This window comes from Diceros bicornis, chromosome 11 (genome assembly GCF_020826845.1).
Source record: "Diceros bicornis minor isolate mBicDic1 chromosome 11, mDicBic1.mat.cur, whole genome shotgun sequence".
Classification (NCBI taxonomy): domain Eukaryota; kingdom Metazoa; phylum Chordata; class Mammalia; order Perissodactyla; family Rhinocerotidae; genus Diceros; species Diceros bicornis.
The window spans coordinates 73,839,727-73,911,815 of record NC_080750.1 but is presented as its reverse complement, the minus strand read 5'-3'; the positions used below and the strand labels follow the sequence as shown (position 1 = coordinate 73,911,815).

General features: G+C 38.3%; 1 long non-coding RNA gene across 2 annotated transcripts; it reads right to left on the bottom strand.

Annotated features, from left to right (window-relative positions):
* Positions 1-24,514: 24,514 nt before the first annotated feature.
* Positions 24,515-55,494, bottom strand: LOC131411578 (uncharacterized). 2 transcript variants are annotated; one of them, XR_009221576.1, is made up of 7 exons: positions 52,578-55,494; positions 51,603-51,724; positions 50,973-51,043; positions 48,126-48,191; positions 46,819-46,982; positions 30,618-30,666; positions 24,516-30,217 (listed from the first exon to the last, which is right to left on the bottom strand). It is a non-coding gene; the product is annotated as an uncharacterized LOC131411578 (long non-coding RNA). The 2 variants fall into 2 exon arrangements; XR_009221577.1 differs by lacking the exons at positions 48,126-48,191; positions 50,973-51,043 and adding an exon at positions 51,119-51,312 and having other exon boundaries at positions 24,515-30,217; positions 51,438-51,724.
* Between the last annotated feature and the right edge of the window lie 16,595 nt (positions 55,495-72,089).

Sequence of the window (72,089 nt, the reverse complement as noted above, 5' to 3'; positions counted from 1 at the left end):
AAAGGGCTTGGAGTCCTTTCCTTCCGAAAGCAGGACTTCTGGCTCCAAGTTTGGGGTTTGGTGATATCAATCTAATTCCACCACATGGACACAGGCTATTTTTGGGCAAAGCCAACTCCAGTGTCTCACTCCCTATAGTGGGAACAGGAGTTGACCTTGGCTGACCCTGGGTGGCCTGGACATCATGGCTTTTCTTGGGAATTTATGCCGTGCAGTTCAGAAAATGATGAGGAGTGTTTCTTGCAAAGGTCATGGTGCTGGATAGCCAAAATAAATCTAGAACCTCTCAAGAAAGGTGTTTCACATCACCTTAGGAGCAAAACTCCTTACTTCTGTTCCTGCTCTTTTCTCCCTCTTTCAGAAGAATGGAAGAAGGTAGTGAGATAAGTGAAATGGCAAAATTGATCCAAAGCTTGTGCATGATGTAAATAACATACTGATCTATTTAAAAATAAGTTTAGTTATTTGTTTAGTTCTCTGGGAAAACCCTATGTGTCCCTGTTGAATCATCATTTCTAAGATTGAGAACATCTTGAAGGGAAGGGAATCACATACTTACTGTATATGTATATGTCTCTGACTAGGTCAGTATTAATATGTAAATAGAAATTATTTTACACCCAACGAGTGAAAGGAAAATTAAATTTAATTTAGGAACATTTTGCATAAACACATGATAGACATTCATACAAAGGATGGGCTGTTTTTCCATGAAGGACTAAGTATGGGAAGAAAGAAATGAAGACAGAAGGTAGTTAACAATCACCTAATTATTTTCCCTCCTTTCCTTTGGTGACATGGAAAATTTACCCTGCATTTATGTCCCAGACCACTAACCCACCTTATTCCAGGGGCACATAGGCAGCTGCCTTTTCTACTCACATGCTGCCTGGGGAAGAAATTAAGCAGGATACTAGCTGTCCTTCCGAATGCATTCTGGAACTCCTGGGTCCTGCCTCTGTTAGTTTCTTCTCTCTCTCCTTATCTCTGCTCAAGAAAGGGGGTAGGGACTGCAGAAATCACAAGGAAATCCTGCAGATAGGATGATAATGCAAGTTTCTGACTTTTCCTTATTTTTTATATCATCTGTTTATTGAGGAAAGTATGACTAAGTTATGTTCATATGGTTTTGAAGAATAGTGAAAAATAGTGGTAAAGAACTTTTCAACTTCAACTAATTTGTAATTGCTATTGAGGCACTAAAGGAATATTAAGACTGGAGTGATTATTTCCTTATTGTTTTGAGCTTAATTGATTTTAATTATGAATAAAAACATGCTCAGCAATTTTGTTGCACATATTGCCCTTGTGATATAGTTCATTGTCTATGTTTTAAAATGATTATATCAGTGTGTCATTCAACAAATATTGTTAAGTCCTTACTTTGTGTCGTGGACAATGTGAAGCATGGAATGAAATTTAGTATAAAATACAACATGGTTTCTGCTTTCGATAAGCTTAAAGTATGATACCAAAGAGAAAGCATGACATAATATATGCCTTTTAAAAATGTTATAAGGAACACAGTTCTAGGAGTGCTATAGGAGTTAAAAGATTACTTTCCAGTAGTGTAATAATAGAAAGCTCTTCAGAGAAGATATCATTTAATACTAAAATATGAAATAGTATGTTGTTCACAAATTGCTTTTTGTATATGTTTTATCTCTTCAACTACACTATAATCTTCTTATGGCTAGACACTGGATATTATACTTGTTTTTTTGTTGGTTTGCTTTTTTTATTCCCTTTTATTCTATTAGCAAAAATCAGCTGCCTAGCAAGACCTTCATAAATAATTGTTTTTTTTTTAATTTTTTGTTTATTGCAGTAACATTGGTTTATAACATTGTATAAATTTCAGGTGTACATCATTATACTTCTGTTTCTGCATAGATTACATCATGTTCACCACCAAAATACTAATTACAACACATCACCACACACATGTGCCGAATTATCCCTTTCGCTCTCCTCCCTCCCCCTTTCCCCTCTGGTAACCACCAATCCAATCTCTGTCTCTGTGTGTTGGTTTGTTGTTGTTATTACCTACTACTTAATGAGGGAAATCATCTGGTATTTGACCTTCTCCCTCCGACTTATTTCACTTTGTATAATACCCTCAATGTCCATCCATGTTGTCACAAATGGCTGGATTTCATCATTTCTTATGGCTGAGTAGTATTCCATTGTTCACCCTTTTCCACACCCCATCTGACCTTCATCACACCACAGGATACAGTCATAACACCAGTTGATATGCCTGTCAGGGTAGATAATCTTTCTAGCAAATTGTTTTCTACTTAGTTCATCTCTTCTTTTCATGGCTCTGAATATGAGACAGATTTGTTAATCTTTCTGATCCTGGGGGATAGTACAGTGCCTTGAACATAGTAGGTACTTGCTATGATCTAAATGTTTGTGTCTCTCCAAAACTCATATGATGACATTCTGGTGCCTGATGTGATGGTACTATGAGGTAGGGCCTTGGGAGGTGCTTAGGTCATGAGGGTGAAGCCCTCATAAATGGGATTAGTGTATTTTTTTTATTGATATTTTAATGGTTTCTAACATTGTGAAATTTTGGGTTGTCCATTTTTGTTTGTCCATCACCCCATATATGACTCCCTTCACCCCTTGTGCCCACCCCCCACCCCCACTTCCTGGGTAACCACAGTCCAGTTTTCTCTGTCCATGTGTTGGTTTATATTCCACATATGAGTGAGATCATACAGTGTTTGTCTTTCTCTTTCTGGCTTATTTCACTTAACATAATACGCTCCAGGCCCATCCATGTTGTTGCAAATGGGACGATTTTGTCTTTTTTTATGGCTCAGTAGTATTCCATTGTATATATATACCACATTTTCTTAATCCAATCGTCAGTCGAGGGACACTTAGGTTGCTTCCACTTCTTGGCTATGGTGAATAATGCTGCAATGAACATAGGGGTGCATAAGCCTCTTTGGATTGTTGATTTCAGGTGCGTTGGATAGATTCCCTGTAGTGGGATGGCTGGATCATAGGGCATCTCTATTTTTAATTCTTTGAGGAATCTCCATACCGTTTTCCATAGAGGCTGCACCAATTTGCATTCCCACCAGCTGTGTATGAGGGTTCCTGTTTCTCCACATCCTCTCCAACATTTGTTGTTTTTTGTCTTGGTGATTATAGCCATTCTAACGGGCGTGAGGTGGTATCTTAGTGTTGTTTTGATTTGCATTTCCCTGATGATTAGTGATGTTGAGCATCTTTTCATGTGCCTATTGGCCATCTGTATATCTTCCTTGGAGAAGTGTCTGTTCATTTCCTCTGCCCATTTTTTGATCAGGTTGTTTGTTTTTTTGTTGTTCAATTGTGTGAGTTCTTTATATATTATGGAGATCAACCCCTTGTCAGATGTATGTTTTGCAAATATTCTCTCCCAGCTGGTTGGTTGTTTGTTTATCTTGATTCTGGTTTCATTTGTCTTATAAAAGCTCTTTAATCTGATAAAGTCCCACTTGTTTATTTTTTCTTTAGTTTCCCTAGTCTGGGTAGGCATGTCATCCGAAAAGATTCCTTTAAAACCAATGTCAAATAGTGTGTTGCCTATATTTTCTTCTATGAGTTTTATAGTTTCAGGTCTCACCTTCAGGTCTTTGATCCATTTTGAGTTAATTTTTGTGAATGGCGATAGCACATGGTCCACTTTCATTCTTTTGCATGTGGCTGTCCAGTTTTCCCAACACCATTTATTGAAGAGACTTTCCTTTCTCCATTGCATGTCCTTAGCACCTTTGTCGAAAATTAGCTGTCCGTATATGTGTGGTTTTATTTCTGGGCTTTCAATTCTGTTCCATTGATCTGTGTGTCTGTTTTTGTACCAGTACCATGCTGTTTTGATTACTATTGCTTTGTAGTATGTTTTGAAGTCAGGAATTGTGATGCCTCCTGCTTTGTTCTTTTTTTTTAGGATTTCTTTAGCTATTCGGGGTCTTTTGTTGCCCCATATAAATTTTAGTATTCTTTTTTCTATTTCTGTGAAGAATGTCATTGGGATTCTGATTGGGATTGCATTGAATCTGTAGATTGCTTTAGGTAATATAGACATTTTAACTATGTTTATTCTTCCAATCCACGTGCATGAGATATCTTTCCATTTCTTTATGTCATCGTAGATTTCCCTCAATAATGTCTTGTAGTTCTCATTGTATAGGTCCTTCACCTCCTTGGTAAGATTTATTCCTAGGTATTTTATTCTTTTTGATGCAATTGTAAATGGTATTATCTTTTTGAGCTCTCTTTCTGTTAGTTCATTATTAGCATATAGAAATGCAACTGATTTTTGTAGATTGATTTTGTACCCTGCAACTTTGCTGTAGTTGTTGATTGTTTCTAACAGTTTTCCAACAGATTCTTTAGGGTTTTCTATATATACAATCATGTCATCTGCAAATAGTGAGAGTTTCACTTCTTCGTTACCTATTTGGACTCCTTTTATTCCTTTTTCTTGCCTAATTGCTCTGGCCAAAACCTCCAGTACTATGTTGAACAGGAGTGGTGAGAGTGGGCAGCCCTGCCTCGTTCCTGTTCTCAGAAGAATGGCTTTCAGTCTTTCCCCGTTGAGTATGATGTTAGCTGTGGGTTTGTCATATATGGCCTTTATTATGTTGAGGTACTTTCCTTCTATTCCCATTTTATTGAGAGTTTTTATCATAAATGGATGTTGTATCTTGTCAAATGCCTTCTCTGCGTCTATTGAGACGATCATGTGGTTTTTATTCTTTGTTTTGTTGATGTGATGTATCACGTTGATTGATTTGCGGATGTTGAACCATCCCTGCGTCTCTGGTATAAATCCCACTTGATCATGGTGTATGATCTTTTTAATATATTGTTGTATTCGGTTTGCCAATATTTTGTTGAGGATTTTTGCATCAATGTTCATCAGCGATATTGGCCTGTAATTTTCTTTCTTTGTATTGTCTTTGTCTGGTTTTGGTATCAGGGTGATGTTGGCCTCATAGAATGATTCAGGAAGTGTTCCATCTTCCTCTATTTTTTGGAATAGTTTGAGGAGGATGGGTATTAAATCTTCTTTGAATGTTTGGTAAAATTCACTGGAGAAGCCGTCTGGTCCTGGACTTTTATTTTTTGGGAGGTTTTTGATTACTATTTCAATCTCTTTACTTGTGATTGGTCTATTCAGATTCTCCATTTCTTCTTGGTTCAATTTTGGGAGGTTGTATAAGTCTAAGAATTTATCCATTTCTTCTAGATTGTCCAATTTGTTGGCATATAATTTCTCATAGTATTCTCTTATAATCCTCTGTATTTCCATGGTATCCGTTGTAATTTCTCCTCTTTCATTTCTAATTTTATTTACTTGAGCCTTTTCTCTTTTTTTCTTAGTTAGCCTGGCTAAGGGTTTGTCTATTTTGTTTATCTTCTCGAAGAACCAACTCTTTGTTTCATTAATCCTTTCTACTGTTTTTTTGGTCTCAATATCATTTATTTCTGCTTTGATTTTTATTATTTCTCTCCTTCTGCTGGCTTTGGGCTTTGTTTGTTCTTCTTTTTCCAGTTCTGTTAGGTGTAATTTAAGGTTGCCTATTAGGGCTTTTTCTTGTTTGTTAAGGTGGGCTTGTATCGCTGAGTTTCCCTCTCAGGACCGCTTTTGCTGCGTCCCATATGGTTTGATATGGCATGTTATCATTTTCGTTTGTTTCCAGATAGTTTTTGATTTCTCCTTTAATTTCATCAATGATCCATTGGTTGTTCAGTAGCATGTTGTTTAATCTCCACATTTTTGTCACTTTCCCAGTTTTTTTTTCCTGGTTCATTTCCAGTTTCATAGCCTTATGGTCTGAAAAGATGCTTGTTATGATTTCAATCTTCTTAAATTTATTGAGGCTTGCTTTGTTTCCCAACATATGGTCTATCCTAGAGAATGTTCCATGCGCGCTTGAGAAGAATGTGTAGTCAGCTGTTTTTGGGTGGAGTGCTCTGTATATGTCTACTAGGTCCATCTCGTCCAGTTTTTCATTTAAGTCTAATATTTCTTTATTAACTTTTTGTCTGGATGATCTATCCATTGCTGTAAGTGGGGTGTTAAGATCCCCTACTATTATTGTGTTGTTGTTGATTTCTCCTTTTAGGTTTGTTAATAGTTGTTTTATGTACACTGGTGCTCCTATGTTGGGTGCATATATATTTATAAGTGATATGTCTTCTTGATGGAGTGTCCCTTTTATCATTATATATTTCCCTTCTTTGTCTTTCTTAACCTGTTTTATCTTGAAGTCTACTTTGTCTGATATGAGTATGGCAACACCTGCTTTCTTTTGTTTGCCATTAGCTTGGAGTATTGTCTTCCATCCTTTCACTCTGAGCCTGTGCTTGTCTTTAGTGCTAAGATGTGTTTCCTGAAGGCAGCATATTGTTGGGTCTTGCTTTTTAATCCATCCTGCCACTCTGTATCTTTTGATTGGAGAGTTCAATCCATTTACATTTAGGGTAATTATTGAAATATGAGGGTTGAATGTTGCTGTTTTGTCACTTATTTTCTGGTTCTTTTGCATTTCCTTTGTTTCTTGTCCCATTTGTTTTGGACTGCCAATTCAGTTTGGTTGTTCTGTCTTATGATTCTTCTAGTTTTCTCTTTGTTTATCATATGTGGTTTTAATTTGATTATTTGTTTAGTGGTTACCTTGAGGTTTGGGCGAAAAATCTTCTGTATGAGATAGTCCATTATCTGATAGCCTCCTATTTCCTTATACTAAGTCAATTCAGTCACTTTCCTCTTCCCCTTCTAAGTTGCTCTTGTTATACCTTATTCTATCTTGTGTTGTGGCTGTGTGTTTACAGTGATGAGGTTAAATTTATTTTTGGTGAATTTCTTCCTTTGATTTTTGAGTTTAGTATTTAAGTGGTTTCTAACCTATTCCGGTAAAGATCTACTATTTCTCTGATTCTGTCTACCTACTTTTCTCCTTACTCCAAGCTTTGTGTTCCCTTTCTCTTCTTGTTTTCAGGCCTGAGGGCCTTCTTGAGTATTTCTTGTAGTGGCGGTCTCGTGGCCATGAACTCCCTTAGCTTTTGTTTATCTGGGAGAGTTACTATTTCTCCATCATATTTGAAGGATATTTTTGCTGGATAGAGTATTCTTGGCTGAAAGTTTTTGTCTTTTAGTATTTTGAATATATCATTCCAGTCTCTTCTAGCCTGAAAAGTTTCTGTTGAGAAATCCGCTGAGAGCCTGATGGGAGTTCCTTTGTACGTTATTTTTTGTTTTTGTCTAGCTGCCCTTAATATTGTTTCTTTGTCGTTGACCCTGGCTAGCCTTACCACTAGGTGTCGTGGTGAAGGCCTTTGTCTGTTAATATATATAGGAGTCCTGTTGGCTTCGCTTACTGGTATTTCCTGCTCCTTCCCCAGATTTGGGAAATTTTCAGCTATTATTTCCTTGAATAGGCTCTCTGTTCCTCTTTCCCTCTCCTCTCCCTCAGGGATACCTATAATTCTTATGTTACATTTTCTAATAGAGTCTGATATTTCTCGGAGTCTTTCTTCATTTCTTTTTAGTCTTAGTTCTCTCTCTTCTTCCATCTGGAGTATATCTGTATTCCTATCCTCTAAAGTGCTAATTCTTTCCTCCATATTGTCAGCTCTGTTCTTTAAAGATTCCAGATTCTCCTTTATCTCCTCCATTGTGTTCTTCATCTCCATCAGCCCTGATAGGTTTTTCTTTATGATTTCAATCTCTTTTGTGAAGAAACTCCTAATCTCATTTAATTGTTTGTCTGTGTTGTCTCGTATTTCGTTGAGTGTTTTTATGATAGCTATTTTGAAATCTCTGTCATTTAGTTTATGGATTTCTGTGTCTTCGGAGTTGATTTCTGGGTGCTTGTCATTTTGTTTCTGGTCTGGTGATTTCATATATTTTTGCATTGTGGTTCCTGTGTTGGTTTTGATTTTCCTCATCCTGGAAGTCTCTGGTTGCAATTTCCACCTGCCGCCACTGTCTGGTGGTAAAGGGCTGTGTAGTCTAAGCCCCCTGCGCTCTGCCCCAGTTTTTCTGCTGCGATCCGCAGTTTTGTTTTGTTTTGTTTTGTTTCTTTTCCCCACTGCGATCCACAGGTCCAGTCCAGTTTATTCAGGTCTGCCTCGGACCGCTAGATCTGGTCGAGCTGCAGACTCCGGGTTGCGGGGAGGGGGGAGCTCTCTCTTTTGCCCTCTGGGTCCCTGACGTGGGAGGCTTCTCGTTTGCCCCTCTTTATCCGCTCTCTGGGTTGCTCAGATGTTGATGGTAGCCCTGTGGCTCCTCTGAGCCCTCTGTGCGGGAGTTTCCCACTGGCTGAGAGAGCCCGAAGAGCTACAGTTTCCCGCCAAGGGCCGCCCCTCCCCCCTCTCTGGGAGCCGCACGGACCGGATCGCTGATCTGATGGGGAGGGAGCGGAGTTCTCCTTACCTCTCCCCACTTCCTCCGGGGGCCCAGCACGTTCCGCTCTCAGATGTGCGGCAGTGTGGATCCCTCCGCTCCAGCTTTTCACTGTCTGGGATTCCGTTGTTGGTCTGTGGCTGTTACTTTTGTTGTATATTGTGGGGGAAGAATTCACGGGAAAGCTCACTCCGCCATGATGCTGACGTCACTCCTCGGATTAGTGTTTTTAAAAAGACAATCCACAGGGATCCCTTGCCCCTTCCAAAATGTAAGGAAACAGCGAGAAGGCACTGGCTGTGAACCAGGAAGAGGGCCCTCATCAAAATGTGACCATGCTGTTGCCTTGATCCCGGACTTCCCAGCCTCTAGATCTATGAGAAAACAACGTTTGTTGTTTATAAACTACCCAGTCTGTGGTATCTTGTTATAGTAGCCTGAAAGGACTAAGACAATACTCAACAGAAAAGTTCATTTTGTTAACAACAACAACAAAAAATTTTTTTTTTACATTTATTTTTTTATTATTTTTTATTTATTTGTTTATTGCAGTAACATTGATTTATAAAAACTGTATAAATTTCAGGTGTACATCATTATACGTCTCTTTCTGCATAGATTACATCATGTTCACCACCCAAATACTAATTACAACCCATCACCACACACATGTACCAAATTATCCCTTTCGCCCTCCTCCCTCCCCCCTTCCCCTCTGGTAACCACCAATCCAATCTCTGTCTCTTTGTGTTTGTTTATTGTTGTTATTATCTACTACTTAATGAAGGAAATCATATGGTATTTGATCTTCTCCCTCTGACTTATTTCACTTTCCATAATAACCTCAATGTCCATCCATGTTGTCACAAATGGCTGGATTCCATCGTTTCTTATGGCTGAGTAGTATTCCATTGTGTATATATACCACATCTTCTTTATCCATTCGTCCCTTGATGGGCACTTAGATTGCTTCCAAGTCTCGGCTATTGTGAATAACGCTGCAATGAACACAGGGGTGCATGTATCTTTATGCATTGGTGTTTTCAAGTTCTTTGGATAAATACCCAGCAGTGGAATAGCTGGATCGTATGGTAGTGCTATCCTTAATTTTTTGAGGAATCTCCATACTGTTTTCCATAGTGGATGCACCAGTTTGCACTCCCACCAACAGTGTATGAGAGTTCCCTTCTCTCCACATCCTCTCCAACACATATTGTTTCCTGTCTTGTTAATTATAGCCATTCTGATGGGAGTGAGGTGATATCTCATTGTAGTTTTGATTTGCATTTCCCTGATAGTTAATGATTTTGAACATCTTTTCATGTGTTTGTTGGCCATCTGTATATCTTCTTTGGAGAAATGTCTGTTCAGGTCTTTTGCCCATTTTTTAATTGGGTTGTTAGTTTTTTTTGTTGTTGAGATGCATGTGTTCTTTATATATTTTGGAGATTAAGCCCTTATCAGATGTATGGTTTGCAAATATCTTCTCCCAATTGTTAGGTTGTCTTTTCATTTTGTTGATGGTTTCCTTTGCTGTGCAGAAGCTTTTTAGTTTGATGTAGTCCCATTTGTTTATTTTTTCTATTCTTTCTCTTGCCTGGTCAGACATGGTGCTTGAAAATATGTTGCTAAGACCGATGTCAAAGAGTGTACTGCCTACGTTTTCTTCTAGAAGTTTCATAGTTTCAGGTCTTACATTCAAGTTTTAATCCATTTTGAGTTAATTTTTGTCTATGGTGTAAGGTAAGGGTCTATTTTCATTTTTTTGCATGTGGCTATCCAGTTTTCCCAACACCATTTCTTGAAGAGACTTTCTTTTCTCCATTGTATGTTCTTGGCTCCTTTGTCAATGATTAGCTGTCCATAGACGTGTGGGTTTATTTCTGGGCTTTCGATTCTATTCCATTGATGTGTGTCTCTGTTTTTGTGCCAGCACCATGCTGTTTTGGTTACTATAGTTTTGTAGTACATTTTGAAATCAGGGAGTGTGATACCTCCAGCTTTGTTCTTTTTGCTCAGGATTACTTTAGCTATTCAAGGTCTTTTGTTGTTCCATATAAATTTTAGGAATCTTTGTTCTATTTCTGTGAAAAATGTTGTTGGAACTTTGATAGGGATTACATTGAATCTATAGATTGCTTTAGGAAGTATGAACATCTTAACTATGTTAATTCTTCCAATCCAAGAGCACAGAATATCTTTCCATTTCTTTATGTCTTATTCAATTTCTTTCAGCAATGTTTTATAGTTTTCGGTGTACAGCTCTTTCACCTCTTTGGTTAAGTTTATTCCTAGGTATTTTATTCATTTTGTTGCAATTGTAAATGGGATGGTATTCTTAATTTCTCTTTCTGCTACTTCATTGTTAGTGTATAGAAATGCAACTGATTTTTGTATGTTGATTTTTTATCCTACAACTTGACTGTATTCGTTTATTACTTCTAAAATTTTTTTGTTGGATTCTTTAGGGTTTTCTATATATAAAATCATGTCATCTGCAAATAGTGACAGTTTCACTTCTTTCTTTCCAATTTGGATCCTTTTTATTTCTTTTTCTTGCCTGATTGCTCTGGCTAGGACTTCCAGTACTATGTTAAATAGGAGTGGTGAGAGTGGGCATCTTTGTCTGGTTCCTGTTCTTAGAGGGATAGCTTTCAGTTTTTCACCATTGAGGATGATATTAGCTGTGGGTTTGTCATATATGGCCTTTATTATGTTGAGGTGTTTTCCTTCTATACCCATTTTATTCAGAGTTTTTATCATAAATGCATGCTGTATCTTGTCAAATGCATTCTCTGCATCTATTGAGATGATCATGTGATTTTTATTCTTCATTTTATTAATGTGGTGTATCACGTTGATTGATTTGTGAATGTTGAACCATTCCTGCATCCCTGGAATAAATCCCACTTGATCATGGTGTATAATCATTTTAATGTATTGTTATATACGATTTGCTAGTATTTTGTTGAGGATTTTTGCATCAACGTTCATCAGTGATATTGGCCTGTAATTTTCTTTTTTTGTGTTGTCCTTGTCTGGTTTTGGTATTAGGGTAATGTTGGCTTTGTAGAATGAGTTAGGGAGATTCCCCCCCTCCTCAATTTTTTGAAAGAATTTGAGGATAGGTATTAAGTCTTCTTTGAATGTTTGGTAGAATTCACCAGGGAAGCCATCTGGTCCTGGACTTTTATTTTTGGGGAGTTTTTTGATTACTGTTTCTATCTCCTTACTGGTGATTGGTCTATTCAAATTATCTATTTCTTCTTGCTCCAGTTTTGGAAGGTTGTATGATTCTAATAATTTATCCATTTCTTCCAAATTGTCGAATTGGTTGGCATATAGCTTTTCATAGTATTCTCTTATAATCTTTTGTATTTCTGAGGTATCTGTTGTAATTTCTCTTCTTTCATTTCTGATTTTATTTATTTGTGCCTTCTCTCTTTTTTTCTTTGTGAGTCTAGCTAAAGGTTTATCAATTTTGTTTATCTTTTCAAAGAACCAGCTCTTGGTTTTATGAATTTTTTCTACTGTTTTTTTTTTGTCTCTATTTCATTTATTTCTGCTCTGATTTTTATTATTTCCCTTCTTCTACTGATTTTGGGCTTTGTTTATTCTTCTTTTTCCAGTTCCTTTAGGTGCATTGTTAGATTGTTTATTTGAGATTTTTCTTGTTTGTTGAGATAGGCCTGTATTGCTATAAACTTCCCTCTTAGAACCTCTTTTGCTGTATCCCATAAATTCTGACATATCATATTTTCATTTTCATTTGTCTCCAGGTAATTTTTGATTTCTCCTTTGATTTCTTCATTGACCCAATCATTCTTCAGTAGCATTTTGTTTAATCTCCATTGTTTAGTTTAATTTTGTTTATCTGTGGCTTTTCTGGTTTTCTTCCTATAGTTGATTTTCAGTGTCATACTGTTGTGGTCAGAAAAGATGCTTGGTATTATTTCAGTCTTCTTAAATTTATGGAGACTTGTTTTGTGGCCTAATATGTGATCAATCCTGGAGAATATTCCATGTGCATTTGAAAAGAACGTGTATTCTTTGTTTTTTGGATGGAATGCTCTGTATATATCTACTAGGTCCATCTGTTCTAGTGCGTCATTTAAGGTCAATATTTCCTTATTGATCTTCTGTTTGGATGATCTATCCGTTGGTGTAAGTGGAGTGTTAAAGTCCCCTACTATTATTGTGTTACTGTCTATTTCTCTTTTTATGTCTGCTAATAATTGCTTCATATATTTAGGTGCACCTACATTGGGTGCATAGATATTTACAAGTGTTATATCCTCTTGTTGGATTGTTCCCTTCATCATTATGTAATGCCCTTCTTTGTCTCTTTTTACAGTTTTTGTTTTAAAGTCTATTTTGTCTGATATGAGTATTGCTACCCCAGCTTTCTTTTCATTGCCATTTGCATGGAATATCTTTTTCCATCCCTTCACTTTCAGTTTGTGAGTGTCTTTAGGTCTCAAGTGTGTCTCTTGTATGCAGCATATATGTGGGTCTTCTTTTTTTATCCAGTCAGCCACCCTATGTCTTTTACTTGGAGCATTTAGTCCATTGACGTTTAAAGTAGCTATTGATAAGTTTGTACTTACTGTCATTTTTTAACTTTTTTTTTCTCACTGTTTTAGTAGTCCTTATCTGTTCCTTTCTCCTTCTATACGGAATTGATGGTCTCTTTAGTTTTACCTCTGTCTGAAGCTCTACTCTTTAACTCCCCTCCTCCCTCATTTTATGTTTTTGATATCATATCTAACCTCTTTGTTGTGCATTTGTATCCATTACACTCTTATCATGGAAATAGATAATTTTTCCTATTTGTGGTCTTCTCTTTTCCCCTTAATTCAGTCCCTTTAACATTTCTTGTAACACTGGTTTCTTGATGACAAACTCCTTTAATTTTTGCTTGTCTGGGAAATTTTTGATCTCTCCTTCCATTTTGAATGATAATGTTGCTGGATAGAGTATTCTTGGCTGTAAGTTTTTTCCTTTTAGCACTTTAAATATATCGTGATACTCTCTTCTAGCCTGTAAGGTTTCTGCTGAGAAGTCAGCTGATAGCCTCATGGGGTTTCCTTTGTATGTAACTTGTTTTTTGCTTGTGGCTTTTAGGATTCTCTCTTTATCTTTAATTCTGGACATTTTGATTATGATGTCTCTTGGTGTGGGCCTCTTTGGGTTTATCTTGTTTGGGGCTCTCTGTGCTTCCCGTATCTGGATGTCTGTTTCCTTCCTTAGGTTAGGGAAGTTTTCATCTATCATTTCTTGAAATAGATTTTGCCCCTTTGGCTCACTCTTCTCCTTCTGGGACACCTATAACACGGATGTTAGTGTGTTTGATGTTGTCTCAGAGGTCCCTTAGACTGTCTTCACTCTTTTTAATTCTTTTATCTTTTACCTGTTCAGCTTCGGTAATTTCTTGTAGTCTATTGTCCAGCGCGCAGATCCGTTCTTCTGTTTCCTCTACTCTGCTTTTGAGTCCCTCTAGTGAATTTTTCATTTCTAGTATTGTATTCTTCATTTCTGATTGGTTCTTTTTTATATCTTCTAGTTCTTTGTTGACATTCTCACTGAATTCATCTATTCTTCTCCCCAGATCAGTGATCATCTTTAACACCCTTTGTTTGAACTATCTGTTGGGTATGTTGCTCATTTCTGTTTCACTTAGTTCCTTTTCTGGGGTTTTGTCCTGTTCCTTTACTTGGAATGTATTCCTTTCCCTCCTCATTTTGCCTCTTTCCCTATGCTTGTGTGTACATATTAGGTAGGTTCAGCTACGTCCCTTCTCTTGGATAGGTAACCTTATATAAGTGATGCCTTAGGAGTCCTGTAATGTGCTTCCCTCAGTTCTCAATGTTCCAGGGGTGACCCCTATGTGTGCTATGTGTGTCCTTCTGTTGTGGCATGTTTGGCCTCCCTGTAGTCGCCCAGGGAGGCCAACTTGTGCTCCTGGCCAGCTGTTGTAATGCTCAGCTGCTTATAGTTGTTGTGGGCCCTTGAGTCTCTTTATCGGGTGTGGGGAGCCCCAGCACAGTTGGCTGCAAGTTCTAATACCACATTTGTGTTGCAGTATGTCTTTTAAGTGAGTAGGCTCCCAGTGTGGCAGGTTGTTAGGCTCAGGGGCTTACAAATGCTATAAGCCTCCAGCCTTTAGGTCTCTTGTCAGCTCTCTGAGGATTGCAGCTGGGTGGGGCTGGCCTCAGGCATGGGAGCATCCAATTGTTTCAGACTTTGGAAGGTGGGGCAAACCCCCTATGTGGGTCTTTGAGAAGCACAAGTCTTCTGCAGCTAACAAGCCCTGCTGCCGACAGGTCCACACACACAGTCAACACAGTCCTGCCCCATGTGCATGCCCCAACCTCCTGGAGTGGACCCAGTCTCTCCACGGTGGGAGCCCCACACACTCCACCACCGCCCCACACTCTCCACCCGTTCCTTGTGCACGCCCTGCCCCATTGACGTGGGCTCAGTTGCCAGGCTGCAGAGAATCCAGTCACCAATCTATGCAGGCCCACAAGTTTCCTGAGGGCTTGTTGTTGGGTGGGGCCATTCTCTAGGGTGGGCTGCCTGCCCTGGCTGAGCTGGATTAAATCGGTGTTGTAGTGAGTGGGGCAGACCCTGGGCTAGCAGGCCTCAGGGAGAACTCCAATGGTGTCTGTGTCAGCACACCCACACCAGGCCACAACAATGGCCGCCGCCAATGTCCCAGTCCCTGGAGAAGTCTCACCTCTCACTGCAATGCATTCAGAGCCTATCAGGTGAGTCTCTTTTCACCAAAACACTGTGCACCTTTCTTTCTGGTGATTTTAGGTTGCTTTCTAAAATGGGTGAGTTTGCGCATGGGCCCTTTGAGGGCCGGTTTTAATTTCTTTGTGAACCAGCTTTCCTGGGGGTCCTCCCCAGTGTTTTAGTAGCAGGCAAAGTCAGATATTATGCCACTCATCTCAATTGTGCTGGGTCCACAAAATGCCCACAGTGGGAGCACTCCCTGGCTCAGGGCCCCGCTCCTCCCGGGAGGGCTGATTGGTTTTGGGCTGCTCCCGGGCGGCTGTGAGGCTGGCGGCTCATGAAGGTGGTGTTTTTTCTCTCCAGAAGGGAGTTTCTGCCTCTTGGACCTCAATTAGGATTGTCCTTGGTTGCAGGAGTTCTTCTTATCCAGTTTTCAGTTCTCTCTCAGGGGTCATTTTTCCACAAGTAGTTGTAAATTGGCTGTGTCCGCGGGAGGAGGTGAGTTCAGAGTCTGCTTACGCCGCCATCTTGACTTCTCTCCCCAATAATTGTTTTTTAATACTTGCTAAATGGTAAGACAAAAGTCAGAACACATGCCAAAAATTCCATCTGTATCTTGTAGCTGACTAGATTCCTACAGAGAGATTTTTGATGGATACCATGAGATGGCAGATACTCCAGTTCCTTTCTTCTGTACAGTAAATTGGGAAAAGTTGGTTCTAATTCTCATTTTTCTACTGGCTCAATCTAGGAAATGGATTGGCCTCCAAATATCTCACCTAAAAACGAGCCTGCTAACATCTTGAAGATTTCATAAGTATCATTTTACATCACAAAAGAGGTGTAAGGTTATTGGGAAAGACATTATACAAACACAAGATGACATTATTACTACCACAAGTTGTGTGTGATGTTAAGTTCATTCTTGACAATAAAGCAGAAATTTCTTTAGAAGCATGTCATCATTTTAATTTTTTATTTCACTTTTATATTTCATCTGGCTCATCTTTTTGAAGTCATTTTCCTTGTTTAAGTAGTTTTGTATTGTATCTTTTTTATCAAATTTGTTTTATTTTGATGGATTTAGCTTTCCTGGAGGAAGCTGCATATGGAAAAACCTAAGAACCACTGAGCTGCTAATAATAATTATCCTCTACCATTTTAGAGCCTCTTTTATCTTAGGATATGAAAGTACTTTTCAAACTGGTATCTGTAATTACCTCCATCATACAAAAGAATAACTGCCAGTGAGGCTGAATGACTTACAGGGGGTTGACAAAGGCAAAAAGCAGAACCTTAAATTCCCTTTCCCCTTCCTTCTTCCCTGTCTCCCAGACTTCAGGACTCTTTGGGAAAAGTGAGATCTGGCTTAGGCTCTGAGGAGATTCAGAGAAAACGGAATCAGGTCTTCATGATATGGAGCTCTAATGGAGACCTAAAGATGCTACTCTCTGATGGCTCATAACCTGAGGATATATGAACACAAATGGCAAGACATGGATGAAGCAGGAAACCAGTGGAGGGAAAAGTTGCTTTGGGGTAGAGAGGCTAAAAAAGCCTTTTTAAGTGGGATGACAGTCAGCCTGTGCCAGTGAGCGGCCTGCTCTCCACACTGCCCTGACTTTGCAGTTTTCTTTCTCACCTAGAAAAATAGAGTTTATCTTTGGTAAAGGGCAGGAGTCTACTTTTTCCTCAGCAGGCCAAGTTGAGGGCTAGCAGATGAATTTCTGGGTTCTCCTAAGGGTTAAATTTAGGCCCAGTGTTCACTGAGATTCAAAGAGCTTTAGCAATTGACTGTCCATTTTTTATAACTTTCAGATTTTCTTTCTGTGTTCTATTTGCAGATAGATCAAACTGGCGAAGTTCCCCTAAGAATAGGAAAAAAGAATAATGTGAACGGGGGTTGGTGATCCAGGGCATTTCAATTAAATGAGAGGTCTGAGAACTGGCAGGAGATCTGGGTCTGACTGATGGCAGGGAGGGCTCTAGGGCCTCCACACTAACTGGCAACCAGGGACCATAAAAGAGATAATGTAGCAAAGAGCTTCAGTCATCAAGTTCTTCTAAAATGCAGTGGGGCATTTTCCATGTGGAGAGGGGAGCACTGATTATCTGAATATTACTAATATGTCCCAGAGAACCTACTTGGAATCATTTTTTACTATTAATTTGAGCAAGAGCGCTGAGACTCTTTGTATGTATAATTCAACAGAGATGATTTTATTTTTCAATATGACTAAAATCAGAATCTTATTAAATTTTAGAAGTGAATGAAACTTTTATAACTTTAGGAGTTCTTTCTGGATTCTATTTGGTGATTAAAAATGCTGTCATTTCAATCCCCTTAGGTTAGATTGAATTTTATGGTGCTCACTATTTTTTCTCTTAGATATATCTTGATTGTTTTTAGAATGTAACATTTTCGTGACAAGCTGTTTCACACATTCATTTTCTTAGTTGCTCTTACATTTTTAACTGAATGCTAACGGTTTGTATTTTCCTGACCAACAAGGAATTGAGGATGCTTGATTTGAGGGAAATAATGGCTATCATTTATGAAGCATTTACTATATGCCTGGTTTTGGGTTAAGCTGCATGCACTGTGTCATTTAATCCTTAAAACGACAATTATTTGCATTTTATAGATGAGGAAATAGAGGCTTAGAAATTTAAGTCATTTGATTGATGTTCCACAGCTAATAAGTAACAAAGCTGCAGTTAAAACCTGGGTCCTACGGACTCCAAATCCACTCTCTTATAGACTGCAACTTTAACCTGTTTTGTAATTGATTCTCAAATGTCCAGTTCTGGGTCTGTCACTGTGTCTAACTAAGCTATCACAGGCTATATGCCATTATTATTTGCTCAAGCATCTTTGGCCAGCATGTGAGCACATATATATTTGATCAAGTTGGAAACACTGAAGATCAGTATCCCCCGCACTTCATACCTTATTCGGGCTTAAGGACTCTCTGGATACATTTTTCAACTTTAATGATTGTGATATCTCTCAAAAAGAGATGACTTTACTAAGTGTCATTTCTTGATTAATAAAGTTCTGCTGCTGTTGACTTTTGATTCATCATCACACTGATATTTAGTGTTAGTCCAGCATGCTGGATGAGGCAGAAGTCTTGAGGTCTTATAGAGGGAAACAGATGGCTGGTCACAATGGACACATTCCCTTGGGGAGAGATGGGGAAACTGCAACTAGTATTTAGCGTTTTAACTGAGGTTGGTGTTTGCAGAACGACTTTTCTCTTTAATTTTTTTTTTCAAATGAGAGCAAACCAAAATAGAAAGTATTGTAACTTCCTCCTGTGTCAGGTACATTTAGCTCCTTCAGAAGATGAGACTTCCTTTTTCTTTGACTCAAATATAGCATTTGTATGCTCCCAAGCTAATATTCAGTCATCAAAACTAATACACACAGTTGTTCAACATATCAGGGAGAGCAAATGCTTTTGTCAACTTTTTAAACGACTTCTCCTACAATTACCAATGCTCTCCAAATAGGGTCTGCTGACTTCAATGTCAGGGTCAGTGTTAGAATGACTCATTGCCAGATAAACCAAACAGGCTCAACAAAGTCTACTTTAAGATGTAAATACTGTTTCCTTATTGCTAGTGAAAGCTAGAATTTTCACAAAATAAACTAAAAAGACTGTGTTTGGGGGTTCCTGCTGTCTCAGGTATTCCTGGGCCTCAAGAAATACACCCACCCTGTAACAACTCTTTCCCTACCCTTTCGCTCTCAATTCCTAGAGTGCACCGGATGCATTTGGTCCCTCAGTGAAGATACTTCTGAACCTGACCCAGTCCAGCTCTAACCCATGTCACTTCCCAGAAGCTAGCCTTGCCAAGGTCTCCAGTAACATACTCACTGCCCAAATGAAATGGCACTTTGCCATCTTGATGATCCTTGACCTAGGTACGGAATTTGACACTGCTGATAAGCAGTTACACAAGTCTCTCTTCTTGGCTTTTGAGCCTCTTCCCTCATTTAGTCTGACTCGCACCTCATCTACTTTAGAGACTCTTTACCCCTCATCACCTAGTTTCCACTTTCCATGGGGTTACCCCCATTGCTTTGCAAATGAGCTATTTCATGTATGGTTGCCTCACTGATGGTAGAGGCCACGCTTATATTCATGTTGGAACCCCAGTGCCTGGACAGTGCTTACAAAATAACATGGGCTCAAAAAAAAAAATGTTTGTTGAGTGAACGCACAAATCTAATAAATCAATTTCTATATTTTCTTCTGTCCTACAGATTAAATCTGGCTGTAAGACAAGTTGCATGACCAATTCATATTAAATAGAAATTTATCACCCGTCTTTAACTTTTCCAACACCCAACATCCATGTGTCAGTAAAGAACACTGATAAATAACAAAGCTCCCAAATAAAACTCCTTACTGACTCTTGATTGTTTTTCAATTTCTATTTCCACTTCCTAATTAAATCTGCTTTTTTTTTTTTTTGGTGAAGAAGATCAACCCTGAGCTAACATCTGTTGCCAATCCTCCTCTTTTTTCTGAGGAAGACTGGCCCTGAGCTAACATCCGTGCCATCTTCCCCTACTTTATATATGGGATGCCTGCCACAGCGTGGCTTGATAAGCAGTGAGTATGTCTGTGCCTGGGATCCAAAACTGCAAACCCTGGGTGGCTGAAGCGGAGTGCGTGAACTTAACCACTACGCCATCAGACCAGCTCCTAAATCTGCTTTTTCAGTCACGACATTTTCTGAATCTGATTTGCCTTCTTTTCAAACTCTTCCAATGGATTTTTTACAGAATATATAAAAGAAAGTACTCTGTGTTCAATTGACTTTTTGTATAGTAACTGCTCGCTCTAATGTATTGCAAAAAGCAGCCAATTAGTGTTTGTTGAGTGATGGCCACAACAATTGGGTCATGTGCACTGTTTCTCAGTTTGATCATTAAGGTGGTCTAGACAAGTGAATTAACTGTTCCATTGTCTGTTTATTTTAATCATTTTAATGATCAAATCTTATTATCTCAGAGGTGATACAATCACAGTGAAGTAATTTATTATTTCAACGAGAAATAAGAATTTGACTCTATAAAGAGTTAGTTTTGATTTATGGTTTATATGTAATCCTTCATCTCCTGTTTGTACAACCATAGACTCATGTCCCCAGAATCCCAAGTTACGATATGTCTCTTCTGTAAGTCTTCAATTCTTCTACCAAAGTTATCTTTTCCACCTGTCATTTGGTGCATGCCAGACTTTTCTGAGACCATGTAATTTTTTTAATTCATCCTGTAAATCATGTGTAAGATCTTCTTAATTGCAAAGTCTTTCATTCCAATTTTTAAAAGTGCCCACTAACCATTTTCTCTCTTCTTGTGTACCTTCTGATTGAGCCACATCATGTGTCTGCATACTACCCTCTTTCTATGATCATTTCACTGTATATCTTCTCCCATTTGATGGATGGATGGATAGATTGATCAACAAATTCACTTCTTACAGACATTAAATAATTATTCAATATAATTCTTCTAGCACCAAGGACTTACTTCCTAATAACAGATAGGATATTTTCTTTTTTTCCCCCTCATTGTAAGCACATCTCTTCTACATTTCTAATGGATCTAAGATATTTTATGTTTCTATTTGAACATTGTTGTACTTGTGGTTTACAAAGTTATCCCTCCTTTTATGTATTTCTCTTTTTTATCATCAGTCTCTGATTGTAAACTCATAGAAGGAAGAATTGATATTTATTAAACACATCCTAAACAGTTTCCAGCACTGTAATATCAGGATATAAGCAATTAAAATATTATTTTTGTCTATTAACAAATTATCATTTATGTATCTGAAACTATAAAAATCAAGTAATTCCTCTTTCACCATTTTATTCATTCAAACTTGCTAGAAGGAATATGTAATAAAAATAGACCCCTTCCATTATTCAATGGATCTTTTTAGATAGATAGTATTTCCCATCTAGCAGAATGTGATGTCTCATGATTTCATACCAGTCTGTATAATTGGAAGGGATTCGCTTTGATTAACATAGAAGAGTGGTAAGTGATATGAGGACTCATAATAAGATACAAGAGATGTCTATGTTGATATTTCTAACCCATCTGAGTTGCCAAAATAAATAATTTTAGGAAACAAAAGAGCATACCTTTTCAATTTTCCTGATAATTTCTTCTAGTTGATTCTTTTAGTCATGAATGATGTACATTCCAAATTTCTTTCTCTGCTTGTTAAAGCAACATTCTTTTGCCCAACATTTTAAATCTTCAATAAAATTAAATCAGCAACAGTTTCCTGCTAACCACAAATTCCTTTTCTTGTTTTGCTTTGTCTAAATGTCCTTATTGAATGCCCCAAGGACTTTCTCTTCTTGCTTGGCACAGTCCTAAATGTATGTGGATTTTGTACCCTGCAACTTTACTGTATTTCTTAACTATTTCTAATAGTTTTTTGGTGGATTCTTTCATATTTTCTATATATATAATCATGTCATCTGCAAATATTGACAGTTTTACTTCTTCCTTTCCAATCTGGATCCCTTTAATTTCTTTTTCTTGCCTAATTGCTCCAATACTATGTTGAATAAGAGAGGCAAGAATGGGTAACCTTGTCTTGTTCCTGTTCTTAGAAGATTAGCTTTCTGTTTTTCACCATTGAATATAATGTTGGCAGTGGGTTTGTCATATATGGCCTTTATTATGTTTAGGTACATTTGTTCTGTACCCATTTTATTCAGAGTTTTTATTGTAAATGGATGTTGAATCTTGTCAAATTCTTTCTCTCCATCTATCAAGATGATCATGTGATTTTTATTCTTCATTTTGTTAATGTGGTTTATCACATTGATTGATTTCCAGATGTTGAACCATTCCTGCATCCCTGGAATAAATGCTGCTTGATTGTCATGTGTGATCCTTTTAATGTATTGTATTCAGTTTGCTAATACTTTGTGGAAGATTTTTACATCTATATTCATGAGTGATATTGGCCTATAACTTTCTTTTTTTTTTTTGTTCTTGTCTGGTTTTGGTATCAGGGTAATGCTGGTCTCATAAAATGAGTTAGGAAGTGTCCCATCCTAACTTTTTTTGGAAGATATTTTTGGAATTTTTTGGAAGATTTCGAGAAGAAGAGGTATTCAGTTCTCTTTGAATGTTTGGTAGAATTCACCAGAGAAGCTGTTTGGTCCTAGACTTTTGTTTTTTGGGAGGTTTTTGATTACTATTTCAGTCTCTTTACTTGTGATTGCTCTATTCAGATTCTCTATTTCTTCTTGATTCAGTTTTGGGAGGTTGCATGAGTCTAAAAATTTATCCATTTCCTCTAGGTTATCCAATTTGTTGGTGTATAGTTTTTCATAGTATTTTCTTATAATCTTTTGTATGTCTGTGGTATCTGTTGTAATTTCTTCTCTTTTGTTTTTGATTTTATTTATCTGAGCCTTCTCTCTCTTTTTCTTAGTGACTCTAGCTAAATGTTTGTCAATTTTGTTTATTTTTTCAAAGAACCAGCTCATAGTTTCATTGATCTTTTCTATTGTCTTCTTAGTCTCCATTTTATTTATTTCTTCTCTGATTTTTATTATTTCCTTCCTTCTACTGACTTTCAGCTTCATTTGTTCTTCTTTTTCTAGTTCCTTTAAGTGTAATGTTTAATTGTTTATTTGAGACTTTTCTTGTATGTTTAGGTAGGCTTGTATTGCCTTTAAACTTCCCTCTTAGTATGGCTTTTGCTGTATCCCATAGATTTTGGTATGTCGTGTTTTCATTTTCCTTTGTCTTTAGGTATTTTTTTATCTCTTTATTGATCCAATAGTTGTTCAATAGCATGTTGTTTACTCTTCACATATTTGTGACTTTTTCAGCTTTCTTCTTGTAGTTGATTTCTAGTTTCATATCATTATGATCAGAAAAGATGCTTCATATGATTTCAGCCTTCTTAAATTTATTGAGACTTGTTTGTTTCCCAACATGTTGTCTATCCTTGACAATGTTCCATATGCACTTGAGAAGAATGTGTAGTCTGCTGTTTTTGGATGGAATGTTTTATATATATCTATCAAGTCCACCTGGTCTAATGTTTTATTTAAGGCTGATGTTTCTTTGTTGACCTTCTGTCTGGATGATCTGTCCATTCATGTAAGAGGGGTATTAAAGTCCCCTACTGCTATTGTGTTGCTGTCAATTTCTTTCTTTAGATCTGTTAACAATTGCTTTATCTATTTTGGTGCTCTTGTGTTAGGTGCATATATATTAATAAATGTTATGTTTTTTCAATAGACTGTCCTCTTTATCATTATATAATGTCCACCTTTGTCTCTTGTTATCTTTTTTGGCTTGAGGTCTGTTTTGTGTAATATAAGTGTGGCTACACCTGCTTTTTTTTTTTTTTTTTTTTTTGGTTGCCATTTGCTTGGAATATCAACTTCCATCCCTTCACTTTGAGCTTATGTTTGTTTTTAGAGATGAAAGGGGTCTCCTCAAGACAGCATATTGTTGTGTCTTATTTTTTCATCCATCCTGCCACTATGTGTCTTTTGACTGGTGAATTCAGTCCATTTACATTTAGGTGATTATTGATATATGAAGACTTAACACTGCCATTTTATCTTTTGTTTTCTTGTTGCTCTATATTTCCATAGTTTCTTTTTCCTTGTGTTACTGTTTGCCATTTCAGTTCAGTGTTTTCCTATAATATTTTACTCAGTTTTCTCTTTTCTATATTTTGTGCCTCTGCTCTGAATTTTTATTTTGTGGTTACCATGAGATTTGTATAAAAGGTCTCATAGAGAAGATAGTCCTTTCCCTGCTGATAACATCTTATCTTCATTTGCCTATACAGATTTCTTCTTTTTTCTCCTCCCTGTATATGTTTTTGTTGTTGAAAATCATCCTTTTTTATGTTGTGAGTTTGTTACAAAATTGAAGTGGTTATAGTTATTTTTAGTGCTTCTTTTCCCTTTAACCTTTGTGGTATAATTAAGTGTTTACTCACCTATTCTAATGTAAAGTTACAGCTTTCTGATTCTATTTATCACCCTGCCACAGTTTTGTATACCTTTGCCTTTTTATTTCAAGTAAGAAAGCTCCTTTCACCATTTCTTGTAAGGCAGTTCCAGTGGCAGTGAACTCTTGCAGCTTTTGTTTGTCTGGGAAAGCCTTTATTTTTTCTTTATATCTGAAGGATAATTTTGCTGGACACAATATTCTTTGCTGACAACTATATCTTTCAATATTTTGAATATACCATTTCACTCTCTCCTGGTCTGTAGAGTTTCTACTGAGAAATCTATCGATAGCTTAATGGGGGTTCCCTTGTAAGGAATACTTCCCTTGTAAGTCACTGGATTTTTCCCCCGGCTGCCTTTAATACTTTTTTGGTCATTGACTTTTGACAGTTGTATTATCTTTTATTTTGGAGAAAGTCTTTTGCATTGAGAAAATTGGGTGTTCTAGTAGCTTCGTGGATTTATATATCTAGTTTCTTCCCCAGATTTGGAAAGTTCTAAGCCATTATTTCTTCAAATAAGCTCTCTGCTCCCTTCTCTCTCTCTTTTCCTTCTGGGATACCCATTACATTTATGTTGCCCTTTTTAGTGGAGTCATGTAATTCTCATAGAATTTCTACATTTCAAAAAAATCTTAGTTCTTTCTCCTCTTCTACCTGTAGGAGAAGGAGGTAAATTTCTATCTTTGAGCTTGCTAATTAAATCTCTTCCATATGGTCTTCTCTATTTCTAATGCTTTCAAATCCATGTTTCATCTCGTTTATTGAGTTCTTCAGCTCCAGAGTTTCATTGGTTCTTTTTTAGAGTTCCGTTCTGTTCATTAATTTTATTCCTGAGCTCATTGAACTGCCTTTCTGAGCTTTTTTGTTGTTCATTGAGTTTCTTCATGACAGGTATTTTGAATTCTTATCAGGTAGATCACAATCTTCCAAGACTTTATGTTTGATTTCTGGGGAATTGTTATTTTCTCTTTGTCATGCTGTGTTACCATGACTTTTTGTGGTGATTGATGAGTTATTCCTCTGCCAGAACACTGTCATGGTGAACACTTTTCTTATTTAGGTATAGCTTTGTTTTGATTCTAACTATTCAAGCAGTTGGAGATTAGAGGCCTTTCTTTTGTTTTTCAGTAGGTGGTGCTATAGCATCAATTTTTGGTTTCTCTTACCTGCGCTGTCTCTCGCTATATTTGAGGTTTGGCACTTTCCACCCTACACTGCCTCTATTAGGGTGTCACTGGTACTCTTGTCATTACCACCTGTGCCTCTGGGGGTCACTGATGCCTTGCTGTTCCTGATGTCACTGCAGTCAGTGGTTTTGCTGCCAGGGGCACAGGATAACTGACACCTCTGCTGCGTCTGGGATCACCTGAGTTGGAAGCACTGCCACTGCAGTGGGAAAAGCAAGAGAGTGGGGAGGGGGCCAGGTTCATGAGGCACCACCTCTGCTGTTGCCCATTTCCTTGTGGTTGCAGGTGTCACTGCCATTGGAAGGCTGGAGTTGTGTGTGCACCTCCACTGCTGCTACCAGGCTCTGAGCTGCAGCCAGGGGCCCAGGATCATGTGGCTCCACCTCTACTGCTGCTCTGCTCCTAGTGGCCACAGATTCCACCAGTGTTGGGAGGCTAGAGTCTCACACATATCTCCACTGCTGCCCACTGGGTTCTCTGGGGTTGAAGGCAGCTGGTTCAGCTGCCACTATCAGAAGCTAGGATCCTGGGCACTGTCCCTACTTTTCTCCCTGTTTTCCTCCTCTATGTGCTCCAATCCACCCCCTTCATATGTATTGATGTGTGGATCTCTCCACTGTCATGGTGTTTTGGGTAATTTAGCCTTTGTTGAATTATGAATGTTTTACTTGTTGTAGATTCAATGGGAGAGACAAAGGGATTATCTCACATCACCATGATGATGACATCACTATTACAACTATTCTGAAGCATGTAATTACATGTATTACAGGATGCATATTACTTCCATTCACTGAAATAACAGACTCCTCATGCAGCTTGGAAACAGAAAGTTAGAAACTTATTTATTACAAATGATCTCGAGGACTTCAACATAAGCATTTCAGAATGGGTTTCACTTCCATTCATAAATTAACACTGGTATGAATGCAATTTGAGAGTAGCATTCTTACAATCACCATTATTACAAGAGTTCTGAAACAGTTCATTACATGCATTACAGAATGAGCATCACTTTCATTATTGAAATAACACAGTTCATACTGCAGTTTGAAAGTAGTGAAGTAGAGGTCTTAGAAATTTCATTTTTCTAAAAATTGAGGTATAATTGATATATAATGTTATATTAGATTCAAGTATACAATAATAATTCAACATTTGTTTATATTGTGAAATGATCACCACAATAAGTTTAGTTAACATTCATCTTAATACATAGTAAAGCTTTTTCTTGTGATGACAACTTTTAAGATTTACTTTTTGAAACTTCTTTATAACAGTGTTCTTATTCACTTCACCACATACATTACTATTAAGTATCACTTCCATTCATTAAAGAAACACAGTTCTAATAGGGCTTGCAAGTGGAAGTCTTAGAAACATCTCTAATACAAGTGTTCTTTAAAAAGTCTCTGAGTGTATGGGGCTGGCCTAGTGGCGCAGCGGTTAAGTGAGCACACTCTGCTGCTTCAATGGCCGGTATTTCACAGGCTCAGATCCTGGGTGTGCACTGAGGCACTGTTTGTCAAGCCATGCTGAGGTGGCATCCCATAGAAAGTAGAGGAAGGTGGGCATGGATGTTAGCCCAGGGACACTCTTCCTCAGCAAAAAGAGGAGGATTCGCATTGGATGTTAGCTCAGGGCTGGTCTTCCTCATAAAAAAAAAAAGTCACTGGGTGTATGACAGAAAGGGTGTCACATTATTTTACTGATATAACTCTGATCTAAAAGCCTCTTGCAAGCAGCTTTATTAGAACCATCTTTATCACTGTGTCCTTTCACTGCATTGCAGAATGGGTAAAGTGACACCCATCACCACACACTGAAATAACACTGGTCTGAATGTACCTTACAGGCAGCTTATTAGAACTATCCTTAACATAAGTGGTCTAAATAATTCACTACATCTATTACAGAATATGTTATCAAATGCATTAACTGACAATATATTCTTCTCAATGCAGCTTGCAAGTAGCTTGTTAGAAACATTTTGTTTTATAGGTGTTCTTATTCACACACTATACGCATTACAGAGGTGGTATCACTTCATTCACTTAAATAACACTTGCCTCAACAGTGGGCATCGTAAAAGCACCATTCTTAGAAACATATCTATTACAGGGTTCCTAAACACTTTATTACATGTATTACATGATGAGTATCACTGCCAGGTAGTGAAATAACACTGCTATTGATACAGCTTGCAGCAGCATTCTTAGAAATATCATTATTATAAGCGTTCTGAAACATTTCACTACATGCATTACTTAACGTTTGTCACTTCATTCAACAGGGAAAAAGGGAAATACAGTGTTAAAACAACTTGGAAGGGGCTTTCTTAGACAATTCTTTATTACAAGTGTTCTTAAAAACATCACGGCACTCATTAGAGAAAGGGTATCACTTTCTTAAACTAAAATGACATGGTTCTAGATGCAGCTTGCAATTAGCATTCCTCAAAACATCTTTATTACAAGTGTCATGAAACACTTCACTACATGCATTACAGAAATTGTATCATTTCAATACACTGAAATGAGGCTGATCTTAACACAGCTTACAAGTAGGGATCTTAAAAACATCTTTATTACAGTGTTCTTAAACACCTTACTAAATACATTACATAATGGGTATCACTATCTTTCACTGACATAACAACGAATGCAGTGTATGAGTAGTGATCTTAGAAACACATTTCTACAAGTGTTCTAAAGCAATTTACTACATACACTACAAAGTGTCACTTTCATTCACAGGAATAACACTTGTCTGAATGCAGCTTGCATGTTTTGTTTGTAGAAATATCTTTATTACAAGTGTCTCACAACAGCTCACTACAAGCATTACAGATTGTGTGTAACTTCTATTCACTGAAATAACACAGCTCTCAGTGTTGCTTGCAAGAGCTTTCTTAGAAACATCTTCATTACAATATTTCTCAAACACTTCACCACAATTATTTCTGAATGGGAATTACTTATATTAACAGAAATAACACTGCACTGAATGCAGCACGCAAGTATTATTCTTAGAATCATCTTAGTTACAAGTGTTCTTAACACTTTGTTGTATGCATTACAGAATGTGTATCACTTGCATTCACTGAAGTAACACAGATCTCAATGCAGCTTGTAAGTGGCACTCCTAAAAACAACTTTATTACAAGTGTACAAAAACAATTTACTTCCATTTTCTGATATTATTCTGTCTCTTAGATACACCTCTATTACAATTGTTCTCAACTCTTCACTGCATGCATTACTGAATGGGTATAATTTCCTAACACTGATATAACACTTTTCTCAAAGATGCTTGCATGTAGCCTTCTTAGAAATATCTTTATAATGGTGTTAAATACTTCACCACAAGCATTTCAGAATAGGTGCTACTTACATTAACTGATAAAACACTGCACTCAATGTGGCTTTCAACTAGCATCAGAAACATCTTTATTACATCTTAGAAACATCTTTATTACAATCGTCCCCATAATCTCCACTACATGCATTAAAAAATGGATATTTCTTCCATTCGTCAAATACCACAATTATAGCTTGCAAGTAACATTCTTAGATACATTTGTATTACAAGTGTTCTAAAACAATTTAATAGATACATTAAGAATATATATCCCTCATCCCTGAAATAACACAGTACTGAATGCAGCCCATTGTTATTTCAGTGAATGGAAGTGATACATATTCTGAAATGCATATTTAAGAATACTTGTAATAAAGATGTTTCTTTCAAAGATGCTTGCAAACTGCATTCAGTACATTTTTATTTCAATGATTGTAAGTGATAGCCATCTGTAGTGCATGTAGATAACTGTTTATAAAGACTTGTAATACATTTCTAACTAAGCTGCTTACAAGCTCTGTTCAGCATAGTGTCATTTCAAGGATTGTAAGTGATACTCATTCTTTAATGCATGTAGTAAACTGTTTATAAAGACTTTTAATAAAGATGTCCTAACAAAGCTATTTTCAACCTGCATTCAGCAATGTTATTTCAGTAAATATAAATTATACTAACTCTGATATGTATGTAGTGAAGTATCTAAGAAGACTTTCAATAAAGATGTCTCTGAACAACCAATGGGTCAAGAAAGAAATCAAAGGAGAAATAAAAATATACCTTGAGACAAATGAAAATGGAAATACAACATACCAAAATCTATGAGATGGAGCAAAAATAGTTTTAAGAGGAAAGTTTATAACAATGTAGGCCTACCTCAAGAAACCAGAAATATCTCAAATAAACAATATACCTATATACCTAAATGAATTAGGAAACATGAACAAATAACGCCCAAAGTTAGTAGAAGAAAGGAAATAATAAAGATCAAGGTTGAAAAAATTATATAGAGCCAAAAAAAAAAAAAAAACCAATAGAAAAGATCAATGAATGTAAAAGCTGGTTCCTTAAAAAGATAAAAAAAAATTGACAAACTTTTAGCTAGAGTCACCAAGAAAAAAGAGAGAGGGCTCAAGTAAAATCAGAAATAAAAGAAGAGAAGTTACAATTGGTACCACAAACATGCAAAAGATTATAAGACTACTATGAAAAATTCTACGCCAACAAATTGGACAACCTAGAAGAAATGGATAAATTTCTCAAAACATAACATGTTCCAAGACTGAATCATGAAGAAATAGAAAATCTCAGGGACCAGCCCCATGGCCTAGTGCTTATGTTCAGAGCATTCTGTTTTGGTGGCCCAGGTTCATGAGTTTGGATCCTGGGCACAGAACTACACCACTCATTAGCCATGATGTGGTGGCAACTCACATACAAAATAGAGGAAGATTGGCACAGATGTTAGCCCAGTGCTAATATTCCTGAAATAAAAAAAAAGAAAGGAAGATTGGCAATGGATGTTAGCTCAGGGCAAATCTTCTTCAGGAAAAAATATCTGAATAGAATAATTACTAGTAAGGAGAATGAATCAGTAATAAAAACCTCCCAACAAAAGTTCAGGACCAGATGTCTTCAACAGTGAAATCTACCAAACATTAAAAGATTTAATGTCTATCCTTCTCAAATTGTTCCAAAAAGTTGAAGAGGCAGGAATGCTTCCAAACTCATTTTACAAGGCTAGAATTACCCTAATATAAAATTCAGACAAGAATACTACAAAAAAAGGAAATTACAGGCAAATATCCCAGATGAACATAGATGCAAATATCCTCAACAAAACATTAGCAAACCAAATTCAACAATACATTAAAAAGATCATACCCCATGGTCAAGTAGGATTTATCCCAGGGATGTAAGGATGGTTCAACATCTGTAAATCAATCAATGTGATACGTCAAATTAACAAAATGAAGGATAAAAATTATATGATTATCTCAATAAATGCAGAAAAAGCATTTGACAAAATTCAACATATATTTATAGTAAAAACTTTCAATAAAGTGTGTATAAAGGTAACATACCTTAACATAAAAAGGCCATATATGACAAACCCACAGCTAACATCACACTCAATGATAAAAAACTGAAATCTTTTTCTCTAAGATCAGAAACAAGACAAGGATGCCCCTTCTCATCACTCTTATTCAACATATATTGAAAGGTCTAGCCACAGCAATTAGGCAAGAAAAAGAAATAAAAGGCATTCAAATTGGAAAGAAAGAAAAAATTGTCATTATTTGCAGATGACATAATATTATTAAAAACCCTAAAGGCTCCACCAAAAAAACTGTGAGAATAAATGAATTCAGTATAATTGCAGGCTACAAAATCAATATGCAGAAATCTGTGGCATTTCTGTGTACTGATAATGAACTATCAGAAAGAGAAATTAAGGAAAAAAACATTAAAAATTACATCAAAAAGAATAAAATACCTAGGAATAAATTTAACCAAGGAGATGAATGACCTGTACACTGAAAATTATAAGACATTGATGAAAGAAATTGAAGAAGACAGAAATAAATGAAAAAATATTCCATGCTCATGGATTGGGAGAGTTAATATTGTTAAAATGTCCATATTACCCAAAGAAATCTACAAATTCTATGCAATCCCTATCAAAATTCCAATGACATTTTTTACAGAACTAGAACAAATAATTCTAAAATTTATATGGAACCACTAAAGACTCTGAAGAGCAAAACCAATTGAGAATAAAAAATCAAAGCTGCAAGCATAATGCTCCATAATTTCAAACTACACTGCAAAGCTATTGTAATCCAAATAGTACAGTATTGACAGAAAAACCAACACATAGATTAATAGAACAGAATAGAGAGTGCAGAAATAAACCCACATATATATAGACAATTAATTTATGACAAAGGAGCCAAGAATATACAATAGGAAAGGATAGTCTCTAAAACAAATGGTGTTGGGAAAACTGGAGAGCCACAGGCAAAAGAATGACATTACATCACTATCTTACATAATAAACAAAAATTAACTGAAAATGGATTTAAAACTTGAATGTAAGATCTGAAACCATAAAATTCCTAGAAGAAAACATAGGCCATAAGTTCCTTGACATCAGTCTTAGTGATTTTTTTTTGGATGTGACTCCAAAGGCAAGGGAAACAAAAGCAAAAATAAGCAAATGGGACTAAATCAAACTAAAAAGCTTTTGCACAGCAAAGAAAACCGTCAACATGGGCCGGCCCCGTGGCTTAGCGGTTAAGTGTGTGCGCTCTGCTGCTGGCGGCCCAGGTTCGGATCCCGGGCGTGTACCGACACACCACTTCCCACTTCTCCGGCCATGCTGAGGCCGCGTCCCACATACAGCAACTAGAAGGATGTGCAGCTATGACATACAACTATCTACTGGGGCTTTGGGGGGAAAATCAATCAATAAATAAAAATTATTAAAAAAAAAAAAAGAAAACCATCAACAAAATGAAAAGGTATTAATGAATAGGAGAAGATATTTGCAAATCATATATCCAATATGGGGTTAATATCCAAAATATATAAAGAGCTGATAGAACTCAAACACACAAAAAAAACAACCTAATTAAAAATGGGCAGATAATCTGAACACACATTTTTCCAAAGAAGACATACAGATAGTCAATAGGCATATGAAAAGATGTTCAACATCACTAATTATTAGGGAAATGCAAATCAAAACCACAATGAGATATCACCTCCCACCCACTGGAATGGCTATCATCAAAAAGACAAGAAATAGCAAGTGTTGAAGAGGATGTGGAGAAAAAGGAACCCTTGCACACTGTTAGTGGGAATGTAAATTGTTGCAGCCTCTATGGAAAACCGTATGGAAATTCCTCAAGAAACCAAAAATAGAACCGCTGTATGATTCAGATATTTCACTTCTGGGTATTTATCTGAAATATACAGAAACAGTAATTCAAAAAGATAAATGTACCCCTATGTTCACTGCATTATTTACAATTGCCAAGACATAGAAACAACATAAGTGCTTATTGATCAATGAATGGATAAAGAAGATGTGGTATATATATACAATGGAATACTACAAAGCCATAAAAAAGAGGAAAATCTTGCCTTTTGTGACAACGTGGATGGACCTTGAGGTATTATGATAAGTGAAATAAGTCAGAGAAAGACAAATATCATACGATTTTACTTATATGTGGAATCTAAGAAACTAAATGAACAAACAAAAACAAACTCATAGATACTGAGAACAGATTGGTAGTTACCAAAGGAGAAAGGGATTTGTGAGGTGGGCTAAATGGATGAAGAGGGTCAAATGTATGGTGATAGATGGTAACTAGACTTATGGTAGTGATCACCTTCTAGTGTATAAAAATATCAAATTATAGTGTTGAACACTTGAAACATGTAATTTACACACCAATTTTACCTCAATAAAAATTTAAGATGTTTCTAACAAAAGCTCTTGCAAGTTACATTCAAACTGTGTTATTTCAGTGAATGGAAGTGATATTCTGTAATGCATGTAGTGATGAGTTTAAGAAGTGTTTAATAAAAAAGATTTTTCAAACAAAGCTACTTGAAAGCTGCATTCAGCATAATGTGATTTCAGTGAATGGAAGTGATACTCATTCTCTAATGCATGTAGTGAATTCTTAAAAACACTTGTGATAAAGATGTTACTCACAAAGCAAAATACAAGTTGCATTCAACATGGTGTTATTTCAGGGAATGGTTGTGATACTCATTATATAATGCATGTAGTGAAGTGTTTAAGAAACTTGTAATAAAGATGTTTCTAAAAAAGCTAATTGCAGGGCCGGCCTGGTGGTGTAATGGTTATGTGTGCACACTCTGCTGCAGCAGCCCTGGGTTCAGATCCTGGGCGTGCACCGATGCACCACTTGTCAAGCCACACTGTGGTGGCGTCCCATATAAAGTGGAGGAAGATGGGCATGGATGTTAGTCCAGGGCCAGTCTTCCTCAGCAAAAAAAGGAGAATTGGTGACAGATGTTAGCTCAGGATTGATCTTCCTCCCAATATAAAAATTAAAAATAAATTAAAAATAAATAAATAAAACAGCTAATTGCAAGCTGTGTTAACGCCATATTATTTCAGTGAAAGGATGTGACAACCATTCTGTAAGACATGTTGTGAAGCCTTTAAAATGTTTTTTTTTTTTGGTGAGAAAGATTCGCCCTGAACTAACATCTGTGTCCATCTTTCTCTATTTTGTATGTGGAATGTTGCCACAGCATGGCTTGATGAGCACTGTGACGGTCCATGCCCAGGATCTGAACCAGTGAACCCCAGGCCACTGAAGTGGAGAGCATGAACTTAACCACTATACCACCAGGCTGATCCCTTAAACTTTTAATAAAGATGATTATAACAAATCTATTTGTACCTGTGTTGAGCACAGTGTTATTTCAGTGAATGGAAGTGGTAACTATTCTGTGATGCATGTTGTGAAGTATTTAAGAATAGGTATAATAAAGATGATTCTAAGCTACTTGCAAAATGCAGTCAGCACAGTGTCATTTTAGCAAATGTGATACCCATTCTGTAATGCATGTTGTGAATTATTTGAAATCACCTGTAATAATGTCATATCTAACAAAGCCAATTGCAAGCCGTGTTCAGTGCAGTGTTATTACAGTGAATGGAAGTGATACTCATTCTGTTATTCATATAGTAAAGTGTTAAAAAGAGGTATAATAAAGATATTTCTAACATAGCTGCTTGCAAGATACATTCAGAAAGATATTATTTCAGTGAATGGAAGTGATACCTATTCTGTAAACATGTTGAACTGTTTAAGAAACTTGTAATACAGATATCTCTAACAAAGCTATGTGCAAGGTGCATTCAGCACAGTGCCATAACATTGAATGGAAGTGATAGCTATCCTGTATTACATGTAGTTAAGTGTTTATAAGACCTATTTTAAAAATGTTTTTAGTAACGCTACTTGTAGCTGTGTTCAGAACAGTGATAATTCAGTGATTGTGAGTGATACTCTTTCTGTACTGCATGTAGTGAACTGTTTAAGAAGGCTTATAAGAGATGTTACTAAAAAGCTACTTGCTACATGCACTCAGCAGTGTTGTTTCAGTGAATGGAAGTGATAACCATTCTATAATGCATGTATAAAAGTGTTTAAGAAACTTGTAATACAGATGTTTCTAAAAAATCTACTTGGGGGCCAGCCTGGTGGTGCAGTGGTTAAGTACACATGCTCCGCTTCTGCGGCCCGTGGTTTGCCGGTTCAGATACCAGGCACACACTGACACACCACTTGTCAAGCCATGCCATGGCAGCATCCCATATAAAGCAGAGGAAGATGGGCACTGATGTTAGCCCAGGGCCAATCTTCCTCAGCAAAAAGAGGAGGATTGGCATTAGATGTTAGCTCAAGGCTGATCTTCCTCACACAGACAAAAAAATCTATTAAAATGCTAAGTTCAGCACAGTGTTAATTCAGTGATTGCAAGTGATTTTTATTCTGTACTGCATGCAGAGTAATGTTTAAAAAATCTTATTAAATGTGCTTCTAACAAAGCTACTTGTAAGCATTAATTCAGCCATTGCAAGTGATACCCATTCTGTAATACACGTAGGGAACTGTTCAAGAAGACATAAAAAATGTTTCTATCAAAGTTACTTGAAAGCTATCTTCAACATGACATTACTTTAGTGAATGGAAGAGATATCCATTCTGTAATACATGCTGTGAAGTATTTAAAACACTTGCAGTAAAGATAATTCTAACAAAGCTACTTGGAAGCTGTATTCAGAACAGTGTTATATCAGTAAATGTTAGTGACACCCAATATATAATGCATGTAGTAAAGTGTAAAAGAAACTTGTAATAAAGGTGTTTTTAATAAAGCTTCTTTTAGCTGTGTAAAGCACAGTGGTGTTTCAGGGAATGAACTGATACCCCAGTTGTAAAGCCCATATTGAAGTGTTTAAAAGCACTTCTAATAAAGATGTTTCTAACATAGTCACTTGCAAGCTATGCTCAGCACAGTATTATGACATTCAATGGAAGTGATACCCATTGTGTATTGCATGTAGTAAAGTGTTAAAAGAGGTATAATAAAAATGTTTCTAACAGAGCTACTTAGAATCTGCATTCAGCACAGTGTTATTTCTGTAAAGCATGTAGTAAAGTCTGTAACTACTTTTAAACTGCATTCAGCACTGTGTCAATTCAGAGATTACAAATGATGCCCATTATGTAATGCATGTAGTCAAGTGTTTCTTAATACTTGAAATAAAGATAATTCTAACAAACGATTCAGAGGCTGCATTCAGAAGAGTGTTATTTCATAAAAGGAAGTGATACCCAATCTCTAATGCATGTAGTAGTGTTTAAAAGCATGTCATAAGATGTTTCTAACTGGCTACTTCTAAGTTATTTTTAGAACAGTGTTATTTTACTGACTGGAAGTAATAGTCATTCTGTATTGCGTATTGTGAAGTATTTAAAGAGAGTATAATAAAGATGTTTCTAACAAAGTTACTTGCAAGATTTGTTTAGCATATTGTTAATTCAGTGATTTCAATTGACACCTGTTCTCTAAGGCATGTAGTGTACTATTTAACAAGATGATAATAAATATGTTACTAACAATGTTACTTGCAAGAGCATTCAGCACAGTGTTATTTCAGTGAACGGAAGTGATACCAATTATGTAATGCACTTAGCAAAGTGTTTAAATATATTTGTAACAAAGATATTTCTAAGAAAGCTAATTAAAGCTGTGTTCAACATGGGATTATTTCTGTTAATGTAAGTAATAACAATCTTAATTTTTTATATATGGTGTTAAAAACACTATAATACAGAAGTACATAACAAAGCTAATTAAAGCTGCATTCAACATATTTCCATTAATGCAAGTGATAACTTTCCTAATTTTTCGTGGGTAGTGTTAAAAAACACTGTAATGAGATTTCTAACAAAGGTAGTGAAGTTGCATTCAGAACAGTGTTATTTCAGTAAGTGATACACTATCTGTTATGCATGTAGTGAAGTGTTAAAGAAGATATGTAATAAAGATATTTCTAACAAAGCTACTGGCAAGCTGCATTCAACACTGTTATTTCAGTGAATGAAAGTAATACATATTCTATAATGAATATAGTGAAATGATTAAGAAATTTTAATGAGGATGTTCCTAATAAAGGTGCTTGCTTGCTACATTCAGCAAAGTGTATTTCAGTGAATGAAACATCTCATTCTGTAATGCATGAAGGTAAGTGTCTAAAAACATTTGTAATAAAGATGTTTCTAGGAAAGCTACTTGCAAGCTTTTTCTACACTGTATTTTCATTGATTGGAAGTGATACTCATCTGTTATGCATGTAGTTAAGTGTTTCCAAGACTTGTTATACAGATGTTTTGAATGAGGCTACTTGCAAGCTGTGTTCAGTACCATGTTATTTAGGTGATTGGTAGGGATACACATTCTGTAATTTATGTAGTGAAGTGTTTAGAAGAATTAATAAAGATGTTTCTAACAAAGCTACTGGCATATTTTGGTCAGCAGAGTGTTATTTCAGTGATTGGAAGTAATACTCATTCTGTAACTCCTGTTGTGAAGTGTTTAAAGCACTTTTAATAAGGATTATTTTAAGAACTATTTACATGTGGCATTCCCACCAGTGTTGTTTCAGTGAACGAAAGAGATAACTATATTGTAATGCATGTACTTATGTGTTTAAGAACACTTGTAATAAAGATATTTCTAAGAAAGTCACCTGCAAGCTGCATTTAGTAAATACTGCCTGAATCAGGTACCCAAACAGCTGCGCTGACCTTGGGGCCTGTTCTGCTGCTCAACCTGGCCAGGGAAGCTAAATCTTAGCCCCACCAACTGATAAATATAGTACTGAGTCCTGACCATCTAGGAAGACTGACTAGAGAATTCAGACAACTCTAGAGCACATCCTATAGCATCACTTGGGCAAGGAACCAAGCAGCAGTCCTATCCAACTGTTCTCAGCCAGCAGCACCCCAAAACTTCAGAGCTTGGGCACTGGTTTCAGAAAGATAACCTGATAGCAAGCTCCACCTGCCTACGTAGCTACCAGTTCACATGTCTAGAACTCCAAGCTGAGCTGACCAGTGAAGGACTGTCTCTGCCAAAACAAACCTTTAAAGTCTGGAGGAGGAGACTGCTTACTAATGTTCAGATACCAATGTAATTGTACAAGGATCATAGAAAATCAGGTAAACATGACACAACCAAAAGAAACTAATAAAGGTCCAATAACTGACCCTAAAGAAATGGAGATCTAAGAACTGTCAAACAAAGAATTCAGAATATTCTTCTTAAAGAAGTTTCATAAACTACAAGAACACACAGACAGATAGCTAAATGAAATTAGGAAAACAATGCATGAACAAAATGAGAAGTTCAACAAAGAAATAAAAACCATAAAAAAAGAAAAAATCCTAGATCTGAAGAATAAAATGATTGCACTGAAGAGTTCAATAGAGAGCTTCAACAACATGAGAAAGACAGGACGTCTGACCACACAGAAGGAAGATAGGACATTTGAAAATATCTAGTCAGAGGAGAAAAAAGAGAAAAGAATAAGAGTTAAGAAAGCCTACGGGACTTATGTGATAGCATCAAAAGAAACAATATCCACATTATGGGTATCTCAGGAGGAGAAGAGAAAGAGAAAGGGACAGAAGTATATTTAAATCCTTAATGGCTAAAAACTTCCCTGACATGAGAAGAGTAACAGATATCCAGATCCATGAGTCCCAAAGAACTCCAAATATGTTGAACAGAATTGAGCTAAACCAAGACACATTGTAAATAAATTGTCAAAGTCAAAGAAAAGAAAGAATTTTGAAAGCAGCAAGAGAAAAGTGACAAGTCACATGCAAAGGAGCTCCTCCTCCCCATAAGACTCTAGGCAGATTTCTCAACAGAAATTTCAGGCCAGGAGACAATGGGATGATATATTCAAAATATTTTTTTAAAAACCCTGTCAACCAAGAATACTATCCCTGGTAAACTCTTCTTCAGAAATGAAGGAGAGATTAAAATTTTCCTTAAAAACAATAGCTAAGCGAGCTCATCACCACTAGATATGCCTTACAAGAAATACTAAAGGTAGTTCTTTGAGTGGAAGTAAAAGGACACTAATTAGCATTGTAAAAACATATGAAGGTAATGTAAAACTCACTGGTAATGGTAAATATATAATCAAAGTCAAATTCTCTAATACGGTAATGGTGGTGTGCAATTCACTTACAACTTTATTTTAAAAGCTAAAAAACAAACTTATTAAAAATAACTATAACTACAGTACTCTGTAATTGGATACACAATATAAAAATACATAAACAGTAACATCAGTAACCTCAAATGTGATGGGGAGGAGAAGTAAAAGTGTAAAGTTTAGGAATGTTATCAAAATAAAAGCTCTCAACAAATTGCATATATAAGAAACACATCTCAAAATTATAGAGGTTACATATGAAAAGTCCACACCTGACATCATACTCAATGGTGAAAAGCTGAAAACCTTTCCTATAAGTCAGAAATGAGACAAGGTTGCCCACTTTAACCATTTCTATTCAACACAATATTGGAAGTCATACCCAGAGCAATTAAAATAGAAAGGGAAAGGAGAAGCATCCAAAGCAGAATGGAAAAAGTGAAATTGTTTCTGTTTGCAGATGACATGATCTTACATATATAAAATGCTCAAGATTCCTCTAAAAAATTCTTAGACCAAATAAAGGAATTTAACAAAGATTTAGGATACAAAATCAACATACAAAAATCAGTTGAATTTTTATACACAAATAATGCATTATCTGAAATAGAAATAAAGAAATTACTACATTTAAAATAGCATCAAAAATAATAACACACTTAGGAATAAAATTAGCCATGGAGGTGAAAGATCTATACAATGAAAACTATAAGACACTGATGAAAAATTTTAAAAGGTGCAAATAAATGAAAAAAATATCCTGTGTTCATGGATTTGAAAAAATAACATTGTTAAAACGTTCACACTACCCAACGCCAATTTTACATTCAATGTAATCCCTATCAAAATCCCAACGGTGTTTTTCACAGAAATAAAAAAAATTCTAAAATATGTATGGAACCACAAAAGACCCCAAATAGCCAAAGCAATCTTCAGAAAGAAAAACAAAGCTGGAGGCATCAAACTTTCAAATTTCAAACTATATTACAAAGCTACAGTAATCAAAATAATATGGTCCTGGCATAAAATCAGACACAAAGATGAAGGGAACAGAAAGAAGAGCTCAGAAATAAACCCACGCATATAAGTTCAACCAGTATTGGTCAAGGAAGCCAAGAATCCTCATGGACAAAGGATAGTCTTTTGAATAAGTAGTACAGGGAAAACTGGGTGTTCACATGAAAAAGGATGAAACTGGGCCCCTATTATACACCACTTACAAATATTAACTCAAAATGGATTAAAAACTTTTTTTATTGTGGTAACATTGGTTTATAACATTATATAAATTTCATGTGTACATCATTATATTTTGATTTCTGTGTGGATTACGTCATGTTTACCACCCAAAGACTAATTACAATCCATCACCACATGCATGTGCCTAATCATCCCTTTCATCCTCCTCCCTCCCCTCCTCCCCTCTGGGAACCACCACTCCAATCTCTGACTATATGTGATTGTTTGTTGTTGTTTTTATCTTCTACTTATGAGTGAGATCATATGGTATATGACTTTCCTCCCTGAGTTATTTCTCTTAACAAAATACCCTCCAGGTCCATCCATGTTGTCACAAATAGCTGGATTTCATTGTTTCTTATGGCTCAGTAGTATTCCATTGTGTATATACACCACATCTTCTTTACCCATTCATCCCTTGTTGGGCACCTAGGCGGCTTCCAAGTCTTGGCTGTTGTTAATAATTATGCAATGAACATAGGTGTGCATGTATCTTTACACATTCATGTTTTCATGTTCTTTGGATAAGTATCCAGTGGTGGAATAGCTGGATCATATGGTAGTTCTATTCTTAATTTTTTGAGGATTCTCCATACTGTTTTCCATAGTGGCTTCACCCGTTTGCACTCCCACCAGCAGTGTATGAGAGTTCCCTTCTCTCCACATCCTCTCCAACACATGCTGTTTCCTGTCTTATTAATTATAGCCATTCTGATGGACATGAGGTGATACCTCATTGTAGTTTTGATTTGAACTTCCCTGATAGTGATATTGAACATCTTTTAATGTGTCTGTTGGCCATCTGTATATCTTCTTTGGAGAAATGTCTGTTCAGGTCTTTTGCCCATTTTTTAATTGGGTTGTTAATTTTTTTGTTGTTGAGATGTATGGGTTCCTTATACATTTTGGATATTAAGACCTTATGAGCTATATGTTTTGCAAATGTCTTCTCCCAGTTGTTAGGTTGTCTTTTCACTTTTTTGATGATTTTCTTTGCTGTGCAGAAGCTTTTTAGTTTGATGTACTCCCCTTTGTTTATTTTTTATATCGTTTCCCTTGCCCAGTTAGACATGGTACTTGACAATATGCTGCTAAGACCAATGTTGAAGAGCATACTGCCTATGTTTTCCTCTAGAAGTTTCATTGTTTCAGGTATTACATTCAAGTCTTTAATACATTTTGAGTTAATTTTTCTGTATAGTGTAAGATAATGGTCTACTTTCATTCTTTTGCATATGGCTGCCCAGTTTTCCTAACACAATTTATTGACGAGACTTTCATTTCTCCATTGTATGTTCTTGGCTCCCTTGATGAAAATTAGCTGTCCATAGATGTGTGGGTTTATTTCTTGATTCTGTTCCATTGATCTGTGTGCCTGTTTCTGTGCTAGTACCATGCTGTTTTGGTTACTATAGCTTTGTAGTATAATTTGAAATCAGGGAGTGTGATATCTCCAGCTTTGTTCTCTTTTCTCAGGATTGCTTTGGCCATTCGGGGTCTTTTGTTTTTCCATATCAATTTTAGGATTCTTTGTTCTATTTCTGTGAAAAATGTTGTTGGAACTTTGATAGGGATTTCGTTGAATCTATAGATTGCTTTAGGAGCTATGGACATTTTAACTATGTTAATTCTTCCAATCCAAGAGCATGGAATAAATTTCCATTTCTTTGTGTTCTTCAATTTCTTTCAACAATGTTTTATAGTTTTCAGTGTACAGATCATTCACCTCTTTGGTTAAGTTTATTCCTAGGTATTTTATTCCTTTTGTTGCCGTTGTAGTTGGGAATGTATTCTTAATTTCTCTTTCTACTATTTCATTGTTAGTGTATAGAAATGAAACTGATTTTTGTATATTGATTTTGTATCCTGGAACTTTGTTGTATTCATTTATTATTTCTAAAAGATTTTTGGTTGATTCTTTAGGGTTTTCTATATATAAAATCATATCATCTGCAAATAGTGACAGTATTATTTCTTCCTTTCCAATTTGGATCCTTTTTATTTCTTTTTCTTGACTGATTACTTTGGCTAGGACTTCCAATACTATGTTAAATAGGAGTGGTGAAAGTGGGCATCCTTGTCTGGTTCCTGTTCTTAGAGGGATATCTGTCAATTTTTCACCATTGAGAATGATATTAGCTGTGGGTTTATCATATATGGCCTTTACTATGTTGAGGTACTTTCCTTCTATACCAATTTTATTCACGGTTTTTATCATAAATGGATGGTGTATCTTGTCAAATGTTTTCTATGCATCTATTGAGATGATCATGTGATTTTTATTCTTCATTTTGCTAATGTGGTGTATCACGTTGATGATATGTGGATGTTTAACCATCCCTGCATCCCTGAAATAAATCCCACTTGATCATGGTTATGATCTGTTTCATGTATTGTTGTATTTGATTTGCTAGTATTTTGTTGAGGATTTTTGCATCGATGTTCATCAGTGATATTGGCCTGTCATTTTTTTTGTCTGCGTTGTCCTTGTCTGGTTTTGGTATCAGGGTAAGATTGGCTTCGTAAAATGAGTTAGGTAGCTTCCCTTCCTCTTCAATTTTTTGGAAGAGTTTGAGAAGGATAGACATTAAGCTTTCTTTGAATTTTTTATAGAATTCCCCACAGAAGCCATCTGGTCCTGGACTTTAATTTTTGGGGAGATTTTTGTTTATTGTTTTAATCTCCTTACTGGTGATTCATCTATTCAAATTCTCTAATTCTTCTTGATTCAGTTTTGGAATGTTGTGTGATTCCAAGAATTTATCTATTTCTTCTAGATTATCCACTTTGTTGGCATATAGCTTTATGTAGTATTCTTTTATAATCTTTTCTATTTCTGAGATGTCCATTGTAATTTCTCTTTCATTTCTGATTTTATTTATTTGAGTCTTCTCTCTTTTTCTCTTGGTGAGTCTAGCTAAAGGTTTGTCAATTTTGTTTATCTTTTCAAAGAACTAGCTCTTGGTTTCATTGACTGTTTCTATTTTTTTTTTTTTTAACTCTCTATTTCACGTATTTCTGCTCTGATTTTTTTGTTATTTCCCTCCTTCTACTGATTTAGGGCTTTGTTTGTTCTTTTTCCAGTTCCTTTAGGTGCACTGTTAGATTGTTTATTTGAGATTTTTCTTATTTTGTGAGGTAGGCCTGTATTGCTATAAACTTCCCTCTTAGAACTGCTTTTGCTGTATCCCATAAATTCTGGAATGTCACATTTTCATTTTCATTTGTCTCCAGGTATTTTTTGGTTTCTTCCTTGGTTTCTTCATTGATCCAATCATTGTTCAGTAGCATTTTGTTTAATCTCCACATATTTGTGGCTTTTCTGATTTTCTTCCTGTAGTTGTTTTCTAGTTTCATACCTTTGTGGTCAGAAAAGATGCGTGGTATTATTTCAATCTTCTTAAATTCATGGAAACTTGTTTTTGGCCTAATATGTGATCAGTCTTGGAGAATGTTCCATGTGCATTTGAAAAAAAATGTGTATTCTTCAGTTTTTGAATGGAATGTTCTGTATATATCAACTAAGTCCATCTGGTTTATTGTGTCATTTAAGGCCAATGTTTCCTTATTGATTTGTTTGGATGATCTATGCATTGGTGTAATTGGAGTGTTAAAGTCCCCTACTATTTTGGTGTTATAGTCTATTTCTCCTTTTATGTCTGTTAATAATTGCTCTATATATTTAGGTGCTCCTATGTTGGGTGCATAGATATTTACAAGTGTTATATTCTCTTGTTGGATGGTCCCTTTATCATTATGTAGTGCCCTCCTTTTCTCTTATTACAGTTTTTGTTTTAAAGTCTATTTTGTCTGATATAGGTATTGCTACCCCAGCTTCCCTTTCATTGCCATTTGCATGGAGTATTTTTTTCCATCCCTTCACTTTCAATTTGAGTGTCTTTAGGTCTGAAGTGCGTCTCCTGTATGCAGCATATATATGGGTCTTGTTTTTTTATCCAGTCAGCCACCCTATGCCTTTTGATTGGAGCATTTAATCCATTGACATTTAAAGTAGCTATTGAAAAGTATGTACTTATTCCCATTTTGTTACTTTTTTTCTGGGTGTTTTAGCAGTTCTTCTCTGTTCCTTCCTTCTTCTCTTGCTCTCTTCCCTTGTGGTTTGATGGCTTTCTTTAGTATTATGTTTGGGGTCCTTTCTCTTAGTTTTGTGTATTTAGTATAGGTTTCTGGTTTGTGATTACCATGAGGTTCATATATAAAAACCTGTGAATACAGCAATCTATATTGTTGATGGTTTCTTTAATTTCACCTCTTTCTAAAAGCTCTACTCTTTTACCCCCTCCTCCCACTTTTTATGTTTTCGATATGATATCTAATCTCTTGTTTGTGCATTTGTATCCATTACCCTCTTATCATGGAAATAGATAATTTTTTCCTATTTGTGGTTTTCTCTTTCCCCCTTAAATAATTCCCTGTAGCATTTCTTGTACGACTGGTTTCTTGCTAATAAACTCCTTTAATTTTTGCTTCTTTGGGAAACTCTTTCTCTCTCCTTCCATTCTGAATGATAACTTTGCCAGGTAGAGTATTCTTGGCTGTAGGTTTTTTCCTTTTAGCACTTTAAATATACCATGCCACTCTCTTCTAGACTGTAAAGTTTCTGCTGAGAAGTCAGCTGACAGCCTTATGGGGTTTCCTTTGTATGTAACTTGTTGCCTTTCTCTTGTGGCTTTTAGGATTCTCTCTTTATCTTTAAGGCTTGCAAACCAAAGGCTTGCAACAGTCTGAGGAATGTTTAGTGAAGAAAGATGGTGGAATCTTTGTGAAGGGAATAATCTCAGTGGCATTAAAACTTGTGCTGTTCCCATCCTGCTCTCACAATATCCTCAGTAACTTTGAAAACCATCAGTCTCAGAACTATGGTAGCTGTGAAAACCAGCAGCCTAGCAGCCATGGTGGGCTTGGAGTTCCGAGAAGACCCATCCCCATTGAATTGTCACTATCTGACCTGCCTGGCAGCTCCTTGAAAAAACCCCATTTTCAGGGCTTCTCTTTATTTGACTCAGAGCTTGCTCAGTGAGGAAAGCTTTTCCCCAGAGCACTTGCCATAACAATCAGTGGTAATTCTTTTACATTGTAGCTGCCTGAGCAAGCTATACCAGATGAGGCAGGCAAGAGGTGAGCCAAACACTGAAAAGAAAAATTAGGAGAATGAGATGGCCATGGGGGCTTTCAAAAGCACCAGTGTATCTGTGAGGATCTAGAAGGCCACAGGTGTGCAGGGTTGTGTGCACTCCCAGGAAAGACTTTAGAAGGTCTTAATCTCTCACCTCTAGCTGAAAGATTGGCTTCATATCTGAAAAATGGATTTAATGATATACACTATATTAATAGAATAAAGGACAAATACCACCTGTTCTTGATAAACATAAACAAAAGTGAATTTCAAAAAATACAACATCCTTCATGATTTAAAAAAATCACTCAACACATTAGGAATGGAAAGAAACTTTATCAACCTGACAACTACTCTCTTTGAAAAACCTTTCGATGATGAAAGACTGAAAATTTCTCCCTAAGACCAGGGACAAGACAGTGATGTCTGCCCTCATCTCATATGTTAATCACATTGTACTAGAGGTTCTAATGAGGGGACTTAGGCAAGAAAAAGAAATAAAAGTCATCCAGGTTGGAAAGGAAGATGTAAAACTATTTCTTTCTGCAGATGACATGATGATGTACATGGAAAATCTTAAGAAAAAGACACATACACACAGTATGTGAATCATATCCCAATAGGCGTATAAAAAATGTAAATTGTCTCATGTGGCTAGTGGCTACTCTATTGGACAACCTGGTTAGAATGCCAGATTCTAAGTCAACCAGTTCTAACCCTCCATCTTCCATGGATCCTAACTTCAGTAGCTGATTTCTTCAGGAATGATTTCCACACTCCATATTCCATGGTTCCCAGCACAAGGCACCTCCATGTCTGCTGAGTTGACACAAGCTCTCTTGAGTTCTAAATCAGTTGGGCTCACTGGTTTAGGAAGAAGCTGGATTTTAGGTAACAGCTCTATATTCCAATGGCTCTGTACCATAACAGCTAGGAACTGACAGACTATGGCATGGGGGTACTTTTACTTAAAGGAGAAATTTCCAGAATCATTAGGTCCTGAATTGAAACTCACCTGAATGCTAAAACTTGACAGTCAGAAAAATGGCTCCTGATGCTACTATTTTAGAAGAGCTGATTGAGCTGAAAGACAGGGCAATATATCCGAGGTCAGAATCCCAGGCTCAGTGGACTCGGAGACTTTTCAGCCACTGAGTGCACTTTCCTATTTATCTTTTTTTCACAACAAGCACTACACCGGGTATGTGTACCAAAGGATGTCTTGTTTCACGGTGTGACTTAGGTGTGTGGCACTGGGTCAGCTACTGAATCTCTCTGTGTGTGCCTCTTTCTTAATTTGTAAAATGGGAAGAAGAACCTGTCTTCATGAATTGTTATTAAAAGTCACCTTCTAACTCCGGAGTGTCCATATTCAGTCTCTACATGGAAACAGAGTGGACACACAACCCCGTTCTCACCGCATCCTCAATACTTCTCTTGTTCCACTGATGTTTGGTGGTGCTTGGCTGGGCTGTGTCCTGGGAATAGAGTAGGTTGGTGACAGCAAAATTCAGCTGGAAGTGCTGCGGCCTGGGACTACTTGTTGGCTTGTCTGTCACTAGATGAACTGATGGCTCCACTCCTAGAAGAAAAACAAAGTACAAAATCCCCTATCAGGGGAAGATTTTCACAAAGAAGTCATTCCAGCCAGTCTACTTATTCCTGGCAATGTGATCTGAGCTGGGTTTTTAAAGGTGTGTTACAGAAGACTCTCCATCTGACTGTCCACCTTGAATCCATTCATGTGTCTACTGGACCAACTCCCCACCAAACACTAGGAGAGTTCACTAGGATGGGGGAAGACGAGTTGGGCCTCTCAGGGGCATAGTCAGCAAGTGCAGGTGCTGACCATGTCGGTGGGCATCTGTCACACATCTTTGCTGACCTCGGTTCCTAATGGGTCCTCCTGTCTCTGGTCACCTTCTCCCTCCCAATTCATTCTCCAAACATCACCTAGAAGATGAGCTTTCAAAAGCAGAACTCTGAGTGTGTCATGTCCTTCCACAAACCATTCCAGTGCCCAACAAATCTCTGCCTGCAACTTTAGCTTCAACTTCCACCTCTCCCATGTCAAAGTGTATGCTTCAGCTACAGCAAGCTTCTTGCAGCTTTCCCAAATGTGCCCTGATCTTTCTATCTTGTAGGTTATAGATACATGTAGCACCACTCCCTATCTCTTCCCCCCAGCCAGGTCTTGTTCTAAATCACATCTCACTTCCCTCATCACTTCCTCCAGAAGACTTTTCAAGGAGGGGCTGTGTGTCCCTCCTTGAGGTTCCCACAATCTCTTGAAATTACCTGATGATAGGAATCATCAAAATGTATCACCAGTGCCTATTTACTTTCATCAAATATTTGTTGAATGAAGGAATGAATCAATGTATGAGTCATAACTAGACAGATTAAGAAGGCAACTCAGGATCCTTCACATTTTGGATTGGAAAAATTGACATGTAAAAATAACCATTCCCTTGGGTGCAATTGTTGCATGTTCTCTTCTTGCCTCCTGTTGGACGACACACTGCCACAGGTCATCAACTTGGGCCCCCAGAAACCCCCCTTTTCCCTCCAGAGCATCCATCCATTCCACTCTACTGAGAAGACCCATCCTTCCTCACAGCCCCATCTCTTTAAGCCATGAAACCAGCCCCCCATCTCACACCTGTCATAGGTTGCACCCAGCTAGTGGGATGAGGCCTTCAGGGTCTGGTGTAGAAACACTTACTTCACCATGCTGGGGTCAAGATTGTAGGAGAACAGTGAATTGATAGTGACCAACATGGAGCGCAACCTAGAGACACAGACCATGGGAACTCAGCCAGCACCCAACACCAGCAGTGTCTCCCGAGTTCCTGGTTTATACAGCCAGAGACCTAGGGCCAAGCAGTGGGGGATTATCTGGCTGCCTCTTCCCCCAAGTTAGGGAAGAGACCCTGACCACAAAGGGAAGGCTTCCAGGAGTTGGGAATAGAAGCAATACCAGTAACAATAATGAACATCTATCGAGCATCTCTAAGAAGTGACTTACGCATTCCCTCCCCATCACTGTGGTGGAAGGTATTATTATAATTATCCCCATGGTAAAGACAAAGGAACTGAAGTTTGGAAATATTCCAAGTCAGCACTGTGTCCCATGACCTCCCCCTTCCCCAGTGTAGATGTCCTAGCTCCTCCACCCATTCCTCAGAGACCTGGGTTCAAATCCTCAGGCAATTCTTGGCCTGTTCACTTCACTTCTCTGAGCCTCTGTTTTCCCATTTGAAAAATGGGGATGATCCTTTTATCCACTTCATGGGGATTGTTGTGAGCATAAATGAGATGATCATGTATGCAGAGCAGGGATCCTGGCCATGGTCAGTGTCATTATTGGGCTGATGTTTGTGAAAGTGTCTGGAAGAGAAGGAGGTGGATGCTGGGGGTTGGTGGCTCCATGAGGTTAATGCATTTCCTACCTCTGAGACCTATGGAAGGATATGGTAGGATTAGCTGGCAGGGATGTGGGGAGAATGGGCAGCATATCAGTGACTTCAGATCAAGGATATGTGAGGGGAGCTCAGAGCCACCAGCCACTAGCTCAGCCAGTGCTTCCAATCTCATCAAGTTATATCAAGTCGGTGACCAGGCAAGAGCAGAGTATATCTCATAGCTGACTGTCCCTATAGTGCTTGGTGACCCAGAACATGGGTAGGGACAATGGGTGAGATGGGGGTCTCCCTGGAGGGGACCACTGGAGCCAGAGAAAGAACACAGGCCTTGTAGCAAGGAGACCTGAGTTCAAATCTTGGCTCTGCTACTAACTCTGTGTGTGACCTTAGGCACACCGCTCCCCTTTCTGAGCCTCAGTTTGACCATCTGAGAAATGGGGAAGGCAGCTAGGGCCTCACCTCTAGAAACTGAGAGAACCCAGAGCACATAGGGAAAGTGAAAAGTTGACACAATCACTTAATAGATGTAAGTCAGATGGAGAATGAGAGGAGCTCCCAGGGCAAGAGGGGAAGGGAGGGGAGAGAGACCCCACCTTGTTCTAGATGTCCCTCGGCAGGGCAGTGTACTCCAAAGACATGGGCTTTGGGTTGCTGAGGGTCCATTGATGATGTGGAAGCATAGCAGGTACTCGCTCTGGAAAGAAACTCTGGGGTGCATAGCCTTGAGCCACCGAGAGGAAGAAAGACAGGTGGAGACCCTCAGCTTTTACCACAGAGGCATGGATGTCCAGGGAGCCCTGCCTACTGTCAGAATCTGCCAAAATCAGGCCCACGTGCTGGGGGCTGTGGGGGCTCCCAAATGGAAAAGAGAAAAGAGGGGGAAACTGGAATTTTATAAGGATTCTCCTGAGCATAGCTTTGCTTTTTTTTTTTTTTTTTTGGTGAGGAAGATCAACCCTGAGCTACCATCCATGCCAATCCTCTTTTTTTTTTTTGCTGAGGAAGACTGGCCCTGGGCTAATATCCATGCCCATCTTCCTCCACTTTATATGGGACGCCACCACAGCATGGCCTGACAAGCAGTGCATTGGTGCGCACCCGGGATCCGAACCCCAGCCGCCAGCAGCGGAGTGCACGCACTTAACCACTACGCCATGGGGCCGGCCCCAGAGCTTTGCTGCTTTTGCTTTTGCAGTTCCTGCTTCCTGGAATGCTCTTCCACCCTCTTCTTTTCCTGGAAAATGCCTATTCATGTTTCAGGAGTGCAATGAGATGCACCTCCAGGAAAGCAAGGACTGGTCTGTCCTGTTCACTGCCATGTCCCAGTGCCTAGACAGTTTTGGGCACATAATATCCTCTTCCAAGTAGCCCTCCTTGACTTCTTCCTCCTCTGCACTCCCACTCTATTAATAATGGTGTCTCAGCCTTTTTTGTGTCCCTAAGTCATCTTTAGTTGACTTGACTGTGAGTTTTTCAGGGACAGAACCTGTGTCTTCTCTCTCCATACCCAACACATGACTTTAGGACAGAATAGTCACACATATGTGTTTGTTGAATGAATGAATGTGAGCTGCAGTGAACCCCCAAATATGGGGGGCTGAGATACTCATCTCTAACTTGTCATTCATTCACTCATTCACTCGGTACTACAGTGTACCAATATACTAAAAACTGAGGATATAGTGCCTCACTAGACAAACCATCACATCGTAGAGCTCAGAGTGTAAGGGGGGAGTTGGATAATTAAACAAATAATTGCAGTAAAGTGTGATAATGTTGTTGTGGTGCCCATCTCGGAACTGGGGGACCATGTACAGCAAGGTTTCTCATCCTCAGAAGTACTGACTTTTGTGGTGGTCTAATTCTTGGTGGAGGTTTCTCCTGTGCACTGGAGGATATTAGCAACATGCTTGGCCTCTATCCACTAGATTCCAGGAGCTCCCTCGTCAAGGTGTGACAATCAAAAATGTCTCCAGACATCGCCAAGTGTCTCCTGAGGGGCATAATCACCCCCAGTTGAGAATCACTGGCCTAGGGAAACCTCACATAGAAGAACCCTTGTCCCCAGAGATCCCAAGGGTCAGACATTTTGGTTTTGAATTAAAATGTGTCACATTAATTTTTTCAAAGACTTTCATGGTATTTACCTGAAATAACAGTAGAGACCCTCCATATGGAGGTCTGAGGAGGGTGTCCCCCAACCAGAACTTGGGTTGCTCTGTTCAAGAGGAAATAAAATAGAATGGGTATAAGTAATGATCACTGTAAATCCAGGCTCAGCATGAACACTCACCACTGAAAAGAGGTTGTCCCTGACCAGGGTGTAAAGACCCATCTGGGTGATACGGTGGGTCAGCTGGTTCAGCTCCCAGTAAAGCTACTCTCTGTCACACAGCGTCTCTGTCATGCTCTCTGCCATGGTCCATGGGGTCAGGGTGGGAGGTGCAGATGGCATCCACACTTGTGGCTGCCCCATCCTTCTCAGGCCTGGGGAGAGAGGCATGTGGGGACCACAAGGAGGGAGGAGCAAATTGGTGGTCAGTGGGAAGACTGAAAATGGGGCAGTCACCAAAAGTGGTCATTACTAACAAATGCTCAGCAAAGGGTTTTACCTGAGGGAAGTCAGTCTGCAACCAGAATAGAAGAGGCCCAGGCTGCTCTTGAACAAGGACCTAAGCTGGGGATGAAGGAGGAGAAGGATGAGCAGGAAGGACAGGGGGTGGGGAGCAGCTGGCTGGCATTTATCCCACCAGGAGCTGCTGGGACCTGGGTCTCACCAGGTGCTTCAGGACTCTGTCGGTGAGGTTGAACGTTGCTGAGCCGTTGCTCATGTCTGTTCAATACTGGAGGTTGTAGATGGTGAAGTTGACTATGAGGGTCTTCAGGTTGCACCCTAAAGCTGCAAAAAGAGAGGGGGAGAGATGGCTACCACTGAGAGCTGGCCTGGGACCAGATCAGAGTCCTGCCGATCATCTTCATTATGATGTGTTGTCTTCCCTTTCAGTGGCACCACCACCCACCAATGTGGTCATCCATGTCAAAACCAACATATCTGCTCAGCTTCTCCTCCCTCAGCTCCCAGTAACACCAGTTCCACTTGCAGAATGGTCCTCAACACATTCCTTCTCTCCATCCATGTACAGCTCAGAACTTGTCTTTTCTCAAATGAACCAATACCCTAAAAGTCCCACTGGATGCCCTGTCTAAAGGATGTTCTCTATATCGAACACTAGAATTTTTCTGAAATGAAAATCTCACTAGGAACACTCCTGCTCTAGTACCACCCATGGCTCCCTAAGACTTCAGTGTTAAATTCAAGCTTCTTGACCTGGCACTCAAGACACTTTCAAATCTGTCTCTTGCTGACTTTTCAGCCTCATTTATCCATTCACTGTGAGTTAAGCTTTGTGCTTCAGGAAAATCAAATTCCTCTCAATTCTCCCCATACACTATGCTGTTTGTGCCTACTGGCCCTTTGTTCATGGAATTCCCTCTGCCAGGAACACTCTCCATATCCTATTTTTCTAGATAACTCCTACTCATTCTTAAAGCCTCCAATTGGGCAAAACTTTCTCCAGAAAGCCTTTCTCCTCCAAATTATGCAAGGTGCCTCTCCTCAAAACATTCCACATTGTATTATAATGGTCTGTTAATTTCACAAGACTAGGGGCTCTCTGAGGGCTGGCATCAGATTAAATTGTTGGTATAATCTTTGTGATCAGCATGATTTCCCTAAAACCAGAATTGCATACCTTGGCTTCCCAGCTCTTGAGTTACAATTGGCTGGTGGAGGTGTGGGGCTGGAGAGCTCCTCTTGGGAAGGAAAAGGGGCCCCCAGATCTATGTGGTGGCTTCTGGATGCACAGGTGATGATGAAATAGGCAGGAACGTGGTGCCTGGCTTAGGAGCTGTGGAAAGGGCTGTCATCAGGGAAGGACAGAGCCCCCATAGAAGGGGAGAAGCCCCCCAGACTCATCTGGGCTCCAGTATTGGCTGTACCAGCACAGCCATTCACAGGTGAACCATAAATGAGAGTGAGGGAAGGAGTGACTGTGTGAGTGGAGGAATGAGCAAGCCTGTGCATGAGATGAACCCAAGAGAGTGAGAGAGGGTGAACAAGAGAGAGACAGAACAAAGAGGACAGGCAGATGGATGGGCAGAAAAATAGACAGACAAATGGAATGCCTGGATGGACAAAGGAAAAGTGGACAAATGGAGGGTCAAAGGGAAAGCAGGAAGAAGAAAGACAAGGAAGAGAAGTTGGACAGATGGGAGGAAAAAGAAAGAAGGAAGGGAGGGAGGGGGTAAGGAAGGAGTCTGAGAGGAGGGATAACTGGGAGGATAATACGCCCAAGTTCAGAAGGTGCTTTAAATGTAGGTTAAGGCTGAGAATACAGGACCCCTAACTCCCAGGCTTGTGTCCCTCTGACCCAATGCTACCTGTTATTACTCATAGAGACAAGCATATGTATAAAAAAAAAAAAGAAACCTTGATGGCTACCTCACAACACACAAAAACCAATTCCCTGAGACTTAGACCTAAATGTGAAAGGTAAAATAATAAAGTTTCTAGAAGATAACATAAGAAAATATCTTAATGACCACAGGGTAGCAAAAACTTCATAAAGAAGACACACACACACACACACACACAAAAAAAAACATTATCCATAAAGGAAAACATTGGTAAGCTGGAATTCATTAAAATTTAGAATTTCATTTATCAAAAAACACATTACAGGAGAGAAATGGCAAGCAACAGGATGGGAAGAGATTGTTCCAATTCCTATATTCAACAAAGATTCACATCCAGAATACATAAAAACTACAACATTATAATAAGAAAAAAAGACCTACAACCCAATTTGTCAAAGATGGGCAAAAACTTGAAAAGGCACATCACAACAGACTATCCAAAGAGCTAATAAGCATATGAAAAGGTGCTCAAATCACTAGTTATCAGGGAAATGTCAATTTAAACTACACTGAGACCTTCTAGATAACCACAGAATGGTTAAAACATTTTTTAAATGTTGAACTGACAGTAACAAGTGGAGGTCAGACTGCATAGCAACTGGAATGCTCATACTTTGCTGGTAGAAGTATGAATTTGTACAATCACTTTGGAAAACTGTTTGGCAGGAGCTATCTAGTAAAGCTGAAGATACACATACACTGTGACCAGCAATTCTACTCTTAGATTTTTAATCAACTAAAATGAATGCATATGCAAACCAAGAGATAGAAACAAGAATGATTACAGCAGCATTCTCCATCATTCCTCCAAAGTAGAAACTACTCAAATATCCATCTACAATAAAATGGATAAAAAAATTGTGGTATATAATTTGTGGTGTTTTTTAAAAATGGCCACAAATTTTTGTACACATCTCCCATGAAGACGTGAGGTTTAAGTTCCCTCCTCTTGAATCCAGGCAGGTGTGTGTCTATTTCAATCAACAGAATAGAGTGGAAATGATGTTCTTTGACTTCCAAGGATAAGTCATTCTCAGGAATCTTGCTCTGGGAACCCAGCCAACATGCTGTGAAGAGTCAAGCCCTCGTGGAGAATCTCCTCTTGGAGAATCTGCAACCAGGGCACAGCCACCTTCATACTACAGTGGTGATCAGATGATGACTTATTCCCCAAACAGAAGAGGAACCATATGCACTGAACAAAATAGATCACCAATATAAGCCACAACACATGCCATGTCCACTTTAAGCTTGGTGTCTTATGACCAAGAACAGCCCAGAACGAGGATGGAGGAGCTCATCCTCAAATTCTTGTGATTTTATCTAATACCAGAGAGACTGTGCTCACCGGGCATTTCCTAAACCTCCTCTCTTCCTTAAAGCAATCTCTGCTTCTGGATACTGACATTAACCTTCTCTGGTCATATATGATCACAAACCCCATTACAGCCTTTTTAGCAGCAATATCTGAATACTATCCAAACAGTGCACCAGGGACTCAAAAGTTGCAAAGAAGCAGAGCAACTTTCAAGTAGCACTTTCCATCTCCATTGAAATTGCATTTTAGATATACCAGTGGAAAAAGAAAATAACCACTTTTCAAAAAAAGAAATATAGGTGCTCTGGTCAACAATCCCAGATGACCTTGGTCTTCAAGACATCCCAGCCAAGGTACCACCCATCTAAGTGAAGGAGCCTCTAAATGATTCTAGACCCCAACCATCGCAGAGCAGGGCAAGCTCTCCCCACAAAATTCCTAACCCACAGGATCCATGAGCATAATAAAATGGCTTTCTGTTTGACTCCACTAAGTTTGTAGTGGCATGTTATGCAGTAATCAATAACCAAAACTAACGTGTTATGCAATGATAGATAACCAGATCTATAGAGCTATAAAAAAACCCCAACAAATTACGTGAAACAACATGGATGAATCTCATACACGATGTTGAATAAAAGGAGACTGGTAAAAAAGGAGTATATAGGGTGTAATTCCATTTACATGAGTTCAAAACCAGGCAAAACTAAGCTACAGCTGTAGAAGTCAGAATAGTGTTTACCTTGGGTGGCAGTAATTACTAGAAAGGGGACAAAAGAGGCTTCTGGAGTGCCAGAATAGTGAATGTCTTGATCTGGGAGGTGGTTATTATAGTGTGTTTACTTTGCTAAAAAAATCATTAAGCTAGATACTTAAGATTTGTGCACTTTTTCCAGTATATATGCTATACTCTAAAAAAAAAATTTAATCAGTCAAACTGGGTTAACCCAATAGATGAAAGAGTGTAAAGGAGAAATAAAGGATGACTCCAAATTTTCAGGCACGAAAGACTAGGTAGTGCCGTTAACTGAGGAGATAAACCAAGAGCAATAAAAATAAGAGCAGCGGCAGAGACCATGTCCTATTCATTTTGTATTCAAGTATCTACCATAATACTGAATACACAGTCACTTCAGCTTCCAAGATACTCCTCTCACTTTCATCCTACCTTTTGGCCCACCCTTTCTTGGTCTCTTTTGTTGCCTTCTTTCTCCCAGCTGCCTCTTAATATTGAGATTCCTCAGGCTTCCATCCTCAATCTTTGCATGGATGCACACACCTCTTTCTCCAGTATTTTCAATCTCAATTGATGGCATAATCCCCTACTTGTCCTTTTAAGCTAGAAATACAGACTCAACCAAAATTAGGACTGCAGTTAGTTAAATCCAATAAAAATAAATCTAATAGGATAAACATACGTTCCCATGGTCAGACCCCAAAACTAATGCATAAAAACAGGATGAAGATATAGCTTAGACAAATCTAGTGATTTTCTTCAACTGTAGGATCAATGTATGATGTGGTCATCAAAAGGATAGAGTTGATAATCAAATATAGTATGTAGAAGAAGAAAGGTAATATTCTTCCCTATACTAATAGAAGAAAAGTACTCTAGTATGAGAGATGAAACTCTATTGTTTACTAATCAAGCCATGCCTAGAGTATTGCATCCACTTCCAAATACTACAGTTTAAACATGAATTAAATCAAAGGAAAACCACCAATGTGGTGAACTGACATATCATGCCTTGTACAGAATAGCTAATGAACTGAAGATATTTCAACTCAAAAAGACTGAGAATACTCGATGACTATCTTCACGTATTGAAAAGGATGTTCTGTGGAATTGTGATTCAGCCTATTCTACATGTCTCCAAAAGACAGAATGGATAGGAGAAATAAGAAAATAGACTTACACTAAATGTAAGAAAGAACTTACTAAGAAATAAAACTGTATAAAAGACAGGATAGGCTGGAGGTAAGAGATGGAAGCTGCTTAGGCTAATGGAGATAAGAGGCTATCAGAAAATGGACTTTCTCATCTATGAGATATTCTATACAAACCTCATGGTAACCACTAAACAAAAAATCAGAACAGAGCCAAAATTCATAAATAATGAGAAAACCACCACAGAAAACCACCAAACTGAAATGGCAGTCAGAAATACAAGGGAAGAGAAATTATGGAAATACAGAACCACTGGACAGCAACAGACAAAATGGAAGTATTAAGCCCTCATCTATCAATAATCACTCTAAATGTAAATGGATTGAATTCTCCAATCAAAAGACACAGAGTAGCTGGATGGATTAAAAGACAAGACCCAACAATATGCTACCTCCAGGAAACATATCTCAGCTCTAAAGACAAACATAGGCTCAGAGTGAAGGGATGGGAGAAGATGCTCCAAGCAAATGGCAAAAAAAAAGAAAGCAGATGTTACCATACTTATATCAGACAAAGCAGACTTCAAGATAAAAGAGACAATGAGAGAAAAAGAGGGACAGTATATAATGATGAGAGGGACTTTCCACCAAGAGGACATAACACTTATGAATATATATGCACCTAACACCAAAGTATATAAAGCAACTATTAACAGACCTAAAGGGAGAAATTAACAGTAACACAATAACAGTAGAGAACCTTAACATACCACTTACTTCAATGGATAGATCATCCAGACAGAAAGTCAACAAAGAAATAGTGGATTTAAATGAAACACTTGAGCAGATGGACTTAATAGATATATATAGAACATTCCATCCAAAAACAGCAGAATACACATTCTTCTCAAGTGCACATGGAACATTCTCAAAGATAGACCATATGTTGAGAAATAAGGCAAGCCTCAACAAATTTAAGAACATTGAAATCATATCAAGCATCTTTTCTGACCCACAGTGTTATGAAACTAGAAATAAACTACAAGAAAAAAGCTGGGAACATCATAAATATGTGGAGACTAAACAACATGCTACTGAACAACCATTGGATCAATGGAGAAATCAAAAAATACCTGGATACAAATGAACATGAACATACAACATACCAACTCTTATGGGATGTAGCAAAAGTGGTTCTAAGAGAGAAATTCATAGCAATACAGGCCCACCTTAACAAAGAATAAAAATCTCAAATAAGTAATCTTAAACTACACCTAATAGAACTAGAAAAAGAAGAACAAACAAAGCCCAACATCAGCAGAAGCAGAGAAATAATAAAACTTAGAGCAGAAATAAATGAAATAGAGACTAAAAAAAATAGTAGAAAGGATCAACGAAACTAAGAACTGTTTCTTGGATTAGATAAACAAAATTGACAAACCTGTAAAAAGAATCACTAAGAAAAAAAGAGAGAAGGCTCAAGTAAACAAAATTAGAAATGAAAGAGAAGAAATTACAATGGACACTGTGGAAATACAAAGAACTATGAGAGAACACTATAAAAAAACTATACACCAACAAATTGGATAACCTAGAAGAAATGGATAAATTCCTAGACTCATACAACCTCCCAAAACTGAATCAAGAAGAAATAGAGAATCTGAATAGACCAATCACAAGTAAAGAGATTAAAACACTAAGCTTCACTGGAGAATTCTGCCAAACATTCAAAAGAAATTTAATGCTTATCCTTCTCAAACTATTCCAAAACACTGAAGATGGAACACTTCATAACTCATTCTATGTGGCCAATATTACCCTGATACCAAAAACAGATAAGGACAACACAAGGAAGGAAAATTACAGGTCAATATCACTTGATGAATATAAATACAAAAATCCTAAACAAAATATTGGCAAACCAAATACAGAGATACATTAGAAGAATCACACACCATGATCAAGTGGGATTTATACCAGGGACACAGGGATGGTACAACACTGGCAATTCAATGAGATACACCACATGAACAAAATGAGGAGTAAAAATTTATATGTTCATCTCAATAGATGCAGAGAAAGCACTTGACAAGATCTGATACCCATTTATGATAAAAACTCTCAATAAAATGGGTATAAAAAGAAAGTACCTCAGCATAATAAAGGCCATATATGACAAACCCACAGCCAACATCATACTTGGTGAAAACATGAAAGCCATCTCTCTGAGAACAGGAACAAGACAAGTGTGCCCACTCCTGCCACTCCTATTCAACATAGCTCTGGAGGTTTTGGCTGGAGCAGTTAGACAAGAAAATGGAATAAAAGGTATCCAAATTGGAAAGGAAGAAGTGAAACTCCCGCTGTTTGCAGATGACATGATTCTACATATAGAAAACCCTAAAAAATCCATCAGAAAACCATTAGAAATAATTAACAACTACAGAAAAGTAGGAAGATACAAAATCAACTTACAAAAATCAATTTACATTTCTATACACTCATAACGAACTAGCAGAAAGAGAAGTCAAGAATAAAATCCCATTTACAATCACAACAAAAAGAAGAAAATATCTAGGCACAAACTTAACCAAGGAGGTGAAAGACCTGTACACTGAAAACTATAAAACATTATTGAAAGGAAGTGAAGAAGATATAAAGAAATAGAAAGATGTTCCATGCTCATGGATTGGAAGAATGACCATAGTTAAAATGTCCATATCACCAAAAACAATCTACAATTTCAGTGCAATCCCATTCAGAATCCCAATGACATTCTTCACAGAAATTGAACAAAGAATTCTAAAATTTATATGGAACAAAAAAAGACCCTGACTAGCCAAAGAAATCCTGAGAAAAAAGAACAAAGCTGGAGGCATCACAATCCCTGACTTCAAAATATACTACAAAACTATAGTGATCAAAACAACATGGTACTGGCACAAAAACAGACACACAGATCAATGGAACAGAATTGAAAGCCCAGAAATAAAACCACACATCCATGGACAGCTAGCTAATCTTTGATAAAGGAGACAAAAATATACAATGGAGAAAGGAAAGTCTCTTCAATAAATGATGTGGGGAAAACTGGAAAGCAACATGAAGAAGAATGAAAGTAAACCATTACATTACACCATACAAAAAAATTAACTCAAAATGGATTAAAGACTTGAATGTAAGACCCCAAACTATAAAACTCTTAGAAGAAAATATAAGCAGTGCACTCTTTGATGTCGGTCTCAGCAGCATCTTTTCAAATACCATGTCTACTCAGGCATGGGAAACAAAAGAAAAATAAACAAATGGAACTATACCAAACTAAAAAGCTTCTTCAAGGTAAAGAAAACCATCAACAAAATGAAAAGACAACCTACCAACTGGGAGAATGGGTTATATTATATCTGACAAGGGGTTAATTTCCAAAATACAGAAAGAACTCATACAACTCAACAACAACAAAAACAAACAACCTGTCAAAAATTGGGCAGAGGATATGAACAGATATTTCTCCAAAGAAATATACAGATGGCCAACAAGCACGTGAAAAGATGCTCAACATCACTAATTATGAGGGAAATGCAAATCAAAACTACAATGAAGTATCACCTCACACCTGTCAGAATGACTATAATTACCAAGACAAAAAATAACAAATGTTGGAGAGGATGTAGAGAAAAGAGAACCCTCATACACTGCTGGTGGGAATGCAAACTGGTGCAGACACTATGGAAAACAGTACGGAGATTTCCCAAAAAATTAAAAATAGAAATACCATATGATCCATTTATCTCACTTCTGGGTATTTATCCAAAGAACATGAAAACAACAATTCAAAGAGATTTATTCATCCCTATATTCACTGCAGCATTATTCACAACAGCCAAGATGTGGAGCCAAGTGACCTTCAACTGGCAAATGGATAAAGAAGATGGGGCATACATATACAATGGAATACTACTCAGCCATTAAAAAAGACAAAATTGTCCCACTTGCAACAACATGGATGGACCTGGAAAGCGAAATAAGCCAGACAAAGAAAGACAAACAAAGCATGATTTCACTCATATGTGGAAGATAAACAAACACAAGGGTAAAGAGAATAGATTACTGGTTACCAGAGGGGAAGGAGGTTGGGGGGTGGATGCAAGAGTTAAAGGGGCACACATGTATGATGATGGACAAAAATTAGACTATTGGTGGTGAGTAGAATGCAGTCTATACAGAAACTGATAAACAATAATGTACACCTAAAATTACATGGTCATAAACCATTACTACCTCAATAAAAAAAAAAAAAGGAAAAAAAAACAGAAGAGGCTGTCTCTAGAGCAGTGGTTCTCAATTGGGGACAATTTTGTCCCCCTGGCTAGGGATGCTGCTAAACATCATACAATTCAGAGAACAACCTTCCACAACAACAAATGATACATCTAAAATGCCACTAGTCCCATGGTTGAAAAACGCTGCTCTAGAAGTGAGTTTCCTGTCATTGGAGGCATTCCATCGTAGATCAGACAGTGTAATAATATCCAATAAATGACTTTCAAGAATGGTGGGAAATAAGTTGAAAAAAGATTTTCTGTTTCAGATAACTCTTCAGAGAAAAAACACCCTCAGGTATGTTAAAGTGGTGAGGATGACAAACATTTGTTGAACACTGACAGTGGGTCAGACATTATACCAAGAGATTCATGTCCACATCTCAGAGTTACTTCTCACCACCACCCTATGAAACAGGTATGATTGCATCTTGATTGGATGGTAAAATTAGGTTTCCCTAATGTCATAGAGCAGTCAATATTTGAACTCAGATCTACCTCACTCCAATGATATATGTTGCTGTCCGAAGCAGAAATGGGGGTAATGACTTTCAAAGTTTTTGTACTCTAGAAGACAAATGAAGCAGCACATATTCTAGAAATGTGGGGAAAATGTCTGAACAGGTTTGTACTCACTGCAAACCTAGCTGGCTAGGAGAAAGAGGAAAAGATTCTTTGAAGTAGTCCTGTGATGAAGGAGAGAACAGTTATCCTGATTGCCCCCTAGTGCCGCCTTCTGTTAGAACCAAGAAGCTCTCATATACTCATGGAATCTCAAGCAGAAGCTGAGACGAATGATGACATCCCTTTATCCACAGGCGTGAAATCTCAGGATGGACAGACATTTGGACATCCCCGACTGGGAATCCTGCCCTTAACAAAGACACTCGATGCAGACACATGCTTTATTGGCTGCCTAGACTCACACCCATCTGTCAGGATGGCTGTGTGCCTGCTCACATGTTGGCCAAACTGTCACTAGGGCATAGGAGCCAAGCAATGATAGTTTTAAATGCACAGCTTGCATAGCTCTGTAGGAAAAAACATTCTGTGATAATACTGAAGGGTTGCAATCACAAGTGAAATATTTTTGATCAATCTCCACATTCAGTGGAAAAAAGATCTAGACTAGTAGGAAAGAATCAGACTAAGGAAGTTAAATTAAACAGAACAGGTACTTTGAAGACAAATAAGTGGTTGCACTAAAGCTTTTCACACTGCCAGTCTCTCACTAATACACATCATGGTAATCTCTTAGGTAATAAAATCCTTTGCTTTACAAACCATTGTTGAGTTTTTTAAAAAATGAGATGATATGCTTTTCCACGTTCTAAATAAAGACGCAGAAATGCATTGATATGTAGTAGTTTGTCTGACATTAAATAAGTTATATTTGTTGGTGGTTTTTTAAAAAAATGAGAGAAGTCTAATACATATCTAAGATAAACTTTTAAGAGTACAAAAGAAAGCAGAAGCCAAATGAGATTCCTACAGATGAATAGGAAAAAAAAGTATAATTTGCTGAGAGAAAGAACTCAAGAACTGAAATGGGCGCTAAGAAAACAGAAACTGAGTACTTTTAGTCACCAATTAATAAGTTAGAGCTCGAGGGCTGTCACTTGTCACATCCCCCTTACTATAAACAAAAGGTTCCTAAACTACACTACATTCCTATTCTATCCTCAAAGATCTTCTGGATCGCTGGCAGGAAGTATGTAATGTCCTCACTGTCTGGAAATGCTTCCCTCAGACTAAAACCCTAATGCTGCAATCAGAGCCGTGTGTCCTTGTTCAGTCCTCTGTGATTTGGAAGAACATTGTTCCTCATCATTCTCTGTATAGTTCTTCATATACAAGTATCAGGACATACTGATTGAATAAAAGTAAATAAAAGTGATCCATTAACTTTTCCTCATTGGACCAGTTTATCAACTCTGCGTTTTTATCATTTCAGTTGCTCACCTCTTGGACTCTTTAGATAAGAAATGTCATCCACGTCAACAATGAGCCAATAGGAAGTACTCCTCTTCCGCCACGTACAACTTACTAAAGGTAGCGTTAATACGAAGGAGTTTGAATGTCCAGCAGATTTCTCAGTATCCATCACCAAAGTAGTGGCAAAAGTCTGAAATCTACCATTATCCTTCTAGGAAAGACTAGGGACTTAAGATCCTCAAGGGACACAACTTTTTTAGCTTTCTGGAAGACATGTGTAACACAACATGGTAAGTCAAGTTAAGGGTCATGGTTATACCCTGCTTTTCCTACCAACCTATCACTGCCATACATGGTCCTAAGACAACTCTTCAATACCATTTCTACCAGAGCATTCTCTTGCTCGAGAACTTAACTGAAACTGATCATCAACTCTACAACCTATCTGGCAGTTTTCTATACTCATGAACCAACTCTCCTTCCTTTACTTCCCTCCTCTCCTTCACTCCATGACTCCCCAAAACAGCCCGTTCTGACTTATTTTCTCTACCACTTGTCTTTGCTCATGCTATTCTCTAAAATGTTTACTCATTAAATTGCTCACTCATTTCCTCCTATCTTCATTTTGGTATGCAGTTTCTAGTGTAAACCAACTGATTTCTGATGAAAGTAAAAAAAAAATGATTCAATGGATCCATTTCATGTTAATTTTTGCACAAGACATGAGGTTTAGACTTTGGTTCTTTTTTTATTTTCCTTTTGCCTATGGATGTCCAGCTGTTCCAAAACCATTTATTGAAAACAACAGTTGCACTCCTGGGCATGTACCCTAGAAAAATAAAAACACAGATTCACACTAAAACCTGTACATGAGTGTTCAACGCAGCTTTATTTGTAATAGCCAAAAACTAGAAACAACCCACATGTCTTTCAATGGATGAATGGTTCAATAAAACGTGGTAGAGCTATGCAACGGACAAGCATAACACAATAATCAAAACCAGGAAATTGACATGGATACAGGATTAGTAATTCAACTGCTTACTCGAATTTCAGTTTTGACTGAAATTCCTTAATGTGTGTGTGTAGAGTTCTATGATGTTTTATCATGTGTAAAAATCCATGTAACCATCACAACAATCAGGACCCAGAACTCTTCTATCACCCCAAAGAAACTTCCTCACGCTATGCCTTTATAGTCACATCCGACCTCCCAGCCCTGACCCTGGCAAAAACGAATCTCTTCTCCATTACTATAATTTTGTCATTTTGAGGATGCCATATAAATGGAATCAGACAATCACACAATCATTGGAGGTTGGCTTTTTTCACTCAGTACAATGCCTTAAGCTCCACCCAAATTGTTGCATGTGTCAATAGTTTGTTCTTTTTTGTTATGACTGGTGTTCCAGTATATGGCCATACCACATTTTATTTAACCAGTTAGCTAATGAAGGATGTGTATGGTTGTTTCTGGGTTTTGGCTATTATCAACAAAGCCGCTATGAACATTCACGTACATGTTTTTGTGTGAACATAAGTTTTTATTTCTCTAGGATAAATGTCCAGGAGTGCAACTGCTGGGTCATATAGTAAGTGTATGTTTCATGCTTTAAGAGAGTGCCAAACTAATTTATAGAGTGGCTGTACCATCATTTTACATTCCTACCAGCAACATGAGAGGTAATGTAACTTTGACAGTCACAATTGCTAAAATATTTTCTAAAAGCCTAAAAAACCAGCAAGATTAAGCCTCTTAAATGTTGTAACCTGAACTTAGTTTTAAAAAAATGAATTTTAAAAACTTAGTTTCCTGATTCTCAAATAATAGACTGCTTTTTTCTTATTACCTCTAACAAAAAATTTATAATTAGATATAATCTGTATGTTGATAGCTCTGTTGCCAGATTACATAGTAAACTGCAATAAGAAGTCAAAAAAAGCAACATTGTCTGATGAAACAGTAAAAGTTTCTGGTTCTTCCAGACATAGCCTATGAAGATTAAAGGTGTAAGGGCACTTTCTAACAGTTTGTATAGTGAAGTGTGATCACAATGCATTTATAGACAGAATCATCAAACAGTTGCATTTGTTCAGCTGTTCCTTGAGAAACAGCAATTAATGTGAAATAAAGCTGTAGTTATCTTAGCTATAAGATTTCTAACGTCATGACTTTGGTGAAAATTTTACATAAAATTGATAGTTACATAGAAAATGGAGTCTCTTTTGGGTTCTCAAAACAAGGAGCTAGGGCTGGAGCAGTCATATCTGCCCCACATGCAAACAGCACCTAGACAGCCAGTCTGCAAAGAGAAAATGAAATAAATGCACAGAAAAAAAAAATATAAAGAATTCATACATCTCAATAACAAAAAAACTATCAACCCAATTAAAAAATGGGCAAAAGACCTGAACACACATTTCTCCAAAGATATACAGATGGCTAACAGGCACGTGAAAAGATGCTCAAAATTACTAATTATGAGGGAAATGCATATCAAAACTACAATGAGATATCACTTCATGTCCATCAGAATGGCTATAATTAACAAGACAGGAAACAACATGTGTTGGAGAGGATGTGGAGAGAAGGGAACTCTCATACACTGCTGGTAGGAGTGCAAACTGGTTCAGCCACCATGGAAAACAGTATGGAGATTCCTCAAAAAATTAAGGATAGAACTACCATATGATCCAGCTATTCTCCTGCTATTTATCAAAAGAACTTGAAAACACCAATGCATAAAGATACATGCACCCCTGTGTTCACTGCAGCATTATTCACAATAGCCAAGATTTGGAAGCAACCTAAGTGCCCATCAAGGGACAAATGGATGAAGAAGATGTGGTATATATACACAGTGGCATACTACTCAGCCATAAGAAACAATGAAATCCAGCCATTTGTGACAACATGGATGGACATTAGGGTATTATGCTAAGCAAAATAAGTCAGAGGGAGAAGATCAAATGCCATATGATCCCACTCATCAGTAGAAGATAAAAACAACACAAACAAACACATAGTGACAGAGATTGGATTGGTGGTTACCAGAGGGGAAGAGGGAGAGGGGAGGGTGAAAGGAATGATTAGGCACATATGTGTGGTGATGGATTGTAATTAGGATTTGTGTGGTGAACATGACATAATCTATGCAGAAATAGAAGTATAATGATGTACACCTGAAATTTATACAATGTTATTAACCAATGTTACTGCAATAAAAAAAAAAGAAAAAGAAAGAGAAAGCCCCAAAAGTCTGGGATGGTGCTGCTCTTGTTCCTAATGACTTTCCTCCAGTTTTCATTTAGTTCCTTGCAGGACCAACTATATTTTTCCAGATATTGAGCTCCATAAGACAAATGTGTCCTTCCAATAAAGTCTGTCATTTTCTTAAAAAGTATATAATAGAACATTCCCAAATCTCAAACTAATAATCTTGTAATTTACTTATACGATTCCACCTAGTACACCCTCCCACTTCATGTATATGGCTTTATTGATAAACATTTTAGTATGTGTACATGTTTAATATTCATCCTAAATATCTGCCAGTGTGAACAGAGTCTATCTGAATTTTCAGATCCTAGAGTACTGGTTCCCATCCTATGGGCCAGAGACCCATGGAAAGATAGGAGTTCTTGCAAAGAATCATCAAAATCCATGTACCTACATGAAGACTAAATAAAGAATATGATTCACAATGTATTTTTCCAAGTTGACCAAGATGCTGTGTTAATAAAATTCTTAATACATTTACTGAAGAATGTTAACTAAAAGTAGAATAGTTTCTTGTCGTTAGTATTTAGTGATGAATATTACCCCCCCATTAGGGGGGAAGTGCACACCTCCTATCTCTCTAGGCTCTCTAAAGAGCTTTTCTTTTTTAAGGTGTTGGCCATATGTCATCCAGAACGCCAATAGTAAGGAGCATGTACTTGAGTTTGAGTGAAAAGATTTAAGACAACATTGGGAAAGATGGAGCAGGAATAATTGGAAAAGTGCATGAAATTACTTCAAAACAGCAACCTCAGAATGCTAGGTACTTATTATCCAGAAGCCAAGGGGGAAAAATCCAAATGCACAGCCCTCTTCCCATCTTTATAATGGCAAGTGGGAACATAGTCACAGGAACTGTGGTCAAAAGGGCCGCACATATCCTAAGGTACAAACACATCTTGTTACACCACCCAGCCACATGCTCTGTCAGGATTCTATCACCTTTCTAAACTAATCTTACATCCTTATGAGAAATCTCATATTGTCTTTAAATGTGCCCTACACATTTATTGACTTCTTGTGTGCTAGATGCTAGATAACTCAAGTCAAAAAGAATGACCTCTATTAATTTAAAACAAAGAAAACTTGCTTCCACAAAACACTACAATAGCAAGAACAGACTCTGCACCCAGCACAGTTCCTGACATAGAGCAGGCACCTGATATCTGGGGAATAAATGAGTCCATTTTTGCTGACACTGAAAAATAACTTCACCCAGCATGTCTGAAACATATTCTCCAGTCCTATTCAGTTACCAATCCATTCTCAAAACCCATCAAGACCAATTTTCATGAAAGCCTCCTCCACCTACACACAAAGAGGCACTATTTATTCCTATTAGGTTACTGCCTGATGTATGGAGATATCAGCATGTGCACATTTACAGAAATTCAGGAGTCACCCTTCATTTGCTAGAAGGTCAATTTTAAAGCTTTGCTTCATTTCCAGTAACTTTTATTTTTCAAATCAAAAATATTTTCACTTTAATTTTTCAAATCAAAATTCTATTCAAGGTACATTATACCTTGTTAAGGATGACTTTAAGGAAAGAATATATAGTTATAAAATAAAAATCATATTTTTTCTGTTCTAGACATCTTGGACATTCACTTACATAATTGTTATTATTTCACAGTAGTTCTCAAATACAAAAAAAAAAAAAAGCTGACCTATTCAAGAAATTTACTTTTAGGATCCGTTAACATTTTCAAAGCATTACCGTGATTTTTAAAATAAACACTTGCATCCTGGAAGACAACTTAGCATAAGCTTTCCATATAGCCATCTCCCAGGCGCTTACTAACTTACTATATGCCAGGTTCCAGGCTTGACACATTACTGCATTATCTCATTTGTTTAACAAATAATTTTTGCAGCACTGAACATAACAGGAAGCCGTTACACTATAAATATTGGTGTAGATTATTAACATAGATATTAGTGCTAAACTGACAGTAATCTAACGCAGTTTATTTTTATTAAATTCAAGTTGTGTTACTGTATTAACCCGGAATCTGATTGGCAGTGTTGAGAGGCACAGAGAATACCATCTGCGGAACCTTCAGCAGAGAAAATTGACTACTTAAGTTACCTTCCCTTCTATAGGGAGCAGATGGACATAACTTTATTTACCCAAAAATTTAATTCCAATCACTATACGCCATTTTAAACAGCATAAACATGATCAGAATAAAATTATATAAGAAACCCTTGCTTCCTTCTGCAATTGCTTTAAAATTGTAGATTAAATTCTTCCCAAAACTATCATGCTCAGCAGGTCACAGAAAGTAAGGTGCCTTTGTTCTGAACTCTTAAAAATAAATGATGGGGCCGCCCCGTAGCTTAGCTGCTGATTCCGCACGCTCCACTACTGGTGGCCCAGGTTTGGATCCCAGGCGTGCACCCACACACCGCTTCTCCAGCCATGCTGAGGCCGCGTCCAACGTACAGCAACTAAAAGGATGTGCAACTATGACACACAACTATCTACTGGGGCTTTGGGAAAAAAAAACAAAGAGGATTGGCAATAGATGTTAGCACTGGGCCATTCTTCCCCAGCAAAAAAAGGAGGATTGGCATGGATGTTAGCTCAGGGCGGATCTTCCTCACAATAAATAAATAAATGGTGCCCTACATTTTGTTTTACTCTTGCAAATTTCAGACTCAACTGATAGGCAATTCTAATAAAAAAGACAAAAAAAAAAAAAAAGAATTAACGAGGCTCTTCAACAGTTCCTAAAACCACCATCCTCCCAATAGCAAAACTGGTATTTCCAAATTGATCCAACAAAGGGAGATGGAGGAGAGACAGGAAGAGTCAACACAAAGGAATACAAAAATGGGTGATCTGAGAGAAAAGAAGTTAGAAAAATGGGTGGCCTCAATAGGAACCTAGTGTCGCGGCCCCACCCACCCACCCACCCACCCCGCGACTCTGGTGCCGCCAGTCAATCTCACTAAACCACCTAAGAGTTGTGAGACCAGAGCCAAACAGGATTTCCACAGTACGAACGACTATCTGTGCCCTTGAAGAAGCTGCCCCAGGACAGGGCGCCACCCCGTCAGCTGGAGAGAGAGGGGAACAGAGGAAGGACCCTCAGACAGACACGAGAAGCCCTCTCCAACTCCCCACGAGCTCCACCAGGCCCTCGAGGACGGCTCTCCCCAGGCCTCACTGAACACGGACAGGTCAGAGGCTGCACGCTGCCAGGGCCTGGAAAGCTTGTCCTCAGGAGTCCCCAGCCTCCGCCCTGGGGGCTCAGGTCAAACGTCCCCTCCTCCCTGAGGCCCTCCCTCCCACCTCGCTCTGGCCCACAGGCTGCTGTCCTCATTTAAAGGCTCTTCTCACTCTGCAAAGGACCGTGTTGTTCTGCTCTGCGTCCCTCCAGAAGGGGACTCCACGACAGCACAGGGACCTCGCGGTCCAGGATGGCACAGACCCATCTCTCAGACGGGCCGAGCGCGCAGGACGCGGCGTGAGTCTGGCCGCCCAGGACGGTAACTAAGCCTGGCTGGTGCAGGCAGCCCGAGCCCAGCTGGGCTGAAGGAGACCAGGCAGGAGCGGACGCCCCCGCCAGCCCCTGGCTCTCGGACCGCGCGGCCGGGGCCTACCTGCCCCGAGCCGCAGGCACATTGCCTTCTGCCAGGTCCCGCCTCTTTCGTCCACTCGACTTCGCTGCGGCGTCGGCCCCGCCTGACCGGGATGTCTGGGGCCTTCCCATTGGCTAGGGGTGCGCGGGTGGCGGGGGGGGGGGGGGGGGGGGCGGGCGACCTGGGGGCGGGGCGCGCGGGGGCGGGGCGAGCTGGAGGGGCGGGGCGCGCGAGGTATGGGCGAGCTGGAGGGGCGGGGAGACCGGGGAGCGGGGGACGAGCGGCAGAGGCGTGGCACGCGGGAGGAGCAGGCCGCCTGCGGGGGCGGGGCGAGCTGGAGTGGCGGGAAGAGCGGGGAGGAGGGGCGCGCGGGAGGGCCGGGGCACGCCGGGAGGGGCTGGGCGTGCGGGAGGGGCGGGGCGTGTGGGGGCGGGGCGAGCTGGAGGGGCGAGGAGACCGGGGAAGTGGCATGAGTGGCAGGGGCGGGGCACGCGGGGGCGGGGCGAGCTGGAGGGGCGAGGAGACCGGGGAGGCGGGACGAGCGGCAGGGGCGGGGCGCGCGGGGCCGGGCGGAGCTGGAGGGGCGAGGAGAGCGGGGAGGCGGGACGAGCGGTGGGGGCGGGGCGAGCTGGAGGGGCGGGGAGAACGGGGAGGCAGGATGAGCTGCAAGGGGGCGGGGAGGCGGGGCGCGCGGGATCAATGCCAAGGCAGGCGGAGCCCGTGCTGGCCGCCCGCCTCCCAGCAAGTGCCGAGATCCGCGGTCCCTGCTCCCCCTGTGTCGGGGAAATGGAGTCTTTTTACGGGAAAAGAGAGCCCAGTCTCTCTGCCTGGGTGAGCTTCTGGGAAGTGTGGTCCATAGCCTCTGAATCCGTCCTTCTGATCAGATGCTGTAGCTATCAAAGTCATAAAAACTGAAATAAATATTGGGAATGTTTGCAGTAGCTTGATGTATTAAATAAATTGACAAAGGATGGGATGTAAAAGAAGTCTTATTCATTGATTCTAATTGCAAACTCTTCATATTTTAATATCTCTGAAGTCAGGATATGTCTTACAGTCAATGCCAATCATTAGTGGCAGTAATTTTATTTTTTCTTTATTAGTAGCACAAAAAATAATGGGGCATTTTGCATCCCTGCCTTATGATTGTTGGGGAAGAGGGAGAATCCTCCTCTGCCCTTTCCCTTAAGGTTCTGGTGACTGGCCAAATAATTAAAAAGACAAGTTAGCAGGAGAAAATAATACCAAGTTTAATAACATGTATACATGGGAGAAAACTAGGGAAACTGAGTTTCTCAACACAATAGCGGTAATTCTCATCTTGAATACCACCTTCAGCTAAAAACAAAGGAGGATGTTGGGGTTGAGGGCTTGGGATTTCAGAGGGGAAGACGACAATTCACATGGAGAGGGAAATGTAAATGTTTGTCAGGCAATTCTTTGCAGGGCCACCTATAGAGAATGTGACCAGAGAGACAGACATCACAGTAATCAAGAGTATGTAGATTTAAGTCCTCTCCTTCCATACTGATAAGAGTTTTCACAGATAAGGTCATCCTCCCCTCTTTTTATTACACAGAGGGAGATACCTTTATAAATGTAAATATTTAGTAAACAGAACTTTGAAAAGAATGGGCTTAGCAAGAACCCTGCCAGTCTGTCCATACCCAGAGTTAAATTCCTTTAGGCAATTAGTGGGGGAGGTCTAATGTCCGTCAGAGAAAACAATCAAGGTAAAGAGATATATTTCAAGGTGGCCAAATTTTGATCTCCCAAGTGATCCTGGAGTGAATTAAATCACCAATACTCACTCTGGTTTGTAGTTGGGGTTTTTTCTATCTGTTACTGACTATTCTTAAGCATAATCAGGAATTTCTAAGCGTCCTATGACTGACTCAGTAATTTGATTAATCAGCTCAGTAGGGGAAATTACCATGAGTAATGAGACTGAACATAACTATCAGGCAACATGCTGAGAATGAATGGAGGAGAGAGAAAAGAGGGAGAAAGAAAGACAGAGATCAAAATGTTTTGTAGTCAGAAAGGCACTTTGAGTCAATGCTACAGAGCGTATATAGTTTCTATTGTATCCTAAACTTATGTTGGCAGCTGTATTAATTTCCTGTGGCTGCCATCACAGATGACCACAAACGGTGACTTAAAAGAACAAAAATGTATTCTCTCACAGTTCTTGATACCAGCCCTGATATCTGTTCCCCTGCATTGAACCCAACATATATGGGGTTAAAAAAGCACTCCTTCCCCCTTCCCTGCTTCTCTAAGTTACATTCACATGTAGTTGTTGGTTGTTTTATCCTTCCCCTACCTAAAACCTTATAAACTTTGTAATCGTTAGTTGGCGGCAGTTGCCGTCCACTCCCCAAGGCCAAATTTCGGGTGATGCGAGATTGATTGGTGGAGCCCTAAATCTCCTGCTGTAGATAGAGATGACAGC